The sequence below is a fragment of the Taudactylus pleione genome, unplaced genomic scaffold, assembly GCF_031769625.1.
Source record: "Taudactylus pleione unplaced genomic scaffold, aTauple2 ptg000066l, whole genome shotgun sequence".
Lineage (NCBI taxonomy): Eukaryota > Metazoa > Chordata > Amphibia > Anura > Myobatrachidae > Taudactylus > Taudactylus pleione.
In genome coordinates this window covers 34506744-34573909 of record NW_028284468.1, presented here as the reverse complement: position 1 = coordinate 34573909, position 67166 = coordinate 34506744, and the positions used below count along the sequence as shown (strand labels likewise).

At 45.8% G+C, this 67166-nt stretch overlaps 2 protein-coding genes and 2 pseudogenes across 2 annotated transcripts; all 4 read right to left on the bottom strand.

Moving 5' to 3' along the window:
• Positions 1-13578: 13578 nt before the first annotated feature.
• On the bottom strand, positions 13579-14775 carry LOC148534578 (uncharacterized). The gene has a single exon (XM_088466925.1). It carries the CDS (start codon positions 14758-14760, stop codon positions 13579-13581), a length of 1182 nt encoding a protein of 393 aa, XP_088323051.1. The 5' UTR covers positions 14761-14775.
• Positions 14776-16998: 2223 nt separating this feature from the next.
• LOC148534577 (uncharacterized) lies at positions 16999-18441 on the bottom strand. The gene has a single exon (XM_088466839.1). The coding sequence runs from the start codon at positions 18439-18441 to the stop codon at positions 16999-17001; it is 1443 nt and encodes a 480-aa protein (XP_088322965.1).
• A 481-nt stretch (positions 18442-18922) lies between these two features.
• On the bottom strand, positions 18923-19022 carry LOC148534576 (U2 spliceosomal RNA; annotated as a pseudogene).
• Positions 19023-38543: 19521 nt separating this feature from the next.
• LOC148534575 (5S ribosomal RNA) lies at positions 38544-38662 on the bottom strand (annotated as a pseudogene).
• Between the last annotated feature and the right edge of the window lie 28504 nt (positions 38663-67166).

The window sequence follows — 67166 nt, the reverse complement described above, 5'->3', positions numbered from 1 at the left end:
TTACTTTAAGCAGCTCATACTTTGCCGTTTCAATTTGCACACGCCTTTGAAAATGTAGAGTAAACAGTATTTGCCCTCTGGAACCCTCAGAGGACTGAGTTTAAAAAAAATACATATTAAATGACGCATATTAAAAAATGTAGTAGAAAAAATCAAACACAAACCACAGATTCCTTAGTCATAGTATATACAAAAGAACAATTACTGTACTTAACCACGCAAGAGCAAGTGACACATTCAAATTAGATTAATCAGCAAGATGCTTAAACACTGTCTCATAGATGAGTGGTGTTTGTGGTGCAATCCAAATACTAATTATTACAATCCATATCAGCCATTAAACAGCATAGGCAAATGCAGAGGAGGTTTCCAGTTGCCTTTTCACAGGCATGACCAGCGGCTCGAAGCGTGACTTCAATAGCAGATTTTACTATAGCTGCAACCATAACATCATTCCTCCCACCGTTCTGATATCAGTGAGAAAGTCCCACTTTTCAGGCATTGTCCTGCTGGAACACATACGATTTAATCCCGACAGCGGCATCCCGACACAGGAGGATATCCCAATCGTCCTTCAGGTAAGTAAAACTAATCTAATCCCCCCCCAAAACCCTAACTCTCTCCCCCAAGTGCCTAACCTTAAACTCCCTTCTAAGTGCCTCAACCTAACCCCCCCTACTCCGCCGCCTAAACCTAAGTCTCCTGGGGGGGTGCCTAATCCTAACCCCCCATTCCCGTAGCCTAACCCTAACCTCCCGGGGGGGTGCCTAACCCTAAATCCCCCCCTGGAGCCACTAATCTAACCCTCTTCCCCCCCGCGGCTGTCCGCGCCCAGCGCACCTTCGATCGGTAAGCCAGGTGTCAGGCTCCCGGCGTAGGTCTAATGATCGGCTTTGGGATTTCGACACCGGTCATTAGACACTTGAAGGGATGAAACAGTCGGGATGCTGACGGTCGGCATTTAGACCATCCGCATCCGACTGCATCCTGTCCTGCTGTCCCACCCACAGCCACAGTGTCCTGCGGACGGTCAGGAGGTTGGGGGACACTCTGGCACTGCTATTCTGCATAGCAGAGCAGCGGTGAATGTATTATGCGCTCAAGGACATGGCGTCCATTAAGTGCCAGAGACCTGGGCAAACCCCCAGTGTGATGTGAAATGGGGCATGACATGCGGTCATGCACCCAGATGTCATAATACAGGGTGTGTGGCTTAGCAGCCACAAGGCCATGCCCGCTTTCATGAAAGTGCCGCTTCGGAATATTCTAATGTTGGGTGGTATGCAACATACAGTATAACGGATGGAACGGAGCTGCACTTTGTATGAGGCAGACTATAGCTTGCTAAATGCTAAATATACTCTGGTCTTGGGCTGGTCAGACTTGACCTAAAATCAAGCATATAGAAATCCCCCATTTGAAAATCCTGCATTCCCCTGAACAGATAACATATAATAACATATAAATAATGCAATTCAAGTTCCATTGCACATATAATGTCTGCGGAACAGGAATCTAAAGTTTTTTAAACAAATTATTAATATTAATAATAATAATCTTTATTTTTATGGCTCCACAGGGTTCCGCAGTGCTTTACAAATGAGCAAAACAAGAAAACACAGACTTACAGTACAAAACAATGCAGGACAAGGACATAGTTTAGAAATATTGCTGCGTCCGCGATCATAACAGTCAAATAAGCAGCAGGGCGGCAGCAACCAAAGGTTAGGTGCTGTTGTAGGGAGTATAAGATGTAGTAAGGAACAGGAGAAGCACATGAGGGAAGTGGGCCCTGCTCGTGAGGGCTTTGTAAGTGGGTGTGAGAAGCTTGAATTGGGTTCTGAAGGGGAAGGGGAGCCGGGCAACATCACTGAGGACTGATTGAAGTGGAGAGCGGTGGGAGTGAGGGAGGCCAGATAGGAGAAGGTTACAGTATTCCAATCTTGAGATGACAAATGAATGGATGAGGGTCTTAATTGTCTCCAGGGTGAGAAAGGGTCGTATCATAAAAATATTTCTGAGATGGAAACGGCAGAAAAAAGAATGGTACTGAATGTGTGGTTTGAAGGACAGGGAGGAGTCCAGGATAACTCCAAGAAAGCGTACTTGGGGACTAGAGAAGATGGTTGTGCTATCAATAAATAATGAAGATAGTGGAAGGTGAGGTTATGCAGGAGGATGGGAAGATGATTAGCTCGGCCTTAGACGTGCTAAGTTTAAGAAAGCGCTTGGACGCGAAGAAATAGCAGAGAGACAGTTGGAGATATGAGTGAGGAGAGAGGGGGGGAGGTCAGAGGAGGAGAGGTATTGATGATATTGGAGGCCAAAAGATCTTATGAGTTCATCTAGAGAGGATGTATAGAGGGAGAATAGGAGGGGTCCCAGAACAGAGCCTTGGGGGACACCTACTGTTAGTGGATGGGAGGGGGTAAGTGGATCATTGCTTCCATAGTCCTAACACGTATAGTCCTAACATGTAGGATCCCCCATCAACGTAGGATTCCCAGTATGGCTTCAGGGTAACAAAGAACCATGTTGTGGTCCCTTACAACTAACACAATGACAACCTGACCACCATAACTCAAATTGTATAACAGTGTCTATCCGTAAATAGAACAGTTATGTTTTTCACAATAATTATAACATTCTCGTTGTCATTCTCATCAAATTATCAATGTTAAGGGCATAACTGTGATCAGACATAAATTCTCTTGCTAATAATTGTTGTTTTAAAACCCATGGTCCAAATTTTTTTGCACACTGTCCATGGGCCCCGTGAGAGAAGTCCTGTCCCCTCACTGCATAATACCACAATTTGCGGGTCTAGTATGAAGCGATTCTAAGAGGATTGTGTCATTTTGGCCCCACCCCTCCAAAAGACCCTTCTTTTGGATGTAATGATGCAAAGTGCCTGTCCCCATCAGCAATCTATCTTGCTATGCTGCAGCAAAAATAAGTGCAAGTGTGAGCATATGTGACCGGAGGCGCCACCTTTTCAGGTTGGGGGGGATAAACTATAATTTCATTTTGGCACACCTATAGATTATATATATATATCCGCAAGTGGTACAACTGAGACACTTATAATTCCCTGGTTTCTTCGTCAAAAAATGTTTAAACATAAGTGCCTCGGCTGTACCACTTGGGGTTCTTAGAGACAGGAGACAGCTTTCTCCATCCATACTCATCATACTCAGGACATAGATATAAGATCAAACACATCCTGACATGTACCAGCCAATATGTGGTATACTACATAAGGTGTCCTTGTGGACTCTTATATATAGGTAAGACCACAAGACAGTTTCATGAATGCACGGCACTTCATAGATCATCTATCCAACAAGCCCTGATGGGCAAGGAAAATGATCAACACGTAGCCCTTCATTTCAGGGATTGTAGGCATAATTTATCCCAGCTAAGATATAAGATGATTGATTTTGTCCCAGAGAATCTGTGAGGAAGAGATAGGACTAAATGGTTACTCCAGGCAGAGGCCCGCTGGATACATACCTTGAATTCAGTGCAGCCGCATGGTTCAAATCAGTCATTATCCTTGGCATGTTTTAATTAGCCTGTTCTCCATTATGTTATGTTTAACACCTTTAATGATTCATACTGCTTAGCTACTCTGACTGTTGTATATGATCATGCAATATTACATTCTCCCAGTTTATCATGTATATTATCTGTTGGTGTAGGGTATGCACTTAATTATGTTTACTGTGTTGCCATAGTGAGCAAGGAGTTGGACGTCGTGCCCACTGAGAGGTGTGTCGCAATGACGTCAGACCCAGTCTCAGATGGACGCCGGCAATAGCACTCGTGGTGATTTTCTCCTGTATATAGGTAAGTATATTTTGTGTGTACTGTTCTTCCTGACGAAAGTCTGTAGGGACTGAAACGTTGAAGCCAATAGAGGTCTTTGTAGCCTGATGTTGATGATTATTTATTTGGAGTGCCGCCTCTATCCATACTTTTTGTATTTATTTACTTATATATATGTGTCTTTGTGTGTCATATATAATGTCTGTGTGTGTGTATACACACACACACATTATATATATATATATATATATATATATATGCCCCCACAACAAATACTGTGTTTGCCACTCATCAAACAGTCTTGCCTTCAACTGCATCAGCCCCTATATCTTACCTCCCAATGTCCAGCATATCTTGCCCAGTACCGGAGCAGGGTGATTTTGTGCCCTGTGCAGGCCCCGCCTCTGGCTTGTAGATTCCACCCCTGGGGCCCTGTGCCCAGGGAAATAGCACCACTCGCACACCCCTTGTTATGGCCCTGATTTTGCCCAGTATTATAACTAACAATGAACAGCTCACATTAAACAGTGACATTCAGGATATTTTACATTAACATATTCAGCATATAATACCCAACAATATTCAACATATTTACCAACAATGACCATCAATTATACGACCTGTACTGTACTGTAGCTGTCAGGACCGCCTCCAGGAGGAGCCGTGCCCTGTGCAGGATGGGACTCGCCATGCGCTACTGTAAATGGGGGCATGGTCTAATTATCATAGACCACGCCCATAAATTACGTTATTTTGGGGCATGCCCGTATGGCACGCCTCCTGTTAACATCAGTCTGGGGGTAAGTCCAGCACTACGTCATTAGCTGGGCTGCCCCCAGCCCTCTTCCTGCACTGAATGGATGCCGCATGCATGCCATTCCACTTCTCTGGGGCCAGCACAGCCGCACAGTTGAGGCAGTGGAGGTGCCCAACTTCCCGACTGCGCATGGGATGCTTCATCCCGTGGGTGGAACAGCGGGGCAGTGCCCGAAAAATGGGACTCTCCCGCTGAAATAGGGAATAGCTGAGAGGGGTGCACCCTCTATGGGGTGGTGCCTCTGTTCGGCCGCACAAGTCAAACATGCCTCGAGCCGGCCCTGGTTACTGTCCTTTCCTGTGTCTTCTAACAACACCGACTGTGCTGTACATTGTGTGATCAGACCACAATACTGTCTATTTGCCTGTGTATGGACAGCTAAACCAATCAGTGCTGCTTGAAGCTATAAATAAATCATATAAGGGTCTATTTACTAAGCAGTGTTAGGAGACAGAGTGAAAAGTGATAAGAAAGTGATAAGGTGCCAGCCAATCAGCTCCCAACTGTCATTTTTCAAACACAGCCTGTGAGATGACAGTTGGGAGCTGATTGGCTGGCACCTTATCACTTTCTTATCACTTTTCACTCTGTCTCCTAACACTGCTTAGTAAATAGACCTCTTAGTTTTACATCCAACTTTCCTGTTGTCATTTCTTATGTGGTCCAGAGTGCAGGCACTTCTATAGAATTAGGGGGTGAAATATAAATGACAAATCACAATGTGAAATCAACACTTAAATTCAGCAAATCAGTTGACCTACCTGTAAAATAGAATACTAGGTAGTATACTGTATATGTTATTTTATTTGTTTTCCTGAGGCTATTATTATCTGTTGCTCTGAATCTTAAAATAGTGATAATGATTTATTTTCTTGCTAAAAGTGTTCTAATCTTCTTGGGAAACATTGTCTAGGCTTATATTATGCACAGATATGTAATGGTCCCTTCCTGTTATAGAAGCTGTGACTCTCCCTTGCCGTTAGCTGTGGCTGTCACATAATGAATCAGCACATTTCGGCTAAATTCTATGGAATTTGACTGCAGCAAAAATGTAGCACAATTTTTTTTTACTGTGCTGATTATCAGTCCCCTAACTGTACTGATTATCAGTCCCCTTACTGTGCTGATTATCAGTCCCCTTACTGTGCTGATTATCAAACCCCTTACTGTGCTGATCTTCAGACCCCTTACTGTGCTGATTATCAGTCCCCTTACTGTACTGATTATCAGTCCCCTTACTGTGCTGATTATCAAACCCCTTACTGTGCTGATCTTCAGACCCCTTACTGTGCTGATTATCAGTCCCCTTACTGTGCTGATTATCAGTCCCCTTACTGTGCTGATTATCAGTCCCCTTACTGTGCTGATTATCAAACCCCTTACTGTGCTGATCTTCAGACCCCTTACTGTGCTGATTATCAGTCCCCTTACTGTACTGATTATCAGTCCCCTTACTGTGCTGATTATCAAACCCCTTACTGTGCTGATCTTCAGACCCCTTACTGTGCTGATTATCAGTCCCCTTACTGTGCTGATTATCAGTCCCCTTACTGTGCTGATTATCAAACTCCTAACTGTGCTGAAACCCCTAACTGTGCTGATTATCAGTCCCCTTACTGTGCTGATTATCAAACTTCTAACTGTGCTGATTATCAAACCCCTAACTGTGCTCATTATCATATGAATTACATATGTTTATTACCTCCAAAACCTTTACCAACCTTGATAAGATTCTTAACTCAACTACAAATAAAGGCCCTGATTCAGAGCCGGACGCTCTGACCAGAGCGCTCGCTCTGAATCAGGGCCCACCTCCTTAAATATGGAGCGTCCTCCTGGACGCTCGTATAGCTGTGGGTCACCACCCACAGCCTATACAAGCGTGCAGGATGATGGTCGCGATGGTCTTGACCATCGCCAGTGCGAGCAGAAGCCTGCGGTTGAGTTTCTCAACCGCAAGGCCAGGAGTGATTTTGGCTCTATCAGAGCCAAAATCACTCCCACTGACATCACTAGCGATGTCAGTGGGGCCGGCTTCTGACGGTAGGCGTTCCCTTGGGAACGCCTCCGTCTGGCAGGCACGCCCCTGGCACGCCCACCAAAGGGGGCGTACTGTCAATCAACATCGACAGCACGCCCCCTTTGATCAGACACAACGAGCGAAGGAAAGTCCTTCGCTCGTCGCGTCTCGCGCATGCGCACCATCGACCCACTTGCGAGCGGACAGCCGCTCGCGAGTGGGTCTGAATCAGGCCCAAAGACACAGACACCATAGCTTGGCTAAAAAAGGTCACAGCTTTTATTTATAATTAACTCAATCAACCTAACCAGGGTGGCAAAGAGATGCTGCAGACTCAGTTCTAGCTTTTAACTTACTCCAAAACTGATGGGGACGACTAAGATGGTTCCCCTTCTAGACGCACTTAAACTGCAAGGGTCTCACTTCCCTCCTGGGCCAATCCGAGGCGTTTCGTGCAAAAACGCCCGGGTCCCCCCGTGCAGAGCAGGACAGATTTTCCAAATACATCGAGGGCAAGTGCCCCCACAATTATCTTGTGCCCCATAAAGCCACTGAGCTGCAGCGTACTCCCGCCAAAGCCAGGCCCTAAAGGAGACTGGCCCACCACCCAAAGAAAACTACCTAAGAAAAGAAAACAATTCCTTAACAAACAGACTCATACCCAGAGCATTCAAATGAACACCATCATGCCGGAAGAAACATACCAAATCACCCTCCAAAAAGCCGTGACTCACAACCAAACCCCCAAAAGACACAACATGCTTAGTCACCGCACCGTTCAATTTCCTTCGCGTTCTGTCCAGAGCACCAAACTTTCTCACTCCTCTCCACGTCAAACGGGGTGTAATCTCTGACCATACAATGTGAACGGACAGCCAACGCATGCGGATCGCATCCAAAATCTCACGCAGACTCACAGTTAAACCCACACCTGTAAGCTGACCAACATCATTACCACCAACATGCAGGACCAACCAGTCAGGTACCCCCCATTTTGTCACAGAGGAAACGATTAAAGCCCACACAGTGTCCACACGCAAACCTCTCACTCCAATCCAACACACCAAACGACCACCAAAAGGCAAACTACCACTTCGACCCGAAACATGCTTCTCTGCCCAAAAATATATGAATGGCCAACTAGCCACACCTGGCCGTCTTCCTTCGCCAACACTGTAAAAGAAGAAAACCCTGCCCATGAGAAACCACACCAAACCTGACTCAAATAACACAACTTAGTAACAAACACAGCAACTAAACTAACAGGGGTGCAGAAAAAGGGGGATAAACAGGAACCCGAGTGAAGGAGAAAAACTAAAAAACCTACCCGTGAACCAAATTGGGCCAGATCATGGCTAACGGGAGGAAAAACTAAAAAATTCCCTCACACCCCCAATTGTTGAACGGTAGCCGTTCAACGATTGGCAGATAAGCAACGCTTTCGGGTTATCGCAAGGTGCACGTCTACAACTTATCGCAACGCACATATTTCTTGTAACTCCCTGACTTCCAACGCCCCACTTTTTGGATATCCAAAGGAGGTGCCCCCGCAAGCACCGCGCAAGTGGCTGCCCCAATTCGGAACGAATGGGTGCCATAGTCCGAATGATTCAATCCCAACTCTGTTAAACCTCTCTTGAAAACTGCGGCAAACTGAAACTTTGTGAGAGGCTTGGTATCTAAGTGTACTAACCATTGAAACCCCCCTGCCGGGCGCACCAACATGTACTGGGATGCTAAATGAACTGGGCAAATAATACAATCCTGCTGTTGTGGAAGCGTTACCCATTTTCCCATGCTGGTTTGAACCGTTTTAGAGAAGCGAAGTTTGCAAAGTACCACTGCATCTCTAAACACAATGTCCTTGAACAGGAGCCCAGAGGACACAAACGCTTTATTAACGGCTACTAATTCGCTGACCCTGAACGCACCAAAAAATGCAGTAAGAAAAAGCCAAACGGAAAAGAGAAGCATCAAACACATCAGAAGCTACCTTCTCCATAATCCTAAACAATGCCGCCAAAAGTTGGGTGTCGAGTGGCTGACGGGAATCGGCACGAGCAGGAAACTCCCTAGTCCAACCCTTAAGGGCCTTAGTCAAAAGGAAAGACTTGGTTGGGTCGTGTAAACCTTTCAAATCGCAAAAGAAGGAGATTCCTGACAGAACCGACCCCACGTAGGCCCTGGACTTCCCTTGCTGGTATCTCTCCCAAACAAAGGAGGAAAGCAACTCCTTCGGGGACTTACCCTTTGAATCGGGGCACGCGCAGTAACCGCTCCATTCCCGCCATGCAGCCGAGTATTTGCGGAGAGTTGATGGAGCGAGCGATTGCATCGCCAAAACCTCTAAGCCGGCCTGATGATCTGCCACACAAACGAGGGGCACATCAAACCAACAGCAGAAGCAAACGGTGCTAGCTCCCGAAAGAACTCAAATTGAAAATGAGATAACGTGTCTGCAATCTCGTTAACGACCCCTGGCACGTGACTAGCTCAGAATCTAATATTGCCCTCTAAACAACGCAAAATTAAATGACGCAGCAGTCACAAAACTAACGGAGAGGATGATCGTTGGTTATTGATGGCGTGAACCACCCCAAGATTGTCGCACCAAAAAATTACCTGCCGGTTACTAAGTCGTGCTGACCATAGTTCGATGGCAACAACAATCGGAAAAAGTTTTAAGAGCAACATATTACTTGTCAAGCCTTCTTCGCGCCAAACTAAAGGTCAAGCAGCAGCGCACCATTCCCCAGTAAAAAAGGCACCAAAACCAGACGATCCAGCCGCATCAGTAAAAAGTTGCAACGATCCATTTGTCACCGGAGGAGCTGGCCAAATCCGTTCACCATTAAATTGAACCAGACACCTGGCCCACACATGAAGATCATCTTTAATCTCCGCCGATAAACGGATATGATGATGCGGCCGTCTCGATCCAGCCGTGGCCCTCTCCAATTTTCTACAAAAAACTCTGCCCATGGAAATTATACGACAAGCAAAATTAAAAGAACCCAACAGTGACTGAACTCCACGCAATCTAACCGTGTCTACTGCTAAGGAAGCCGCAATCTGTTCCAGCAATCTGTCCACCTTGTCTTTTGGCAACCTACAGCAACCCGCAACCGTGTCTATCTCAATTCCCAAATACGATAGACGGGAAACGGGACCTTCCATCTTGTCATGTGCAATGGGAACGCTTAAAACAAGAAAAAGAGCATGCGCAGAGAAGAGGAGTTCTGCACAGATGTCGCTCTATAAAGAGAAAGTCATCCAAATAGTGTGCAACGTCCGCCTGTCCAGTGCCGGCTTGAACACACCAATGGAGAAAAGAGCTGAATTTGTCAAAATAGGCACAGGAAACCGCACATTCCATGGACAAACATTTGTCAGCAAAGTAACCGGATTCTAACTTGAAACCCATAAATTGCATAGCACCTGGGTGTAACGGCAATAAAAGGAAAGCTGACTCGATATCTAATTTTGCAAGCAGAGCGCCACGCCCAAAACTTCGTACCAAAGTCAAGACTTCGCCAAAACCTTGATATTCTACCCTACAACAACTATCCGGAGCGTCATTAACCGAACCGCCGGCCGGGTATGACAAATGCTGAATCAATTGAAACTTGCCCGGAGCCTTCTTGGGCACCACGCCCACCGGAGATATACAAAGGTCCTGCAAAGGAAACGGACCCTCCATCCTCCCAAGCAGGACCTCCGCTCCCACCTTAACCTGTAAAACCTCTGGGTAATCTCTAGCCGAACGCAAGTTCCGAGTGGCTTGAACCCCTAAAGGACCCAGTATTGGCAGCGAAAAACCGGACGAAAAACCCTTTAACAAAAACACAGCGTTCTCCTTGTGAGGATATAACTCTAACTAGCGAGCCAGCACAACTAAATAAATAGGCAAATTTGCCTTAAGCAGCTCCCTTTGACCCCTCAATGCGATCATGTGTGGCACTAGCAAGCCCCCGACGGCAATCCTTGGCACGATGTTCTCCTCCACAGAGACGGCAGGAGTGTCGAAAACGACAAGACGACCCCTGTGTACACCGAGAGTCGTTAAAAGCTAAACATTTACCTCTCATCACAACAGTCACTCCCTGCTTACTGGGAGGATATCCCTTGCGAGGAGGCATCCTGTCCAAGGGGGGCCGACGCTGTTGCGAGACCTCCAACCACACCTCCACGTCCTTTGCTCCAAAAGGAATAATTTTGCTGCCGTCATGCTTCCGTCTAAATTGCACGTCATATTCCCACCATGCCAAGGCCCGCAAACGGACAAACATGTCAAGAACTAAAAAAATATACTTCACTATGTTAACATGTTCCTCCACCCGCGTCTCCAAATAGCACGCTGCGAATACGAGCATGCCCTTCAACCAAGTGGTGAAACTACAGAAAGCCTCCTCACCAATACCCCCCGTCTTTTTGGCTTTACTAAAAGCTTTTTTCATATCATCCGTGAGTGAAAAGATATCGACAAATTTGCCTTTGCGAATCCTCCCCCTCACACTTTTGCGCAAACCCTGCAGAACTGCTGTGTTTGCACAATGCACTGAATCTGCACTTGCCGCTACAGTAACTGGCTCAGCAATTGCACCTTGTAAAGCCGCACTACTAGACTTCTTGGCTAGACACTTTGCAACCATTCTAGCTATTTTGTGTGGGCGCGCCGGGGAACCAGAAGAATGAGAAGAAGAGGAAGAGTAAGAAGATGACAAACAAGACAAATCATGCTCACCATCACCAGAAGGCTCCGGAACTGCTTCCTCGACTTGTCCCCTTGGAGCGGCTGGAGTTTCACTTGTCGGTGTCGACTCCACTCGCGCAGGATCAGCAGATGCATCAAGTAACGGATCATCTGAAGAAGCATCTTCTGCCATCCCTCTACCTGTAACTGGAGTGAACTGATGAGAAACAGAGACGGCGGGCACCACCACCGTAGTGGGGGGGTTGGCAATGTTCGGAGTAGGAGGAAGGTGTGAAGGTGCAGTTAATAAATGAGCCGACGGAACCAGGCCAAGGTCGGATGACGCGGGCAAACTGCCGGGGGCTTGACTAAAATTGACAGGAAGTGTGGTAGGGGGCAGGGGCATTGAGGCTAGAGAAGTATTCTGCTGAGAGGTTGACACATACGGATAATAAAATTGTGGATGATACCCTGGGTAAGGGTAGGATCCAAAAGCAGATGCAGCATAAGTAGGGTAAAAAGGGGGATTCGAGACCACTGAAGTGGAGGGGTAAACAGGGAGAGCTACGCCCGAGCTCCAGGAAGCTTGACCCCAGGAAGGGCCGGCCATTGACACAGGTTGACCGTTGTAAAAATCAGGAGGGGCACTTGAAGGATGGAACCAAGGAGGCTGATAAGGGTTAGGGTGTAGTGCACCCATGGCTCCTGAAGCAGTTGGCCCTGTCATCCAAGGGGTGGGGGAATGGTGTGATATCAGTGGGCTGTGAGACTGAATGCTAACTATAGGGGACAGGCTACCTAAAATGGCCGCCGAGTTAAGATGGCCACTGGGCCCGCCGTGCTGACCAGGCTGGCGGCGCCACCCGCCCCCCAGGGACCAAAACCTGAATGCCCCACGTGACCAACGGCGCTAACCGCCGGCAGGTTCAAAGCAGAGTGCACAGCGGGAGCCGTGAGCACTCACGCCCCCGCTGTGGCAGCGGAAGGATCCACCACCTGTGGCTGATCCGCCGGCAAGGGGCGTCCACCGGACGCTCCCGCCGGTGGGTTCCACGTGGCGCGCACAGCAGGAGCCGCGAGCACTCGCGGCCCCGCTGTGGCAGCGGAGGGGTCAACCACATGTGTCTGAACCGTCGGCAAGGAGCGTCCGCCCGACGCTCCCGCTGGCGGGTTCCATGCAGGGCACACAGCGGAAGCCGCGAGCACTCGCGCCCCCGCTGTGGACGCGGAAGGGTTAACCTCCGCGTGTGTGTCCACTGTCGGCAAGGGGCATCCACCGGATGTTCCCGCCGGCGGGTTCCTTGCAGAGTACACAGGGGGAGCCGCAAGCTCTCGCGCCCCCGCTGTGTAAGCGGCAGGATTAATTGGCACGGGAGTCCACGGCGCCGACAATGAGCGTCTGTCGGATGCTCCTGCCGGAGCCACGTGACTAAGGCTCGGGGGAGGGAGAAGGGCAGCCACCAAGTGAGGCCGCCAAAGGAGCAACCCCCGGAGGAACTGCGGGACCCGCTGGAGGGGACGTGGAGGGTAAGGTGGTGGGAACAGAGAGCGGCACGGCCGCTGAGGCCGGCAACTCGCTGGGAGGTGAGCCAGGGGGGGAAGGGGGACGTGGGAAAAGGACGGGGGGGGAAGGGGGGTGCCCGGACGCGCTGGTGTTGAACTGAGGGGCCTGGCATAATCAGCCAGCAGATGGGGGGGGGTGCAGAGCGCTTGGGACGAGGCATGATGAAACAAAATCTGCTAATGCACTCGGATTGGCACAAAGAAAACAGGGAGTGATTTTTTTTTTTTTGAAAACATTCTTTATTAACATAAAGATGGCAAAAAACATACATAAATCACACATACAAGTGTACTGTGTCGCAGCACAGCCTAAACCCAATACACTATCAAGCATAATCAAACATACAATATAATGTATTGCAAAACATATAGCACAAGGCATCCTATACTATACATAATACTTTGCATTATTCATTCACTACTTAAACAAAAACAACAATCAACAAGGTCTATGGGTGTGGAGGGTAGAGGGGAAGGGAGGGGGGAATCACAGAACTGAAGTTTTTATTGAAAGACAGACACATATATGGGAAGGGTGAATAAATAGAAAGACATATCAACAAAACATCAGTCTCTGTGAAAAATGGGGGAAGGGGCCACTGTCCCAGTCCTTGTTGGACAATCAAGCATGGGGGGAGGGGGCAGAAGAAGGGGGGTTTAGTCCTCTTCTTCCTCAGGGCTGTCCATGATGGAATAGTCTCTTAGCAGGCTGTGAATCAGCCTGCGACAGTCCTGGATAGACATCCTCTCCCTCCGCAGAATGAGGCGATTCCTGGCAAGCCACAAAGCGTCCTTAACACAGTTCATAAGGCGCCAGGCCTCCTGGATTGCCCCATAGGTGTGGGTGCCAGGAAACAGTCCATAAAGTACCGAGTGGTACGAAAGGTTGCTCCTTGGCACACAGTCTTTGAGTTCATTTTCCAGGGCATCTAACAACAACTGTGCATAAGAACAGTCCCAAAACAGGTGCATCGATGTTTCCTCGTGAGAGATACACCAGGGGCAATGTCTGTACCTGCTCAGGTTACGGGAGTGCATGAATGTCCTTAGGGGCAGACCCCCTTGGATTGCCATCCATGACATGTCCTTGTGTCTATTTGTGAGCCTTTTGGAGGCCACATTTTCCCATGCATGCTTGGCAGTTGCTGAAGGGAGCCCTGGAATAGGCTCCATAATGTCTTTGGCTCTGATGAGCTTGTGGATAGTCTTAGGTTTCCACAAGTCAGGTTTAACTCCCTCCAGTTGGTGCTCCCTCACAAACTTGGACACATCCAGGTAGAACCAGGGAGTGTTCCAGTTGTAAGGGATGGAGCTGTCCCACTTTGCCCAGCCTAGGGCCCTCCAAAGGGGTAGGAGGAAAAAGCGAGACATGGAGTTTCCTGCAGAGTCATTATCAGTCTCACACAAAGTCCTGCGGATACAGTTGCAAACAAAGAAGGCTCGCAGCATGGTGGGGATATCTGGTATTCCCTTTCCACCTTTGAGGGGCTCCTTGTACATAACCGTCCGCTTTACTCTGTCCATCTTGGAGCCCCAGATGAAGTGAAACACTGCCCTTGTGATGGCCCTGCAGACCGTGACCAGAGGTGGCCAGGCCTGCGCTGTGTACTGCAGAACGGGAAGGATCTCATTGCGCAGTACAAGTGCTTTTCCTTCGATGGTAAGGTCTCTGAGGCTCCACAGTCCAATTTTTTGCCTTACAGTGGCAAGTCTTTCGTCCCAGCACTTCAGGGCCGCACCTTCACCACCAAGCCAGACTCCCAGAATTTTGATGAAGTCCGGCTTGACAGCAAAGGGGAATGGAGCGGAGGATGACAGGTGCCACTGCCCGAACAGCATAGCCTCTGACTTCCCGCAGTTGACTTTTGACCCCTGAAGCTCGGCCGAAGCTCTCGCAGGTCTGGACGAGTGCTGTCACTGAACTCTGGTCAGCGCAGAAGACAGTGACGTCGTCCATGTACAGCGAACACTTGGCCTCTCTACGGTCTGGACCCGGTGCGATGACCCCTCTGATCTCTGGTTTCCATCTGATGCATACAGCCAGGAGCTCTATAACACAAACAAAAAGAAGAGGTGAAAGAGGGCAGCCTTGTCTGACCCCAGATAGAATAGGAAAGGGGTCAGTCTTCCAGCCATTCACCAACACTGAGCTGTGAATATCAAGGTACATCAGGTTAACATATGTGCAAAACATTTCACCAAGCCCAAACCTCTGCAGGACCCTACCCATCAACTCATGTGAGACACGGTCAAAGGCCTTCTCCTGGTCAAGGCTGACCAGAGCCGCATGCACGTTCCGGTCCTTGATGTAATGGACCGTGTCTCTGAGGAGGGCAAGGCTATCTGCAATCCTGCGGCCAGGAATGCCGCAGGTCTGGTCCGGGTGAATGATCTGTCCGATGACAGCCTTCAGCCTGTTGGCAAGTACCTTGGCCAGGATCTTGTAGTCCACGTTCAGGAGAGAGATGGGCCTCCAATTTTTCAGCTCACATCTCTCCCCCTTACGCTTATACAAGATCGTGATCAGTCCCTCCCTCAGTGAAGGGGGCATTTTGCCCTCCACCACCATCTCCTTGTACAGCTCGAGCAGGCCCGGGCCAATGAGGTCCTACAGCGCTACATAGAGCTCTGCTGGGAGACCATCACTGCCCGGGGTCCTGCCCTGCCTAAAGGATTTAGCGGCAGAGTGCAACTCCTCCAACACCAAGGGAGCATCCATGGCTGCTTTACCTGCAGGATCAATAGTGTTAGTGATACCTGACAGGAACTCATCAGCCACAGCACTGTCCGTCGTCTTTGGGGAGTAGAGGTCGCCATAGTAGTCCGTGATGACCTTCATGACGCCCTCCTTCCCCTGCCTGGGAATACCGGTCTCATCTCGCAGCTCAGTCAGGGGCGTGTGGCCAGAGTGGAGTTTCCTGAAAAAGAAAGAGTTACATTTCTCACCCTTCTCCAGGTTCTCCACCTTGGAACGGAAGACGATGCGTCTGGATTCCTCCTCGAAGTGCCCTTTCAGGCTCTTTTTGGTCTCCTCCAGATCATCTCTCACGTCCCAACCGCACCGTTGGAGGTCCTGCAGGGACTGCAGTTGCCTCTGCAGTCCCCTGAAGTTCCTCTTTCGGTCGCACGCCTGTTGTCTTCCTTTGACCTGAAAGAAACTGCGAATGTTAGCCTTAACATATTCCCACCAATCACTCATGCATTCAAAATAACATTTATCATTCTTCCATGTGATGTAGGCATCCTTCAGCTCGGCCAGCACCTCCTCCCTTTCCAGCAGAGCACAGTTCAACTTCCAGGAGCCTGGGCCAGGAGGAAAACCATTGCCCAGGTCTCCTTGGAAGAGAATGGCTCTGTGGTCAGAGAAGAAGCAGGGAACCATAGCATGCCTATTCTGCTTCACTGCTCTAGAGGTAAACACAAAGTCAATGCGGGAATGCACCGAGCCATCGGGGCGGCTCCACGTGCAATTCACGGAGCCAGCCCCCATGGAGCCCACAGCATCCCGCAGAGAAGCTTCGGTTACCATTTCTATGAGCAGTTTAGATGTCAAATCAAGCTTAGCAGTGTTGCAGGTGCTGCGTCCATCCTCCTCCATGGGGCAGTTGAAATCTCCGGCCATCACTACTGCCCTAGTGGTTGCGAGCTGCAGCCGCAGGGTCTGGAAAAGCTCCAAACGCTCATTCTTACCAGGGGGTGCATACACACAGATTAGCCTAATAGGCTCACCTGCCCAGGAGCCGTCTACGATAAGCAATCTGCCGCAGACGAGCTCCTGAACAGAATCTAGTGTGAAGAGGCTCCCCCTAATAAGAATGGCGACCCCTGCAGACTTACACTCACCCCCACCAGACCAATAGGACGGACCGTGAGACCACTGCCGGCCCAGATGTCTATAAGACCTGGAAAAAGGAATAGAGCATTCCTGCAACATGTAAACATCACATTTCTGAGTATCTAAAAATGCAAACACAGACTGTCTTCTAAACTTATCCTTAATACTCCTCACATTAATGGTAAAAAGGGAAAAAGACACCATTAGTTGGGAGAAAAAAGGTTAGAACACGGAAAATACATTTAGCTACCACTCTTGTCGGGCGGTGCTTCCTCTTGAACGGTTGCTGGGTCGCCCTGTTGGGGCGGCTGCATACAGCTCTGGATCAGCTGTTCGATTAAGTTGTCAGCATTCAGGTCAGGTACTACCTCCTCCACGAAGCTTTCCACCATCGCCTCCATCTCGTCCTCTAGTGGACGAGGGTTCTCGACCTGTTCTACCGCCAACTTCTTGGAAGGGTCAGGGTCAGCAGCTGGGCTGTCAAACTCCTTTCGCTTCCTGCTCGACTGTTGAGTGCCTGCAGAGGATACAAGAGGGGGAAACTCTTCCTCGGAGAGGAGAGAGACAGGGGGGGTGGAAGAGACAGTGGGATGGAGAAGGGAGCGGGAGGGAGAGGGGGGAGGGGTTGTGCCAGCAGTGGGGGTGGGAGTTGCTGTCACAGTGGGAGGAGGGCGTGGGGTAGGATGGGTGGGAAGGGGTGGGGTAGGATGGGTGCGAGGGAGTGGGGTGGAAGGTTTCTTACCCTCCTGGCGCCTCTGCTGGCCTTGTCCAGTCACTGCTGCCACGTAGGATTTTGCCCTATTGGGGCAGTCTCTGTAGACATGGTTCACCTCCCCACAGAGGTTGCATGTCTTCTGGGTGGGGCAATCCTTGGTGTCGTGTCCCGCCACCTTGCACATCTTGCAGGCTGCCACCTTGCAGTCTCTCCCAATGTGATCCTTCCCACCGCAGGTCTTGCAGATCCGCGGCTGGTCCGGATAAGTGAGAAATCCAGCAGATGCGCCCAGGGAGAAGAACTGTGGCAGGTGCACAACTCCATCGGGGCTCCAGTTGTCTTTTAGAAGCTTGACGATGACAGCCCACTTGCCTGTCCAGAAGCAATTCCTGTCCAGGATCTTGGAGGGCTCCTTGATCACCGTGCAGAAACGGCCCAGGAAGGTGGCGATGTCCTTGCCAGGCGTGTGTGGGTTCCGCATTGAAACCGTCACCCTCCTCTCCTCTCTTTGAATAGGGCAATTGCCCACAAAGCGAGAGAAAGGGGATTCAGGCCTCGCCGCTTTCACTGCTTCCCAATACCTCTTGCAAATGGCAATGGAGGCAAAGGTCACGTAAAAGATGCCCTTGATGTAATTCTGTATGCTGAGGGTTTCAGCAGTCGAGAACCCCTGTTCAAGGATCATCTTCTTGCCGAAGGTCTCCGTTGTCATATCCGGCATCTTTCCCTCCACTTCCTTCAGTTTCATGACCACGGTCTGCCTCATCCAGGGCTCCAAGGCTGGGGTACCCTTGGGCTGGGTCTGGCTGGGCTTCTCGGGGGCTGTTGCTGGAGGGGCGGTGGAGGTGGATGGGACCTGGTCGGGCAGAGCTTCGGCTGGCTTCGGTCCCTTCTTTCCCGTCTTCTTCCTGGCGGAGGTGGCTGGAGCGGAGGCTGGGGCTGGCACCGGGGTTGGAGCAGCTGAGGCCATCTCTCCTGCTTCTTGCCCGGGGTCTAAGTTGGGCTGGAGAAGGGTCTGCGGCGGTCGGAGGTCGGAAGTCGCTTTCACAGAGGGCAGAGCAAACAAGTCTAACCCAATGCCAGTCGAAGTCCTTCCTCGTCGCGGTCGCAGGGTCTGGTCGCCGCTGGTCGGAGGTCGGGAGATGGCTTCGCAGAGGGCAGAGCAAACAAGTCTAGCCCAATGCTGGTCGAAGTTCTTCCTCGTCGCAGGGTCTGGTCGTCGCTGGTCGGAGACCGGCTTCACAGAGGGCAGAGCAAACAAGTCTGACCCTCTGCTACTTGTAGTCCTTCCTCGTCGCAGTCGGCAGTCTGGGGGACGCTGGTCGGAGCTTGGCAGTCGCTTCTTCAGAGGGCAGAGCAGCAAGTCTAACCCTCGGCAAGTCGAATCCTTCTTCCTCTCAGCAGTCCTCTTTCAGCTTCCTCGGCCGGTGCAGGTCCAGAAAAAAAGCAGCAGCAGGTCCTCTGGAGCCCGAGTGTAGCCAAAGTCCAGTCAGTCGAAACTGATAAGAACAGATACTACACTTGATCTTAGCCAAAAGGCCGAGAAGCAGGGAGTGATACTCAGCCTGATCCTACGAGAATCCTGCAAAAGAGGCTGAACCACCTGACTACATTCCCCTATATAGTTTGTTCTAACCCCTCCCCCAAACAATATGACTGGCCCCTGGCGGCAGCTGAACACACCCACACTGAAAGACATTTACCCAGCAACAAGGCTGTCATTCAAACCCATCCATCAGTAAAAAACTAGTAATCTTAATTCTCCTCAATCTTATTTATATTTCGTCGGCCAGTCCCCTTACTGTGCTGATCATCAGTCCCCTTACTGTGCTGATTATCAGTCCCCTAACTGTGCTCATTATCAGTCCCCTTACTGTGCTGATTATCAGTCCCCTTACTGTGCTGATTATCAAACTCCTAACTGTGCTGATTATCAGTCCCCTTACTGTGCTGATTACCAGTCCCCTTACTGTGCTGATTATCAGTCCCCTTACTGTGCTGATTACCAGTCCCCTTACTGTGCTGATTATCAGTCCCCTTACAGTGCTGATTATCAGTCCCCTTACTGTGCTGATTATCAGTGCCCCGTTACTGTGCTGATTATCAGTCCCCTTACTGTGCTGATTATCAGTCCCCTTACTGTGCTGATTATCAGTCCCCTTACTGTGCTGATTATCAGTCCCCTTATAGTGCTGATTATCAGTCCCCTTACTGTGCTGATTTTCAGACCCCTTACTGTGCTGATTATCAGTCCCCTTACTGTGCTGATTATCAGTCCCCTTACTGTGCTGATTATCAGTCCCCTTACTGTGCTGATTATCAGTCCCCCGTTACTGTGCTGATTATCAGTCCCCGTACTGTGCTGATTATCAGTCCCCCGTTACTGTGCTGATTATCAGTCCCCTTACTGTGCTGATTATCAGTCCCCTTATTGTGCTGATTATCAGTCCCCTTACTGTGCTGATTTTCAGTCCCCTTACTGTGCTGATTATCAGTCCCCTTACTGTGCTGATTATCAGTCCCCTTACTGTGCTGATTATCAGACCCCTTACTGTGCTGATTTTCAGACCCCTTACTGTGCTGATTATCAGTCCCCTTACTGTGCTGATTATCAGTCCCCTTACTGTGCTGATTTTCAGACCCCTTACTGTGCTGATTATCAGTCCCCTTACTGTGCTGATTATCAGTCCTCTTACACATGTGATTGCGATGCAAAAATAACCTTCATTTGTAATTTGAGCCTGATTCAGAGCTGTACGCTAATGTTGCCGCTCTTGCAAATGTGTACGTAGATGTTACGCAAAAATATGCAATTGTCGCAGTCGCTGGGAGATGTATTGAGCTGCCCACCGGTGGCTTTGATAAGCCAAGCATCTGTGTAAAAATGTGCAGCATCTACGTACAAAGACGCAGCATGGGTCACATATAATTCGACTGTGGCAGTCTTGAATGAGTCTAGGGTCCCACAGAATGTCCAGAGCGTAGAGTGAGACGCCCCCAAAATGGTCACTACACTTCTGCGTTCTTTGCCGCCACTCCCGGTTACCTCCCCCAAATGCTCCCTGACAGTCAATCACACTGCGAGTAAAAAGTTGCTGCATGTGACTAAGGTAATGTAACTTGACGCAGGCGCAGTGCAGCTTAGACGCATGCACAGACTGCCGATTATCACTCAACTGGCAAAACATGGGCACACCGTACAAATCTGAATCAGGCCCCATATACTTTGGGTGTTATAGTCCTGGTTGCGATAAACACATAAATACATTAGATTACACATTGAAAGTATCTTAAGATGCAAGCACTGAATATACAGACGTGTGCTAACTCTAAATTAGCCTAACTAGCTCTTCGGTAAAACAATGGTCAGCTGCTGGGGGGAAGTGATACCAATATGTGCAGTGCTGAAGACAGATATAGAGTTGGGAGGGGAGCGCAGTCTAGTTCAACTCTAAAACTGTAAAATGATTTGTCCAAATACAATTTTGCACCATTTAGCTGGAGTTTTTCTAACGCTAAATGAGGCCAGGAGATTCTCCATGAAATGCTGCGGTGCTGTATGCTTACTGAAACCATTACTTGTCAGTAAGGCAGCAAAACACATAAATCCTTCCAAGTTCAATCTTACATAAACCCCAGTGTTACAATGACCAATTTAACGCAATAGGAAAAATATACTTCACAATTCCAGAAATGGCAATCAATAAATTCCCTTTCCATATGATCCTTAGGGGCTTACATATAAATGTACTACTTGCGAATGATTATTAAGCACAGTGGCTACTGTATATAACATAAGGATATATCTACGGTGTTCCCACTCTTTGCATTTGCATAAGCAGTCCTCATATTTCTATGTCGACTGAATAATTACCTATTTACCAGTCTACTAAAAGTAGTTTTTCAGAGCTGGCCTGGTAGCGATGCCATCCATAGATGGCATTAGCCAGTGTAGCCTATAGGCTACATTTCTGCAACCTTTTCCAAACGGAGCAATCTATACATCCTTCCCCGGCAGCCATAAGCAACAAATCTGTTAATTTTCTCCATAATTCAATGTTGAGTGACAGCACGCCCCCCTTTGGCGGGCGGGCCAGGGGGGTGGCTGCCCAAACGGAGGCATTCCCATGTGAACGCCTACCGTTTGGGGCCGGCCCCACTGACATCACAAGTGATGTCAGTGGAGAGATTCCGGCTCTGTTAGAGCCGAAATCTCTCTGGGGCTTGCGGCAACGAGACCCTACCACAAGGGTTTCGGCGCAAGCCCGATGGTTGTGATGGTCTTGAACATGGTGACCATCTACCTGGCCGCTCGCTATAGCTGTGGGTGGTCACCCACAGCTACGCGAGCGCCAGGAGGCATTCTAAAGAAAAAAAAAGCCCGGTCCTGATTCAGAGCGAGCGTCTGAATCAGGGCCACTGTCCTTCCCTCCAAATACCACTCTCAATTTATATATATATATATATATATATATAGTGTTCACTCTAGCTCCGGCGGCAGGCAGGGTGCCGGAGCTATAGAGGGCAACCTTATGCGCGCGCCTGAAAAGGGGGCATGGTCATGAAAAGGGGGCGTGTCTATAAGACGCGTCCCCTTTTCGTCATACTTGGGGACGTGCCCGGCGCTTACGGACATGCCGGGCAGCCCCCAAGCGCTGCAGAAAGGGAGAATAGATGCCGGGCGCATGCGCCCGGCATCTATTCTCCGGCGGTGACCGGGACACCGCATGTTTCTCCACCCATGGTACACTGCGTCCCGCAGGTGAGAACGGCACCCGCAGGCTGTGAGGGCAGGGCGCTTTTTGCCCTCCTCCTGGAGGGCAGGGTGCTTTTTGCCCTCCAGAAGGAGGGCAGGGCGCCGCACCCCGCTAAAACAGCCTAGCGGGAAGGCTATATATATATATATATATATATATATATATATACACATTTATATATACACATTGGGCACAATTCTACTAAATGCGAAGTAAATAGCGCAGGGAATCAGCTCCTGGAGCTATTCAATTCATCGCGTTGCTAAGCACGACTAAGGATCTCTTCTCGCATCCCTCCTGGGATGCAAGAAGAAAACCGACAAAAGTCCAGACGCGATGCTGTTTTCTGCCCTTAGCACCGGGAAAACAGCATCGCGCCGGGAAGTTTAGTTGGAGAATGCCTGTTCTCGCACCTAAACCCCCTGTTTAAGGTGCGAGAATGGCCATTCCTCGACCTAACAGCGCGCTACATTGAATAGCGTCGGGAACTCATTCCCGATGCTATTCACTTCGCATGTAATTGAATCGAGTCCATTGAGTGCAGTGCCGCACTGATAAGACTTTGGGCACTAGAGTGTGTCCAGAGTCTATAGTGCATGCACAGGTCACCAAGAAAATGGCCGTGGTGGCCATTTCCCCTGTACTGAGTATGCGCAAAACAATGGGAAAATGGCCACGGCTGCATTTTTCCAGTCATTTTTTACAGTGCTGACGTGGGACTCCTGAGTGGTAAGTATAATATGGGTACAGGGTATGCAGTGCGGGCCCCTTCTTGACCCAGGGGCCTGTGTGCACCGCACACCTTGTACCCATTATAAATATGCCCCAGTATATATATATATATATACACACACATATATATATATACACATTAGAGGTGAGCGGGTTCGGATTTCTGAAATCCGAACCCCCCCGAGGCCCCCCGATCCGAGTCAGATCCGAGTCAGGCTCGACTTTTCCCGCCTGACTCGGATCTGAAATCGAGGCAAAACGTCATCATCCCGCCTTCCGGGTCTCGCGGGTTTTGGATCCTATATAAGGTACCCGCATCGGCGCCATTTTCTCACTCGGCTGTGGACAGTGAAGAGGGAGGGTGGGAGTTAGGGCTGGCTGGGCTGTGTAGTGTAGTGTAGTGCAGAGTAGTGTTGTGCTGTGCTGTGCTACGCTGTGCTGCTGTTGTCCACTACTTCAAAGTCCATAGGGGCTGGCTGGACTGTGTTGTGCAGTCAGTTCTCCATAGGGGCTGTGTCCACTCCAAAGTCCTGTGCAGTGTCCCAGTCCTAAAGGGGTGCTGTAGTGTTGTCCAGGGGGTGCTCTGTCCATCAGGGGTGCTCCCCCCAAGTGCTAAAAAAATAATATTTTTTCTGTGTTTGTGAATTGTGTGCGCAGTAGCCGCACGTGCATCAACAAAGTAGTGCCAAGCGTGCGCCTGTGTCATAAGTAAAGGGCCGGCTGGCTTGACCGTTAAAGGGTGCTGTAACCCCCAAAGTACACTCCAGTCCAAACCAAAAAAAAATATATTTTCTGTGTTTGGGAATTGTGTGCGCTGTAGCCGCACGTGCATCAACAAAGTAGTGCCAAGCGTGCGCCTGTGTCATGAGCAAAGGGCCGGCTGGCTTGACCGTTAAAGGGTGCTGTAACCCCCAAAGTACACTCCAAACCAAATAAAAAAATATTTTCTGTGTTTGTGAATTGTGTGCGCAGTAGCCGCACGTGCATCAACAAAGTAGTGCCAAGCGTGCGCCTGTGTCATAAGTAAAGGGCCGGCTGGCTTGACCGTTAAAGGGTGCTGTAACCCCCAAAGTACACTCTAAACCAAAAAATGAAAATTTTTCTGAGTTTGTGAATTGTGTGCGCAGTAGCCGCACGTGCATCAACAAAGTAGTGCCAAGCGTGCGCCTGTGTCATAAGTAACGGGCCGGCTGGCTTGACCGTTAAAGGGTGCTGTAACCCCCAAAGTATACTCCAGTCCAAACCCAAAAAAAAAATATTTTCTGTGTTTGTGAATTGTGTGTGCAGTAGCCGCACGTGCATCAACAAAGTAGTGCCAAGCGTGCGCCTGTGTCATAAGTAAAGGGCCGGCTGGCTTGACCGTTAAAGGGTGCTGTAACCCCCAAAGTACACTCCAGTCCAAACTAAAAAAAAAATATTTTCTGTGTTTGTGAATTGTGTGCGCAATAGCCGCACGTGTATCAGCAAAGTAGTGCCAAGCGTGCGCCTGTGTCATAAGTAAAGGGCCGGCTGGCTTGACCGTTAAAGGGTGCTCTAACCCCCAAAGTACACTCCAAACCAAATAACAAAATATTTTCTGTGTTTGTGAATTGTGTGCGCAGTAGCCGCACGTGCATCAACAAAGTAGTGCCAAGAGTGCGCCTGTGTCATAAGTAAAGGGCCGGCTGGCTTGACCATTAAAGGGTGCTGTAACCCCCAAAGTACACTCCAGTCCAAACCAAAAAAAAAATTATTTTCTGTGTTTGTGAATTGTGTGCGCAGTAGCCGCACGTGCATCAACAAAGTAGTGCCAAGCGTGCGCCTGTGTCATAAGTAAAGGGCCGGCTGGCTTGACCGTTAAAGGGTGCTGTAACCCCCAAAGTACACTCCAAACCAAATAAAAAAATATTTTCTGTGTTTGGAAATTGTGTGCGCAGTAGCCGCACGTGCATCAACAAAGTAGTGCCAAGCGTGCGCCTGTGTCATAAGTAAAGGGCCAGCTGGCTTGACCGTTAAAGGGTGCTGTAACCCCCAAAGTACACTCTAAACCAAAAAAAAAAATATTTTCTGTGTTTGTGAATTGTGTGCGCAGTAGCCGCATGTGCATCAACAAAGTAGTGCCAAGCGTGCGCCTGTGTCATAAGTAAAGGGCTTGCTGGCTTGACCATTAAAGGGTGCTGTAACCCCCAAAGTACACTCCAGTCCAAACTAAAAAATAAAATATTTTCTGTGTTTGTGAATTGTGTGCGCAGTAGCCGCACGTGCATCAACAAAGTAGTGCCAAGCGTGTGCCTGTGTCATAAGTAAAGGGCCGGCTGGCTTGACCGTTAAAGGGTGCTGTAACCCCCAAAGTACACTCCAGTCCAAACCAAAAAAAAAAATATTTTCTGTGTTTGTGAATTGTGTGCGCAATAGCCGCACATGCATCAACAAAGTAGTGCCAAGCGTGCGCCTGTGTCATAAGTAAAGGGCCGGCTGGCTTGACCATTAAAGGGTGCTGTAACCCCCAAAGTACACTCCAAACCAAATAACAAAATATTTTCTGTGTTTGTGAATTGTGTGCACAGTAGCCGCACGTGCATCAACAATGTAGTGCCAAGCGTGCGCCTGTGTCATAAGTAAAGGGCCGGCTGGCTTGACCGTTAAAGGGTGCTGTAACCCCCAAAGTACACTACAAACCAAATAAAAAAATATTTTCTGTGTTTGTGAATTGTGTGCACTGTGGCTGCACGTGCATCAACAAAGGAGCAGCGCCAAGCGTGTGCCTGTGTCCCATAAGTAAAGAGCCGGCTGGCTCATTTCTTAAAGGGTGGTATAACCCACAAAGTGCACTACTCTCCAGCAAAAATAAAAAAATATTTTCTGTGTTTGTGTGCGCTTTAGCGGCACGTATATATCAATATAACATAAATGGAGGACCAAACTTTCTCTGATGAAAATAAAATAGGGAAAGATCAAGAACCACTTCCTCCTAGTGCTGTTGCTGCTGCTGGAAGTTGTTCAGAGTAAGTAGGAACACCACCACTTTTACTAAACAATTGACCCTCCAACAGTCCCTAGCGATGAGGATGAAGTATGACAGCAGTCATCCTGAAGCAAAACATATAACTGAGGCCTTGACTGCTATGTTGGTGTTAGACGTGGGTCCGGTATCCGCCATTAGTGCAGTGGGATTTAGACAATTGATGGAGGTAGCGTGTCCCCGGTTCCAAATCCCGTCTAGATTCCACCTGCATCCTCAAAACAGCAGCGACAAGCGTGCGTCTGTCTGTTAAAGGGTGGTGTAACCCTTAAAGTGCGCTCCACAAACAATAAAAAATTCTTTTTTCTGTCTTTGTGAATTGTGTGGGCTGTAGCCGCACTTGCATCCTCAAAGCAGCAGCGACAAGCGTGCGTCTGTCTGTTAAAGGGTGGTGTAACCCTCAAAGTGCTCCAAAAAATTAAAAATATTTTTTTTATGTGTTTGTGACTTGTGTGCGATGTAGCCGCACGTGCAGCAACACAGTAGCAGCGCCAAGCGTGCGCCTGTGTCATAAGTCAAGGGCCGGTTTGGACATCTGGTCCGGACTGAAGGACGTGCCAACAATTTCTGACAAGTCTACTGTCACTGCATATGATACTGTCCTCAAAGCAGCAGCGACAAGCGTGCGTCTGTCTGTTAAAGGGTGGTGTAACCCTCAAAGTGCGCTCCACAAACAATTAAAAAATTCTTATTTTTTTTTCTGTCTTTGTGAAATGTGTGGGCTGTAGCCGCACCTGCATCCTTAAAGCAGCAGCGACAAGCGTGCGTCTGTCTGTTAAAGGGTGGTGTAACCCTCAAAGTGCGCTCCACAAACTATAAAAAAATTCTTCTTTTTTTTTCTCTTTGTGAAATGTGTGCGCTGTAGCCGCACCTGCATCCTTAAAGCAGCAGCGACAAGCGTGCGTCTGTCTGTTAAAGGGTGGTGTAACCCTCAAAGTGCGCTCCACAAACAATAAAAAAAGTCTTTTTTTTTTCTGTCTATGTGAAATGTGTGGGCTGTAGCCGCACCTGCATCCTCAAAGCAGCAGCGACAAGCGTGTGTCTGTCTGTTAAAGGGTGGTGTAACCCCCAAAGTGCGCTCCAACCAAAATAAAATAATCTTTTTTTCTGTCTTTGTGAAATGTGTGGGCTGTAGCCGCACCTGCATCCTTAAAGCAGCAGCGACAAGCGTGTGTCTGTCTGTTAAAGGATTACATCGGTGACAGCATCCAAGTAGGCATGTCAGACAGTCCGTACCTGTACTGGCAGGAAAAAGAAGCAATTTGGAGGTCCCTGTACAAACTGGCTCTATTTTACCTGAGTTGCCCCCCTCCAGTGTGTACTCCGAAAGAGTGTTTAGTGCAGCCGGGAACCTTGTCAGCAAAAGGCGTAGGAGGTTGCTTCCACAAAATGTGGAGAAGATGATGTTCATAAAATGAATTATCAACTCTTCCAGGGAGACCAGCCTCCAGAACGTACAGAGGGACCTGTGGTTGTGGATTCCAGCGGGGACTAATTAATACTCTGTGAGGATGAGGATGTACACAACACTGAAGAGGGTGAGGAATCGGAGGATGAGGACGACATCTTTCCTCCGTAGAGCCAGTTTGTGCAGGGACAGATTAATTGCCAGCTTGTTTTGTGGGGGCCCAAACGAACCAATCATTTCAGCCACAGTGGTGTGGCAGACCCTGGCGCTGAAATGTTTGGTTTGTTAAAGTGTGCATGTCCTGTTTATACAACATAAGGGTGGGTGGGAGGACAATTCCATCTTGCACCTTTTTTTTTTCTTTGAATTATGTACTGTTTGGGACCTAGTTTTTCAAACTGCCATCCTGTCTGCCACTGCAGTGTCACTCCTAGATGGACCACGTGTGTTGCCGCCCACTCGTATCTCTTAGCATAGTCATCCAGCTACCTCGGTGCAACCTTTTGGATATAAAAACACTATTGTGAGGTGTTCAGAATAGACTGGAAATGAGTGGAAATTAAGGTTATTGAGGTTAATAATAGCATAGGAGCAGAAAAACACACACATTCTGTGATTTTAGCTGTTTTTATGCTTTTTTAAAAAAAAATACAGATCCAAAACACAAAACCCAGAACCCAAAACACGGAAGGGTGGTTTTGGCAAAACCAATCCAGATCCAAAACACGAAGAAAGATCCAGATCCAAAACCAAAACACAAAACACGAAAAGTGGCCGGTGCACACCCCTAATACACATATATATATACACTTTTTTATATATACACTTATATATATATATATATATACACACACACACTATATATATATATATATATATATATAAATACTCTTCGCCTGAGAGTAGGGGGTTCTTCTGAAAACACCTTTAGGATCTGCTCACTTTAATAAGTAGACCCCTACGGATCTTCTTTTTTGGACTGGTAACAGCAGTTCAGCTACAGTTGTTGACCATTCTCTGGATTGGAGGCCAAGCAAACCCCAAGTTACAGCTCCTAATCACTCCGGAAAGTCACCATCACCTCAACAAAGCTTATGCTTCACTTCTAGCAGCTCTAGCATCTGCTTTGGTTCCTAATCTACTCTATAAATAGGAGTCTTGGGTGTTGTTTTTGTATATGTGTAATACAAGATAATATTTTGTTAATATAGAAAATAAATTCACTGAAAAACGACATAGAGAAATAATAGTAACAGTCTTTATTAAGTTCCCACCGCTTCATTTTTAAAACAGGTTAAGATATTTTTTCCAGTTTGTAGAACTGTAATTTTCTGTTATCAGTGCTAAACTCTTTGTGTTAGAGTGGAGGCTTACCACAATCCATACCCCGCTGCATATCAAATATTATTTACATGATATTTCAGCATTTAGAAGCAGTGATGAAATGCGGTAATTAGCCCCAGTATATTAGCTCAGGAACAACCTTGACTTCAGCAATTAAAAAGTTTCGGAATGTGAAATGTCATTCACATCTACGCTTACAGGATTATGGGATCAAAAATAACTTTTTAAGTACATATATTCTTGCTGTACCTGTAGATGGTTCTAAAGGGCCCATTTATCATTAACTATTTGCGGCATATTGCAAAGAAAACACCTGTTTTCGGGGGATAACCACAAATAATTAGTATCCCCCAGATGTGTTATGGAAAGACTGCAGCAGATATCTCCGATAGCAGCCACAGGGCAATAACTAGGGGTGTGCCAGTGGGGTGGCCGCACAGAGCGCAGAGCTCTGTGGGCTGCACCGCCGCTCACCCACGGCCCCTGCATCTGGCTAGCAGGGTGTCTTTCCAGGCACCCTGCAGCAGCAGCCAGAATCTCTGTAGCAGTGGTGCCTGGACTCCCTGGAGCCTCCGTAGGATACTTCAGTCTTGCAAACCACTACCCCAATAGCCCCCGGAGCATTCTGAGGTTTCTCCGGGCATTGCTGTAATTCCCGGCGTTCGTGGCCCCACTGCCTCCAGATGACATCATGCGGAGGAAGCGTGGCCTGCATTGGGCGCCACGACCACTGGTTACGACTCTGAGCAGCCACAACCCTCGTAGGTTTCTATGGGGTATATGATGCTTTTGGATTTACCAAGCTCTAGAATATGAAGCATTCCGGAGCTTGGCCCCTGCAGCTCACGCCATCTAAAGATGGCGTTGTGCTGCTGTAGCCTATGGGCTACATATCGCAAAAATGACTGGTAGAGGGTTTCGGAGGAACTCCCGGCAATGGCAGCGGTGCATACGTGGTCTGTAGACCTCACATGCGCTGGAGTCTTGGCACAGGAGTGAAGAGACTGATGCGGTCACTCAAGCACATGCAGGGACGGTACAACCAGCAACTATCTTATGATATGTGGCTACAATAGCATGTGTCATTGGCTGACCCCAGGCACATGTCACATACACTTATGTCTCACTTGAGCCCATGTTTCAGCCATTTTTTATTTGCAACAAATATGTTCTATAGTAGGTATCAATAGAATTTCAAAAACGTATTTACAGGCATTTTATTTTGGATTTGTGTTCCAGCCTGGCTGCTATTTGTTTGTATACATACTTACCCTCATCTAACATGGCCAACATAGGTAATTAAAGATGTTAAAGTGACCACATGACTACCAAGCAGCCTCAGGAAAGATGATATAAAGGGAAATGACAGAGAAGGAGAAGTCTTTCTACTAGTTAGATGGGGAAGAGTGGAAACATCTTGCCATCACAATCACAGAACCTGCACGGTGAGCTCACAAATAAGAACTATATAAAAACATTAGCAATTTGCATTGATATATTTACTTTCTCTTTGTTGTCAGTCGCTGGGAACTGCTGCTGGGGTCACCACTGACAGACAATGGGCATTCACTAATATAAATGTTTATTAAGTTTGTGTAATGGATCCAAGGAATAATATTGTATTACCTGCCTCAGGCGTGGGTGACACACCCCTGGCTGGGGACAGAGGGCCTGATTCAGAGTCGGACGCTCTGACCAGAGCGCTCGCTCTGAATCAGGGTCCTCCTACATGAAAATGGAGCGGCCTCTTGGACGCTCGCATAGCTGTGGGTGACCACCCACAGCTATAGCGAGCGTCCATGATGATAGTCGCGATGGTCAAGACCATCGCGACCATCGGGCTTGCGACGGAGACCCTGCGGTAGGGTCTCGCTACCGCAAGCCCTGGAGTGATTTTAGCTCTATCAGAGCCAAAATCACTCCCACTGACATCACTACTGATGTCAGTGGGGCCGGCTTCAGACGGTAGGCGTTCCCATGGGAACGCCTTCGTCTGGCAGCCACGCCCCCGGCACGCCCACCAAAGGGGGCGTGCTGTCAATCAACATCGGCAGCACGCCCCCTTTGGTGCGAGACCCGGAGCGATGGCTATCCCATCGCTAGCCGGGTCTCGCGCATGCGCACAACGGAGCTCCCTCCGTCGTGCGCATGCGCAGTAGCGCACCATCGACCCGCTTGCGAGCGTCCTGCGCTCGCGAGCGGGTCTGAATGACCCCCAGAGTCCTAGCCTCTCACTACAAATATTAGTAAGGAAAAGTTTTTGCATCAGATAATGGTACATAAATTACATAGAAAAAATGCATTATATAAATATTAGAAACTTTCCTATTTATAGTACAAAGACCACAATTGTGTAATACACCACGACAGAAAATATGTGTCAGAGAGGTAATAGCAATAAAAACTGAATTTTCTCTTTTCACCATAATGGGCAGAGTTACGGGCTGCAATCAGAGCTCTACAGGCCAGTGGTCTTGAATGGGGGCATCAGTCGATTGGAGGGTGTGAAGGGGCACTGCCAGGAGACTGCTCTGCTGGCTATTTCACTAAGTAGTTTCTTAGCTGCCATTAGCAACTATCGATGGATGTTGGTGCTCATATTTGTTAAGAGTGTCAGGAATATGTACAGTGGATTCCAGAAGCCAAGCTGTCCATTGTGTATAATTAACTACCTGCCTGGCACGATTAACCAGTCACAGCTCATTGTTAATTAAATCTTCCATTAACATACCTCTCAACATTTACAAATGACAAAAAAGGACAAAATAGGCCCACCCCAAACTGCATCCCCGATCCACCCAAACTCTGCCCCAATTTTACCAAAACCTTTCCCAAACCACCCAAATACACCATCTTTTTGCCTAAACTTTGCCCATTTCACAGCCTGCAAATTAGGACTGTCCTGGAATATCAGAACCATTGGGAGGTATGTATTTCCTATAACACATGGGATATGTACAGATCACTTGCAACCAGATTGGTTGTATATATTGTAGCCTCCAGATTTGATACTTACTTTGTACATTAAACATCATACCGTAGGACTGCTTCATATACTAGCCATAGGTGAAACTGGGGGGTGGTCTGGGGGTGCACAGGACCACCCATTAGCCTAGTCTGCTTAAAAAAAAAAGGCCACTGGGGGAGCTGCTGCACATGCCCAGCAGCAGCTCTTCCCACAAGCAGCACAACAACAAAGCAGCAGGTAACTTTGCACAGTGCTAAGGGGAGGGGGGATTGGAGTTGTACACAATGCTAAGGAGGGATGGGGGAGGGGGGATTGTAGCTGTGCACAGTGCTGAGGGGAGAGCGGGGATTGGAGCTGTGCACAGTGCTGAGGGGAGAGCGGGGATTAGAGCTGTGCACAGTGCTGAGGGGGGTGGTGGGATTGGAGCTGAGCACAGTGCTGAGGGGGGCATTGGAGCTGACTGCACAGGTGGCTGGGGAGGAAGCGTGGAGCTAACTGTGCAGGTCTGGGGGGGATTGGAGCTGACTGCACAGGGGGCTGGGGGGGAAGGTTGGAGCTGACTGCAAAGGGCTGGGGGGTTGGAGTTAACACGGGGCTGGGGTGACATGGGTTGGGGAATGACACTGACGCACACTGTGGCTGGGGGAATGGGGCAGAGAGACACACTGGGGCCAGGGGAATGGGGCTGAGAGATGCACTGGGGCTGAGAGACACACACTGGGTCAGAGAGATGCACACTGGGGTCTGGAAAATGGGGCTTAGAGACACACTGGTGCAGAGAGACGTACACTGGGGTCAGGGAAATGGGGCTTAGAGACACACTGGGGCAGAGAGACACACACTGGGATTGGGGCAGTGGGGCAGAGAGACGCAAACTGGGGTTAGGGGAATGGGGCTGAGAGACACACCGGGTCAGAGAGACACACACTAGGGCTGAGAGATGCACACTGGGGCAGGAGGAATAGGGTTTAGATACACACTGGGATGTACACTGGGGCAGAGTGATGCACACTGGGGTTGGAAGAATGGGGCAGAGAGATGCACACTGGGACAAGGGAAATGGGGCTAAGAGTACACTGGGGCTGGGGAAATGGGGCTGAGAGATGCACACTGGGGCTGGGGGAATGGAGCTGAGAGGTGCACACTGGGGCAGAGGAATGCACACTGGGGCTGAGAGGTGCACACTGGGGTCGGGGATTGGGGTAGAGAGATGCACACTGGGGAGGAGGAATGGGGCTTAGATACACACTGGGGCTGGTGGAATAAGGGTGAGAGCCACAGGGTGTCCTGGGGATGGAGAGGCCCAGGGTGTGCTGAGGATGGAGAGAGACAAGGAGGCCTGGAAATAGAGAGACATGGAGGCCTGGAGATAAAGAGACACAGAGAGCCTGGAGAACCACAGAGGGACCTGAGGATGGATTGCTGATAGAGTTTGCTAAGACCCGGTCGCATAGCTTCAAGGTAGGCAGCGCTTTAGGCGTCAAAGCTCTTCTGGCCTGGCTGTCCCTGTATAAGTAAGAAAATACTTTCAAACTGACTGGGTTGGTAAAAAAACCCACCTAGGGGTGACACCAAGATGACAGGTGCCGGATTCTGCACTGTAGCATCAAATGCAGCACTCGGCTCCTGATAGTGTGAGGGAGCCGGCACTGCACAGTGCTCACCCGTACTTCTTCCACACACCAGACCACTGGGGTTCGGGCTGCGAGGCCATTCCCCCTTCTCAAGTAACCACGCCCTCTGTTCAAGAGGCCACGCCCCCTTTTTTGCCAGCACGGGTAACTCCATGGGGATGGACGCCACTGGTGTTTTTTTTCCAATATCTAACATGGTGCTAAAACTGGGACCACCCATTACCAGATCTCTAGTTTCGCCTATGATACTAGCCACTTGGAAGTCTACTTCTTTATACTATAATGGGGGTCATTACCCAGTAGATTGTAAGATTCCTTTGCCACTTAGCCACCAATTTGGTTTTCTGCTTTGCACTCTAGATTTGAGGGAGGAGTCTGCATTTTTATACTAGCCACCAGATTGAGGGAATGCTGTACACACAAACAGCCAGAGAAGGGTCCTCTTAGGTTTGCGGCCATTTTCCCTCAATAATTGTTCATAGATTAATTGGTTGACGCTTTTGAGCATCAGAGAAATAACAAGTGAAGTGCATGAGCTCCCCTCCATGCTCCAATCCTGTAATTCTATTCTATCCACTTCTATGAAAAAAGCCTCGTTGGAATATTCCTTTCACATATCAACAAGGAAAGAAATAGAACTTTCTATATGAAAAGCTTATAAATAAAATTAGGTTTATTTAGTTAGATTAGATTAGTACATGAAAATATTTAAAAATAAAGTAATAATGTAAAATAACATTTTGCTCCGAATTAAGCTCATGAGTAAATTCTCTAACATCTATTACACCAATTCTGTATGATTCTCCATATTTGCCCATGATTGTGAAGACAACTATTAGGGATACAAAGTTATCAATGACCACTAAATATACAGTACAGTAAAGTTGTAGATCTGATTGACAAAGGACCTTATATTTATTACTTCTGTACTTTCTGTACATAACAAAGTGTTGTTTTTTGCAGTGGTCCTGTGCCCAATCAGAATGGACACAATAAAATGTTTTATCTATCTTTTAGTTCTTTGTTTTTGTAAATGTAAGACTATCTGTACAGTATGTGCTATATGGAGTAATGTTAGCTGGTCTCAAAACTAGTCGGATCAGGTACTAGACAGACAGTATATTTCTCTAGTTCATTCATTTAAATTGACTCTAAAACCTGCACACTAAACTGTTCTCTTACCTGCTGTCTGTACTTTTTTTTACAGTAGCTCTTACATGTAACATATGCATGCTTTGTGTATTTACAAGCATGTCAATTAACAATTGATATACAACTGGTGACCCTTACCAATAGTAGCCTATCCATTGCCTTGTAACCTATCCCCAATCCCTACTTGCACCACATTCATATCTTATACTCTCCCTGCAAGCTAACCATCAGGGCCATACTGAGGGCGATCCAGTGCCCGGCTTCTGGGATGACTGGACATCCCCCAACTGAATGCCTAGAAAGCACAGTTTCCTGCTCTAGTCCTCCCATTTATTGTTATTATCATTTATTTATATGATGCTACAAGGGGTCCGCAATGCTTTACAAAGGATATATACAGTAACAGGATGAACAAAACAAGAAAAAGTGACAACAGTACAGAACATTAAAGGACATGATATAAACATTGCTGTATCCGCGGTTATAATAATCGAGTAGGCAACAGGGCGGTAGCACCCAAGGGTTATGTGACGTTGTAGTAAGTAGGTGATGGTATAAGTAAGGGAAGGAAAAGAATAGGAGGGAAGAGGGTCCTGCTTGTGAGAGCTTACATTCTAAAGGGAGTGGCAGTCAGACATGGGTGACAGAGACAAACACAGGATTCGTAGGGGTTTATATTATAGTATATATATAGATGAATATAAATATGTATATAAATATATATATATATATATATAATATACACATAGATTCTCATAAAATCGCATCATATTGGCCCCGCCTCTCCCCTACAGACCAGCAAATCACTACATACCGCTGCCAGGGGACAGGGCTCTTATCGCGGGCCGCTGGGCGTGGCTCAACTCAAAAAACATTTGGTCCATCAAAGGGGGTTTATGGGTACTCAGAAACCCCTTGGCGTGCACCACTGGGTGACACCGAGGGGGAGGGACAGTGAGCAAGAAGCATGGAGCAGTGGGTTAGTGTGAGAGCTGGAGGGCTTTGATATAGAAATGGGTCTTGACAGCCTGTTTGAAGTTTTGTAGAGTGGTGAAAAGTCTGACAGGGAGAGTGAGAAAGATCGCAAAACGCGTTAGGGACTGGCTGCTCTACCCTCCACTGTACAATATTCAGCAGGATCATATCCTACTTTGCCATTGGTGCCACAGACAGCTGTCTATTTACTAGCGGACCGGACCTGTGCCATAGGGGCCGATTTCTACTGCAAAAGCTTTGCCGGTGTTGCTAAAGGACCCCACAATATTGTATGGACAATGGAACCGGTAAATACGTATTACTTCCTGCTGGACATTTCTCAAACTAAGCACCATTTACTTCTTTGCAACAAAGAATTTTATTTGGATATATGCTCCCTGAACAAGTGCTACTTTCTGGACATTAATTCTGTCCCTGTGGATTGGTCACATTTTTATTATTATTCTCATACCCTGATTTTGTCTGTTACTGCATTGATACAGCTCATTTATACATTTTTATGTATTTGTATTTGTGCACATGACTATTATTGTTATTAAATTGTGATATGTTTAGATAAACTGTATGTATATGTTTGATTTTTGAGCGCTGTGTTTTTTTCTATTATAAATGTTCCTGTTTGAGAGTATTGACCATCCTCCACTTTATACAGCAGCTAATTTACTAGGCAGCGCCTCATCGGTAACCACTAGGTGCTGATATTTCTGTATAAGAAACTATGGGGGCTGCTTTTGCTAATAAAATCAGGGGATCTCAGCAGATATCTCCTGCAGACCCACATACGTACACTCAGGGGATACTTCATATTTGAGGATATCCTGCAAATATACTTTGATAATTAGGCCTATTTTCTTCTACAGTGGTAAATGTAGGAAGGAGAAGGTAATTGTATTCACACAAAACAGCTCATGATAAAACTGCCTATACAGTACATATTGTACCTCCCAATATAGCACCAGCCTAAATTGGGGTGGAGAGCATGACTGCGTCATGCTTGGGGCATAGCCACATCATAGTGGGTGTGGTAATAGCTCCAGCAGGCACCTACCTAATGCAGTTTTTTAGTGCAATTGAATAAATTGTGGAATTAGAAAAAAATATTAAGGAATAATGAAAAAGTAAGCTTATCTGTACATATTGTACACAAAGGTTGAAATGTGAGCGACAAAAGTGCTTAGTACACTCTATTAACTATTTAAATAATTCAGTAAATCTGTGAAAAACGCTTAGTAATTCATATGTAGTGTTTTAAAACAAAGTGCAGAAATAAACACATAAAGTGCCAAGTGAATAATTTAACCTCAATAAATAATATATGCAAGTGAATAAATATGTGTTTAAAATAATAGGAATATATCTAAATATTAAAAAAATTATTTAATTCATAAATATGACACCTACAATCATGAAAAGTACATAAAAACATAGCAATAAATGATATACATAGGATAAAAAGGAGGAATAAACTGAAAAAAGCTTATCTTTTAGATAAAACAGAAATTGAAGAGTTCATGGATGTATGATCAGCCCTCCCAACGCGTTTTGTCAATCTATGACTTCATCAAGGGGATACCTAGCTGTTAATGCCCTCCGGCTTATAAACCCCACTAATAGGGACAATTGACACTCACTATGACATCACTTCCTGTCAGTAATTTTTTTTTTTTTTTTTTATATCTTCCTTATTACTGATATATTACAGTGAATCTATATATTCTGTAGTCACGTTATGTCCATCAGTCCTAAAAGCATGTAATTTAGTAGTTTTATAAAATATAAATTGAATAACAAACTGCAGGCTGTCATCACTTCCGCCCAAAAGTCAGGCCAGTTTTGTCTTGGAAGTCCGGCCACTTCCACCCTGATGCTCAGTCTTGTGATCCCGTCATCACCAAACACGCGACTCATTGCGTCGTGCTTACAGTGCTGTATAGGTACGCACTTCCACCCTGGGTTTCGATCTGGTAGCCGCGTCATTAAAGTGCGACTCGTCCAGTCGCGCTAATAGTGCTTGTCGAGGTGCATGCTTCCGCTCCCAGGATACGGTACTTCCGCTTATCCTTTTGCTCCTGCGCATGCGTAGTGCCTCCTGGCGGCGGCCATCTTTATGGATCCTATTCACCTCAGGATATCTTGTAACCACGGCCATCTTTCTGGATACTTCTTAACCAGCCGCCATATTTAAAACTCCGGCACTCCTATATTAACCTGTGCAACTCTGGGCAAAACCTTAGGGAATGAATATTCAATTAATTCCAGCTATAAAAAGAAGAAGAAGGGGGAAGGATTAGAATATTTATTAAATAATCATCCTAATAAGGGAAAGACCTATATTGTCTTTCACCTATATAAACCCATAGAAACATAGATTTACATAGCTGATCAAAAACTTTATATAACTAGTCACAACTACTCAGAAAAGCATGTATGTATGCCTATATATAAACATATATCAGGACAATCCACAATTATATAGCTAATTGTTCCAAAAGATTATTTTCAACATATTATACTAAAGGAAAAGGAAAAAGAAAAAAGACAAAAGAAGAAAAAAAAAAAAAAAAAAGGGGGGGGGGGATGTTCTTAAAAAACCACATGGTTTCAGAGAAGGGGATAGCAAATAAAGTAAATATCCTAAATCCACAAAACCTAATAGTGTATTTTATAATAAATACATATGTATAAAAATATCTATTAAAAAAAAATAATTTTTTTTTTTTATAAAAAATTCTTTTAGAAAATTTTTTGGCACATATATGTATATAAATTTCTTGAGAACTGTATTAAAAGAATCAGGAAAAGCTTTAAAAAATCAATAAAATATTGATAAAATATTAATTTCTTCACTCAAAAATTTATAATCCAGGCTTTAAAGTAGAATGGCTGTTCTTATTGAAAAGTCTCGATTCCAACATTATTTGCTTTGATCTTAGGAGATGCTTATTATTGAGAAGTCTCTGTTCCAACATAATTTGCCTTGATCTTGGGAAATGCTTCTTATTTCATATCTTTCTTCCGATTTTTTACTCCGATTTTACCATGGTATTCCAGGGATTATGCTTAACTGTGCACTTTGCTTACAACTACAGTACCCGGTATTCCCTGGAGGTCCCCCATCCAAGTACTGACCGGGCCCATTTCAACTTAATTACCAAGAGCAGACGAGATTGGGTGTTTGAAAAATGGTTTGACTGTAGGAAATAGCTTCTACAGTAGCATATCCCATATCATATGGACATTAAGTCGGAGTCATCAATCTTCTTATATAAAAGGTGCGATTTCATAATTATCATTGAATCCGAGTGGTGCCAGTGTTCTTAACTCAAAAATCCAATACATCTCCCTTTTAGATAACTTTTTTGCTAGATCTCCTCTCTCTCCCAAGAGCACCTGTTCAATGGGTTTAAAAGTAAGGTCCTCTGGATTAGAGTTGTGATGAAGAAGAAAATGTTTCGACACAGCATGACCCTCCAGTTTATTCCGGATATTCCTTATATGTTCTTGAATGCGTAGTTTAAGGGTTCTTTTCGTCTTCGTCTTATCTGTACATATTTTTCATTTGGATAACAGTATGTTTATGTATGTAGGGCAGCACATACGGTGTAAAGGTAGCATTACTGCCTCACAGCACTGAGGTCATGGGTTCAATTCCCACCACGGCCCTAACTGTGTGGAGTTTGTATATTCTCCCTGTGCTTGCGTGGGTTTCCTCCGGGTACACCGGTTTCCTCCCACACTCCAAAAAATATACTCGTAGGTTAATTGGCTCCCATCAAAAATTAACCCTAGAGTGTATATGTGTGTGCATGTGATAGGGATAATAGATTGTAAGCTCCACTGGGGCAGGGACTGATGTGAATGGCCAACTGTAAAGCGCTGCAGGATATGTGTGCGCTATATAAATAACTGGTAATAAATAATGTTTATGGACCTTCAAAGGGTTCTTCATCCAGGTGGATGGATATGAAATGAAAGAATTTAGCAAATAGTGTAATATGCAAACATAATTTTTGTTTTATATTTGGTATAAAAGTCAACTTATCTAGCGTAAGACCCAATTGAAAAATCACAATTGGAATCGCAGTGTATAAGGGGCCCTCTGCTAGCTCCAGCACATTTTACCCTTAAGCAGACTTTATCAGGGGAGTGCATACAGTAAGTCAAGTCGCTTTTTGTCCAAAAACATTCTTATTCAGAAGTTGCAGCACCAAACCACTTTTGACCTGATTTAAAAGCTTAGTTATTTAGCATATGCAGAGCATAAAAAAATAGTGATTTGCAATCCTGTGCATCAGCAGATTATGGAAAAAAAAAATTGTCGTTAAATCAGATGTATGGATGAGCCAGATGTAATTATTAACATCTGCTTATCATAACAAAGGTTGTGCTAAGGGCTCAAGCAAAAAAGAAACTCAGGTCTCTTGATCTGCAGACAATGCAAACAGAAACTGAAAGCTACAGTACAGTAGCTGCCTTCATTTACAGGAAAGCAAAACTTATAAGACTCATGGTTTCTTTCTTTTTGTTTTCTTTAGATGAGATAGATAGAAACTCTCTGGCAAAAGATGCCATTTGTTAGTTAGTTCATTTGCATAATTGAAGCTGTAACCTATACAGAATTAGTTGAGCCAAAATATAAACCTGTTACAGAGTAAGGGCCGGATTCAATTAGGTACGATAATATCGCCGGCGTTATCGGACGATTATCGCATTCACGCTCCTGTTTTCGGCAAAAAACAGGCAAAAACGGGTAGGTGCAATAAAAAAACAGGTGAAAATAGGGGAAAAAATCAGGACATGCAGGAAATTGCGTCTGTATCCCAAAAAATGGCTGACGAACATCGGAAATTAATTTAGAAGTGTATTATTGACCGTAATTAAAGTACTTAGGGTACTTAAGTTTCATCGGTTGGCTGTAATTTGCATATTTGAAAAATGTTTATAAAAAATTCTAGAAAGCATTTTTTTCGAGGTAATTACTGTTCCACGTAAATTGGGGGTATGTTAAAATGGTTGCAAGTATATTTTCATGTCATAAAAGCGCACTTTTAAAAAACCATAAAAAAATGCCCGCTGCAACCATGTGCAATGTTCGAAAAACTTGATGCATCCATATAGCCCCCCAAAATACCTGACCCAATACGTTAAACCCATTTTCATTGGGTTTTTGTTTCACCCAAAATTTGACCAGACATTTTTTGACAAATTACGCGAATTACGTAAAACTATTGGGGTAATTTATCATTAGGGGGGGTATTCAAAGGGTTCTGAAAGAAATCCCTATATTTTTAGGCAAAATATTTTTTTTGCATTTTTTTTCACCTGGTCTAAGATGGTGGAAACTATTTGCCTGTTTCTCACTATTCGATTATCGCGGGTGCGATAATTTACCGAAAAAAACAGAACTTACCGCACCTAATTGAATCCAGCCTTTAGTTTGTAATGCAAAAACTATTATTTGTTTATAAAATTAATGTTTTTTTGCCATAGAGCTTGTGCTACCACATTTTGTGTGCCGCAAAATATGTTTTGTGCCACAAATTAATTTAATGTGCTATAAATTATAAACCAGTTTTGTGCATTAGAACATTATTTGTGTGACATAATCCATTGTTACAAAATAGTTTTTGTACTGGAAAGTACTATTTGTGTGTTGCAAGACAGATCTTGCTGTCATGTTACAACATAATGTCGTTATACAGCAATACAGACTCTGCATCCAAAAATACAAATCTGAAACTCAAATGGAGCTTGTATGGAGAAATAAACTAGATTGGTAATTCTGCACTGTCTACTGCTGTATATTTTTATCAGTGTGCTGGAAATAACCCATAGAATATAATATTAACGTTGATTGATCTAAACCAGTGGTTCTCAAACTCAGTCCTCAGGACCCCACACAGGTAACATTTTGCAGGTCACCCAGCAGGTGCACAGGTGCATTCATTACTCACAGATAAATTTTAAAAGATCCACGGGTGGAGCTAATTATTTCACTTGCGATGCTGTGAGGAGACCTGGAAAACATGCACTGTTTGGTGTCCTGAGGACCGAGTTTGAGAAACTGTGATTTAAACAATTCTGTCATACCCCTTTTCCACATAAATTCCGGGTCTGACCCAGAGTTGGAACAAAGGGCCTGATTCAGAGCCGGACGCTATTTGCGCTCGCTCGTTCAGAAAAAGGGGCCTGCTATTTAAATTGAGCTCTCGCTCTTTGCGGTCTGTTGACGCCTCTATGTCTGAGCAAGCGATCGAAACATGCGCTCGCTATTTTGTAAAGACGCCCCCTGGCCACTCGCATCATACGTCATCTCCGCTATTTATTAGATTAATCGAGTACATCGAAAGGCGTCTGAACTGCTTGCAGTGCTTGTGGTTGGATTTTCCTACCGCAATCATGCGAACAGTTCAGGCTAAGAGACAACCAAGTGACGTGGCCGATGATGCTGCTTTGTTAATTATGCACACCCTTAAAACGCCCGTTTTGACCGTTTGGCACGCCTGCGTTCGGATCTCCACTCCCCGTTTTCAAGCACCTTCCCCTGTTACCACCCACAAACGCCTCATCCTGTCACTCAAATTAGCAGGCACTATTTCCGACCGCACTGCAATTTTTCCGATACGCATGCGCAGATGTGCGAACATCGCTCGGAGCAAACGAGCGGCTACTTACGAGCGGCTCTGAATCAGGCCCAAAGTTCCTATGCGGATCAGACCCTGCATTGAATGACATATCGTTCAGTGTAGGCACTACAGGGGATGAGAAAAGACTGTACGATTACAGTGTTGTAATCGTACTGTTGTTCCACTAGCTAGTGGTGACATGGGTTGAAAATCAGAATGTCTCTTTGAAGCTAAGTGACATCCTTAACGAAACCAGGTCTGCGTTTAGTTAGCAAATCGAGCAAAATAGACTGAAAAGAAATAGCAAATGTTACCCTTGGTGCAAATCACCAAATAATATAAAACAAATTAAAAATATATAGCAGCAGCTTTCTGCTCAGCCGAGCCTCCGATACGAATCCGTGACATCTGATCTCTAAAGCCTTGGTAAATATAAATAGTTCCTGCTCCTGCTTACCCACTGGGAATTATAAAGCATCACTCCAAGTAGAAAAGTACACCCATATAACTCCTCAATATCTAACAGCCATACACGTTTCTGTGAATCAGACATTTTTCTCAAAGGCTGTGGAATTTACCCCTTTTTCACACAGGCATTTTTTTCTTAATTTTAATATGTGTGTATTGATTTGTAATTAATTTTAAATTGTTTGTCATTGTGGATTGAAGCCTTGAGGCCATGATTTTAACTACAGTATGAGTTTAAAATTAGTATTAAGCAAGGTTATTGGCCTGTATTAATAGTTGTGGCCCACAACATATAACTTGTGGGTCTGCATTAGTCTTGGGGAACAAATGGTATGGACCTCATTAAAGGTAGGAAAATGAGGTATATGTCTATGTAGGCATTGACATAATTCAGCCAGGGCAAGAGCAATATAACGATGTAAAAGCTTGTTGTAGTCGCCTGATAACCTGTCAGATCCTGGTGATTTATGAAGATGTAAACCCGCACAGCAGCACTGTTCTCCGCCAAAGAGATATCTTGTAAGAGCCTCTCTCTGACATGAGGTCAGTTTAGGAAGACTGATTGATGCACCCTAGTTTTTCCTAATAAGTTTAAAAGAGGGAGAGAATCTCCTTGTAGTCAGTGTGTAGGGTACTAGAAAAAGGGTCTGTAACAGCCACTATACAGTATTATTCCTCTTCCTCCCTGTTTTAGACATGGATGCCAATAGTTTACCTGTTTATTTCCCTTGTTCATAATAATTTATTTTTTGCAAAACTCAAGGTATGTCTATTTTACTTGAGATAAAACAAATTGTCCAAAAGTTACCTTTCTTGTCTATATGTCTGAAGGGAAGCGTCATTCGGCTGGGAAGCTTACGCAACAAAGTCTCTGCAATAGACTTTTGAATTGCTGCCCATTCCTTTTTATCTTGGCAGCATGATCAATTATATGTCTCCTCATAGATAACTCCCAAAAAGTTGGGGTTTATCCCAATGATCAGTATTGTCGTTGATTAAGTCAGCCCTACAATAATGCAAAAATGGTTTCAAGTCCACTGATTTGGATAAATAATGCAAAAATCAGCAAAGGCGTAAGCAGATCTAAGTTGTGGGGGTGTCAATAACAATTATATAATTAAAGTATAATTTGTATGACAGATTTCCACAATAACAATTACATAACGTAGCTGCCCTCTGGGTCAATAACTTGTGCAAGGATTTTATGAGGCTAACATTTACGAAAAGTATGGCAGCCATCCTAAATTTATTATAATACACTGAGAGACACATGATCCAAGCCAAGAGGCTGGCAGCGTAGTACCAGAACCCTAAGCCCAACCTGTTTCCTGAAAGAAAATATTGTCTGAACACAATTGTTTGAGTTGAGTAATGGCACACTTTCATCTAATAGTGGAGTTCAATGCACCCCGTGTTCCAGGAGACTATTTACATTGTAATGAGTGTGGGAAATGATGGTGGAGTGGAAATGTTTGGCAGCTTGGCTCAATGACACCCAGTGCTAGATACATAACGCATTCAATAATATATGAAGGTATTTGTGCAAAAGAATAAGAAATGTTCAGTAAAGAAACTTTCCTCAGGCACTGGGGAATAAAGAAGGGGTATGATTTATACCGCGTACAAACTGTAAATAGAATATATGCAAATATTACACAGAAATAAAAAAATAACAAACGTGTCTTCAGGAGGATCAAAATACCATGAAAAAAACCCAATATCAGAATGCAATACTTTACACAGCCACACAGCTTTTTGTACATTTTCTTCAATGCTAAAGAACTTGGAGCGGGCACCATTTTGAAGAAATGCTACGTGTTAGTCAAACAGAAGGCAAATATGGCAGGTTTCACATGTGGATACTTAAGAAACAATAATTAAACACACCTCAGTAAAAATCATACCTACACAGAAAAGCAATATGTGGCAAATGAAACCATTTAGATATGAACCTAATCAGCGATTTGGAGATCTATGAAGTGATCTTTTCTACAAAACAATGGATCTTGGCCTCTACCTGATCCTTGTAAAAAGAGACAAAACCGTTCTCTATGACTCTTAAGTTTGTGGGATTTATTTGTCAATGTAGCAATTTCTACCATATAATAAACAATTTATGATGCACAATCAGAAAATGTACAAAATACTGTGGTCTACAGTAAACTTTTAAAAATAGCTATTTATACTTTTGGAGACAACTAACTGCTACCTAAAAGATTGCTGTAGATTCACCCACACTCACCCACAGGCCATATCATTCGCATGACAAACTGCTGTCTGGAACTGACTGGAAAAACATTCAGTAAAGGTCATTTAGGAAAATGCTAAATCGTGGGGCTTTAAAGCAAATGCATCAGCTGTTTTTGCTCTGTTGCACCAAATTGTACAGGAGAAGCGAATGGCTTAGATGTCATGTTGATGGTAATTACGCGGAGGAGCTGGCCACATAAGGACATTCTGTGCTGAATCACGTTTTGCCGTAATAATGTCTCTTATCTCGCCAAAGTGATTAAATAAGATATCAGGGTGCTGGGCAAGATTTTAATGAATTAAGTTTTTAATGAGTTGAATTAGAATGGCCACAGAGCCTTTGTTCACCCATCAAGAAATGTGATGACCTCAGTGGTGTCAGCTAACTGATTTCTGCCTATAATTTCAGTAAGAAACCTTTTGTACAATCAAGTAAAATTTTATCTCCACTTAGACTTATAAATAGAAGCATAATAGCACTAAGGATTCTATGCTCTTTCCTAAAAGCAAGAATTGTATCCTGAACCTATATATATAATTACACCCCTCATACCATAACAAATATCTGTATGAGTAGTGTGAGGACTACTGTACAAATGTCCTGTGTCACATTCTGATACATATGTCAATTTAATTGTGTATAATGCTGGGTACACCCTGGGCGATATAGCGGCTGATATATTGCAAGCGCGTCAGCGGGTATGTACCCCCAACATATCTGTAGCTTTACTGGTACATTATAGCCAAATATTGCACGACTAAACTCATCTTTTATATGACCAGTTCAATGTAAACCCATAGGAACTGGTCCTGCTGCAACACATATACCAGCTGAAGTTAAAAATACTTAAGCTAAGTAACTAATATAAGATGAATTTTCTGCAAACATTTAAATGTGTTTCACTTTTAAATTTGTGTTTCATATTTAAATGTAATATATAGTATTAAGCTGATGCCTGCCTTATCAGGTAGTAGACACTGATAGCCTAGGGTATTTTATATTTTCCCAATTACATTTTATAGTTGCATATTTTAAGTTTTCCTGAACTTTGCATATTACAAAAAAGCCACATAAGACCTTTATACTTCTTAATTATTACCCAGGCACAAGGTAATTGTATTTTACCACTGGCTATACAGTAAGAGTAGAGTAATTTGCACCATTGCCTCCATTATGTCTGATGCACCGTAGACCATCAACAAAATAACTTAATGAAGAAGACAACACGATTGCAAATGCACATTCTAATTTATTTATAATATAAACAAAATCCTCCTCTCATTCTAAGAATAGTGGTATACTGTATAGCCAGGACCTCTGCAGATCACATTTTCCATAGTTAGACTCACTCCATAGCAAAACATATCCAGCAGGGGATCTAATGAAACTATTGTGACCATGTTTCCAGTTATATACAGATGTGTCCTGTTACATCTTTGCTGCGTACTCAGCAAATCGTGCCATGCATGGCGTGAGGTGTGTGCCCGTGAGCAGATACATGCACTGCATTCGCACCTGCGTCGCCATGGGAATACATAGTGCGATCACAGAGCGCGCCATAGCGTAGGCTGCTGCGGGTAATCGCATGGCACTATGCGTGCGCACATTTGTAGCGCGATCGGCAAAGACGTAGCAGGACACATTTGTATGTGTATTGGGACCCTGCTAAATATAACTATAGGTGAGGGTCCCTCACCAAATTACTATTACTAGGAAGAGGGTCAGTAGAGCTTTAGTTAAGTTCTTAAACTTGTACCTAAGCCTTCTTTATTTAAAAGAAAAATGATTGCAACACACAACATCAGTGCTGCGTTGATAATTACAGTCAGGTGCATAAATATTGGGACATTGACAGAATTTTCATATTTTGGCCTCTATTCACCACCACACTGACTTTGAAATGAAACAAACAAGATGTGCTTTAACTGCAGACTTTCAGATTTAATTTGAGGGTAATTACATCCAAATCAGGTGAACGGTGTAGGAATTTAAAACGGTTTCTATATGTGCCTCCCACTCTTTAAGGGGCCAAAAGTAATGGGACAAACTAAACAATCCTAAATCTAACTTTCACTTTTTAATACTTTGTTGCAAATCCTTTGCAGGCAATTACAGCCTGAAGTCTGGAACGCATAGACATCACCAGACGCCTTCACTCTATCTTCCCTAATACTTCTAACCTTTGCTGGAGGTCGTGCAGGCTCCCTGGTACCCTGCTGCAATTGTGGTGGCTTTGCCCAGTTATCAGTTCTTACTGGTCTAAGGTACATACCCTTATTAACTCCATTACGAATGTTTCATTGCCAAGCTCCCTTCTCTTCTCTCTCCTTCCTATGCCTCTTTCAAATGTTCCTAGACATAACCAAAAACTCATTCATCTCATTCTTAACACTGCAAAATGTCAAATCACCCTAGCTTGGAAAAGTGCAGACCCTCCTCATTTTCTTCTCTTATCGTGTATTTTTTAAAAGGCTGTGATTTCTTTATTTAAAAAATGGCAATAAAATTAAATTTAAAAGAAAAAATGGAAACCAAGGACAATCTATGTGCTGGTTGCGATATTTATAAAGTATTCCCGTCCTTAAAACCATCCTGTTGGCGTTTTTAAGCCACGTGTTGTAAAACAATAAATATTACATTGGTTTTCAACAGAAATCATTCAATAAAATAGATTTTATTCATCAAGGCAACAAAGCTGGAGAGTTATGGTTTTGACCAGTCATGTTAAGATCTTATAGTATATTAGCCGAAGTATCTGGCATTGCCTGGGTTTATATCTTCAAGTTATTAAGTTTTATTATGTGATGTTGTCCAAATCCATCCAGTGGAAGGACCAGAACAGGCTCCATGGGTGAAAGTTCTGCCTGACACACTCCTCCATGAGGTCCAACCGGGGCCCCAACCACTCCATTAGGCATCCCAGACCAATTGCCACCCCTCTGTGAAGTTTTCATCCAAATTCATACAGTGGAAGGCCCAGAACAGGCTCCCCGGGACAAAGTTCTGCCCAGAGTACACCAACAGGAGGTCCAACCTAGTATGTCTTTTGGGATCCAATGTTACTACTCTGTGAAGTTTTCATCCAAATCCATCCAGTGGAAGGCTCAGAACTGGCTCTTCAGGTAAAAGTTCTGCCCAGTGTACATCAATGGAAGGTCCGACAGGGACCCTAACCCCCCTAAAACCTGGCCAGGATCCAACTGGACCATCTCATGTTTGTTTCATCCCAATTGGCGCAGGGGTGTCCGAAAGCATAATCTGACAGACAAATAAAATCAGACCAATTAATTTTATATATAAGATTAATAAACATGTGGGCCATATTTTGGCCCAAATGGTGCTAGCTAAAAATAGAATCCTGATCTTCCGTACTTATGTGGTATAAACCTAGTATGATATGAGATCTTCTCTGTGTATATGCTTTAAGGAAAAATAGCATTTATGGACTTCTTCACCAACAATTGAAAATGGCTTTTCTCACATGCACATGTTTGTGTAGCTGAAACAACATAATTGCCTGATGCCTATCCATCCACACACTAAATATGTGACATGTCCTAGGTAGAGTAGAAATTGTTTGCAAAGCAACCATAAAATTAATGACTGTATTTATTTTTTCAAAGGTGTGACAGGACTCATATTTTTGTATTTATTTGTGAGGCTCAGTCTTGCTTACAATGGATATAGATGGATATTGTACTCCCATTGCCTGGATATACACAACAAAGCACCTACAGTATATGTAGACATTGAAAATAAGATGTATCATGTCTTGGGAGGCATATTTATCACAACCCGCAGTTTCAATTTGGATGTGATAAATATTATTTGCGTAAATTAGCAAAGTGAAAATACATTTTTTTCACACAAATGAATAATCTTTTGCGAGGAGCCCTTCCTGGCGAAGAGCTGGAAGCAGTGTGATAGTGTAACGCTATCACACTGCTTCCTGCTTCAGGTCCCTGGCACACAATGCGTATGTGCAGCCATAGGCCGGCACATGCATCACTGGGGCCGATGGAGAGGGAGTCAGAGGCTTTAGATACTGTGGGGTCTATTTACTAAGCTGTGTTAGGAGATAAAGTGAGCGGTGATAAGGTACCAGCCAATCAGCTCCTAACTTCCATGTCACAGGTTATGTTTGAAAAATGGCGGTTATGAGCTGATTGGCTGGTACCTTATCACCGTTCACTTTATCTCCTAACACAGCTTAGTAAATAGACCCTTGTGACCACCCTCCCTGTTCCCCCTGTAATCTTTCTCCTGAACAACTGAGCTTCACAACAACCCATCACTTTGACCCTCTTATTTCTTCGTTGCATAGCAACCACCAAGAGGCAACAGTGTAAGATTGTCCATCGGTCAACCTTGTCATAACGAGGCTGAGCGCAACTTTTACACACTCAGATCCACTGTTTACCTGCACAAAGTTGTTTTTGTTGTTGTTTTTTATCCCAAATAGAACAAAAGGGTGAATTTTCTTGATACATCCTCATTCAAGAGCCTTTGTGCCCTGCTCACCCTTCACCCATTACAGATATGCCACTGCACCCCCTGTCTAGCTGTTATAGTTTGCTACTATATAGTAGTGATAGGCAACATGAGGGCCTTTGGGGGCCGCATTGGGTGGCCCTCTAGTCTTCAAAGAGGCCACACATTGCTCTTATTTTCAGTAGTGAGTTCAATTACTTATTTTGATCAATTAAAGAAAATAACATTCTTTTTCATTATTAATTGTTACTCCCGATATGGATATTTTGTGTTGATAGAAAAAATACATATTGTACTCATGCATAAAAGTTGATATTCAACTAAGTTTATTTTAGACAATGTAAATCATGCTTAAAATAGGATAATATTTTCCTTTTACATGAAAGTAGGTCATGTTCTGCTGTGAACAGTACCAAAAATAGTGTTTATTTAAAGTCTATTTGTGTAACTGTAATAACAGTAAAACACACTGTATGAGCAATCTATCCGCTAAAAAAGAAGATATTTATGATAGACGTGTTTTCTGAGGAATACAGAAACATGCACAAATAATTCTGTAAGGACACCAGAAACAAGTTGTAGTCATTTTCTGGAGAGTCAGACAAAAAAATAAACAAAAGCTAAGCATCTTTAATTCATATATCATGTCATGCAATTTTGCAGCGCACTTGTGCAGCACAGTATGCCATGCTGCGGGAGCATTCGCACCATGCGATCCTATGCAGCGTGTGTGCGAATGCAGTGCACGTGCCTGCTACATGCACACTTGTGTAACGAACACAGCATATACTAAGTCATCTCAGTCTCCACCCCCCCTGCTTGGCTCCACCCCCCTCTGGAACCACCACCCCCTTACAAATCTTGCATTTGCCCCTGTGTTGTCTGTAACTTAACAGTGTAATAACTGCTTGTGTGGGGTAAACTGCCCAGCAGCAGTTTAATCTTTTCCTACTTTACTTCCTGTGGGTTAAATTAGCAAATGTGTGTCTACTGTACATGCAGAAAGTAAAGAAGTGTATAGTTGCTAGTGATTAAATAAATTAGGGATTAGCGGTTCGGATTCTGTGGAATCCGAACCGCTTCGAAAATCCCACTGCAAGGCCGAAGGTCAGCCTCCTGACGTCGGAACCTCGTGAGAGGATCCGACGTCAGGGCCCCACATGTGTGAGAGCAGTCTGCCCTCCACAGTAACAAACTCACAGCCGCCAGCTCCCATCCATCACCCATCAATCACGCACTGCGGGAGCCGGAAGATGGAGCTCATGAGTGAGCTCCAGCCCAGCTCTGGCAGTGGGCGCAGCAGTCAATGAGAGTCTGTCTTACGCTCATTGCCTGCTATTTAAAACAAACACACAGCCGCCGCCGGCTGTGTGTTTGTTACTGTGTAGTGCTGACCGAACTACTTCCAGTCAGATCTACACTCACACAGTGTCCTGGACCACGGAAGATGGCGCCCAGGGCACAAGCCCTGCTCGACCCCCCCAGTTACGCCACTGGCGATATCACTAGCAATTTTGTGCCTATCGTGCAGTGTGTATGGAACACCTGACGACAAACGATATGTAATACCGATTTGACGTAATTCTCATTTTATGCCCTGCTCCTCCCTCTTCCCTCCGCCATTTGTATGTCGGACCCCGTGCAGAGCGTTTTTCAGTGTCAGCAGGAGCAGCAACAACAACACAACATTTTCAAGTATACTCTACTACATTGGTATGTGTAATGTGGGGGCTGGCTTTAGCAGTTTTTGGGGGGACTTTGCCAGGGTGACATAAACCTTGCTGTGTTTATTATTATATGGGGGCTGGCTTTTGCAGTCTTTGAGGGGGGCTGTTGCCAGGGTGACATAAACCTTGCTGTGTTTACTATTATATGAGGAGTGGCTTCTGCAGTCTTTGGGGGGCTGTTGCCAGGGTGACATAAACCTTGCTGTGTTTATTATTATATGGGGGCTGGCTTCTGCAGTCTTTGGGGGGCTGTTGCCAGGGTGACGTAAACCTTGCTGTGTGGGGGCTGGCTTTTGCAGTCTTTGGGGGGCTGTTGCCAGGGTGATGTAAATCTTGCTGACTTTATTGCTAAAGTATATTATTAAAACCAAATAAAATTCTATAACATTTATTTAAAATTTGGCATAAATTTAAAAACAACAATTTAACATTAAAAACTAAACATATCAACAATGAAAACATTAATTAAGAACTTACTGGGAGGTATTTGTTAGCCCCATAAGGTTACACTATTAGATTAACAGAATATTGATGAATATGATGTAAATTATTGTTGAGGTGGGATGGATCGCCTAAGCTAGATCTTTTTGTGTATAGGAATAGGTGGGAAGGGAAAGCTCCTTTAGACCTGCTTACTCTTATCATATATTGAAGAATGTATTCTATAGAGAGCAGTGTATTTCCCCTGGAAATATAGTTATGGAAATGATATTGGTCTGGATGATGGGGAAAAGATGAAAAATGTATGTATTTAAATTATGTTTACAACCATAAATGCTCCTGACCAAACTGATTGGAGTCACTGCAATTATATAAACTATGTGATCCAGGCGGATAAGGCGGACCAGCGCAACAATTCCTATATAAGGTGATTTACCTGGGTAATAATCCGGAATCTGAAGCATAAGACTTAACTTATATTATTCATAGGAAACGGCACCTAATAAGATACTATTTCACCTATATGAATAAATTTTCATTTAATTTTAAGTATAGGTGGTGAACAAGCTTTAGCAATTTGTCTGGGGATTCGAATGGTGAATCATTGAATAATAATTATTATACTTCAGATGAATTGTAGTTATTAAATTGTATTGTTTTTATATATGTATTTTTTAGAGTTGTTTCTTTGAACTATTAAATGTAAATTTTTTTAGTACTGTAAGTTATGCATTTGTGTTGAATTTATATTATATAACGCGCACCCTTTTGGAGGAGTAGGACTCTACCTTGTCTTTAGGTTGGTATATTTGAGTAAATTCAGAGTTACGCATTGGGGATCTGCGTATATTACATAATTGTAAAAGAAGGCTTGATTTGAGATGTTTAAGATTTAATATAGAAGCACCTGGCAAGAGTTACTTTATTAACTCCTTACATTCTATTACTTATAATTAGGGGTGTGCACCGGCCACTTTTCGTGTTTTGTGTTTTGGTTTTGGATCTGGATCTTTCTTCGTGTTTTGGATCTGGATTGGTTTTGCCAAAACCACCCTTCCGTGTTTTGGGTTCTGGGTTTTGTGTTTTGGATCTGTATTTTTTTGAAAAAAAGCATAAAAACAGCTAAAATCACAGAATTTGTAGGTTTTTCTGCTCCTATGCTATTATTAACCTCAATAACCTTAATTTCCACTCATTTCCAGTCTATTCTGAACACCTCACACCTCACAATAGTGTTTTTATGTCCAAAAGGTTGCACAGAGGTAGCTGGATGACTATGCTAAGCGACACGAGTGGGCGGCACAAACACGTGACCCATCTAGGCGTGATACTGCAGTGGCAGACAGGATGGCAGTTTGAAAAACTAGGCCCCAAACTGTACATAATGCAAAGAAAAAAAAGAGGTGCAAGATGGAATTGTCCTTGGGCCCTCCCACCCACCCTTATGTTGTATAAACAGAACATGCACACTTTAACAAACCAATAATTTCAGCGCCAGGGTCTGCCACACAACTGTGGCTGAAATGATTGGTTCGTTTGGGCCCCCACAAAACAAGCTGGCAATTCATCTGTCCCTGCACAAACTGGCTCTACGGAGGCAAGATGTCATCCTCATCCTCCTCATCCACCGATTCCTCACCCTCTTCAGTGTGTACATCCTCATCCTCACAAAGTATTAACTCGTCCCCACTTGAATCCACCACCACAGGTCCCTCTGTACGTTCTGGAGGCTGGTCTCCCTGGAAGAGTTGATAATTCATTTTGATGAACATCATCTTCTCCACATTCTGTGGAAGCAACCTCCTACGCCTTTCGCTGACAAGGTTCCCGGCTGCACTAAACACTCTTTCGGAGTACACACTGGAGGGGGGGCAACTCAGGTAAAATAGAGCCAGTTTGTACAGGGGCCTCCAAATTGCCTCTTTTTCCTGCCAGTACAGGCATGGACTGTCTGACATGCCTACTTGGATGCTGTCACCGATGTAATCCTCCACCATTCTGTCAATGGTGACAGTATCATATGCAGTGACAGTAGACATGTCAGAAATTGTTGCCAGGTCCTTCAGTCCGGACCAGATGTCCAAACTTGGTCCTGCCTGCCCTGCATCACCGCCAGCGGGTTGCTTAGGATACCTAAGTTTTTTCCTTGCAGCCCCAGTTGCGGGAGAAAATGAAGAAGGAGCTGTTGATGTGTCACGTTCCGCTTCAGCTGACAGTGTGTTCACCAGCAGGTCTTTGCACCTCTGCAGGTTTGTGTCGGCTGGAAAGAGAGACACCACATAGGCTTTAAACCTAGGATCGAGCACGGTGGCCAAAATGTAGTGGTCTGATTTCAACAGATTGACCACCCTGGAATCCTGGCAAAGCGAATGAAGGGCTTCATCCACAAGTCCCACATGCCGAGCGGAATCGCTCTGTCTTAGCTCCTCCTTCACTTTCTCCAGCTGCTTCTGCAAAAGCCTGATGAGGGGAATGACCTGACTCAAGCTGGCAGTGTCTGAACTGACTTCACGTGTGGCAAGTTCGAAGGGCTGGAGAACCTTGCACAACACGGAAATCATTCTCCACTGCGCTTGAGTCAGGTGCATACCCCCTCCTTTGCCTATGTCATTGGTGGATGTATAGGCTTGAATGGCCTTTTGCTGCTCCTCCATCCTCTGAAGCATATAGAGGGTTGAGTTCCACCGCGTCACAACCTCTTGCTTCAGGTGATGGTGGGGCAGGTTCAAGAGTGTTTGCTGGCGCTCCAGTCTTCAGCACGCAGTCGCTGAATGGCATAAGTGGCCAGAAATTTTTTGGGCCACCCAAAGCGTCTCCTGCACGCCCCTGTCGCTTTTCAGAAAATTCTGCACCACCAAGTTTATTGTATGAGCAAAACATGGAACGTGCTGGAATTTGCCCAGATGTAATGCCCGCACAATATTGGTGGCGTTGTCAGATATCACAAATCCCCAGGAGAGTCTAAGTGGGGTAAGCCACTGGGCGATGATTTCCCTCAGTTTCTCTAAGAGGTTGTCGGCGGTGTGCCTCTTACTGAAACCGGTGATACACAGCGTAGCCTGCCTTGGAACGAGCTGGCGTTTCTGAGATGCTGCGACTGGTGACGCTGCTGCTGTTGCTGCGTAAGGTGATACATCTACCCAGTGGGCTGTCACAGTCATATAGTCCTTAGTCTGCCCTGTTCCACTTGTCCACATGTCCATGGTTAAGTGGACATTGGGTACAACGGCATTTTTCAGGACACTGAGGACACTTTTTCTGACGTTTCTGTACAGTCTCGGTATCGCCTGCCTAGTGAAGTGGAATCTAGACGGGATTTGGAACCGGGGACACACTACCTCCATCAATTGTCTAAATCCCACTGCACTAATGGCGGATACCGGACGCACGTCTAACACCAACATAGCAGTCAAGGCCTCAGTTATACGTTTTGCTTCAGGATGACTGCTGTCGTACTTCATCCTCCTCGCTAAGGACTGTTGGAGGGTCAATTGTTTAGTAAAAGTAGTGGTGTTCCTACTTCCTCTCTGGGATGATGAACGACTCCCAGCAGCAGCAACAGCAGCAGCGGCAGCAGGAGGCGTAGCAATGCAGGATCCTCTGGAGGAATCCGGATAGGAGAGTCAGTCATGCCAGTGACATGGCCTGCAGGACTACTTCCGATCCTGACTAAGGAGGAAATTGACGAGGAGGGAGTTGACGGTGTGGTTTGCAGGCGCTTGGATACAACAGGACAACGGGATTTAGGTGTCCCTGGACTGCTTACGGTCTTAGCCAAAGTTTCTGAACTTGACAGTAACTTATTATGAACGCGCTGCAGGTGCCGTATAAGGGAGGATGTTCCTAGGTGGTTAACGTCCCTACCCCTACTTATTCCACCTTTACATAAGGTACATATGGCAAGACAGTTGTTGTACGGATTTGGATAGAAATATTGCCAGACCAAAGAGGTGGAATGTTTGGTCTTCTGCCCAGGCATGACCGTGATGGGCTTTTTCATCCCACGGACAACAACTGTCTCCCCCGGAGCCTGATTTAAACAAACCACATCACCATCAGAATCCTCCTCGCCAACTTCCTCCTCAGCGCCAGCTACACCAGTATCCTCATCCTGTTGTACTTCAACAGTGAAATCTTCAATTTGCATATCAGCAAGTGGACTGTGGGTGCTCCTTTCAGCACTTGCAGGGGGCGTGCAAATGGTGGAAAGAGCCACCTCTTCCCGTCCAGTTCTTCGCTGTGCTTTTGCCAGCTTAACTCGTTTGATTTTATTAGTGGGAGGAGGGCTTCCATCGTCATGTGAAGCTGAACCACTAGTCATGAACATAGGGAAAGACCTTAGCCGTTCCTTGCCACTCCGTGTCATAAATGGCATATTGGCAAGTTTACGTTTCTCTTCAGATGATTTAAATGTTTTTTTTAAGGTCATTTTCCTGAACTTTGTCATTTGGGATTGTATGTGGCTTCTACTATGACATTGGGCATTGGCCTTGGCAGACGACGTTGATGGCATGTTATCGTCTATGTCATGACTAGTGGCAGCAGCTTCAGCACTAAGAGGAAGTGGTTCTTGATCTTTCTCTATTTTATTTTTATCGGAGAAAGTTTGGTCCTCCATTTATGTTATATCGATTTGATATATACGTGCGGCTAAGGCGCACACAAACACAGAAAATATTTTTTTATTTTTGCTGGAGAGTAGTGCACTTTGTGGGTTACACCACCCATTAAGAAATGAGCCAGCCAGCTCTTTACTTATGGGACACAGGCACACGCTTGGCGCTGCTCCTTTGTTGATGCACGTGCGGCTACTGCGCACACAATTCACAAACACAGAAAAAATATTTTTTTATTTGGTTTGGAATGTACTTTGGGGGTTACAGCACCCTTTAACGGTCAAGCCAGCCGGCCCTTTACTTATGACACAGGCGCACGCTTGGCACTACTTTGTTGATGCACGTGCGGCTACGGCGCACACAATTCACAAACACAGAAAAAATATTTTGTTATTTGGTTTGGAGTGTACTTTGGGGGTTACAGCACCCTTTAACGATCAAGCCAGCCGGCCCTTTACATATGACACAGGCGCACGCTTGGCACTACTTTATTGATGCACGTGCGGCTACTGTGCACACAATTCACAAACACAGAAAATATTTTTTTTTGGTTTGGACTGGAGTGTACTTTGGGGGTTACAGCACCCTTTAACGGTCAAGCCAGCTGGCCCTTTACTTATGACACAGGCACACGCTTGGCACTACTTTGTTGATGCACGTGCGGCTACTGCGCACACAATTCACAAACACAGAAAAAATATTTTGTTATTTGGTTTGGAGTGTACTTTGGGAGTTACAGCACCCTTTAACGGTCAAGCCAGCCGGCCCTTTACTTATGACACAGGCGCACGCTTGGCACTACTTTGTTGATGCACGTGCGGCTACTGCGCACACAATTCACAAACACAGAAAATATTTTTTTTTTTGGTTTGGACTGGAGTGTACTTTGGGGGTTACAGCACCCTTTAATGGTCAAGCCAGCCGGCCCTTTACTTATGACACAGGCGCACGCTTGGCACTACTTTGTTGATGCACGTGCGGCTACTGCGCACACAATTCACAAACACAGAAAATATTTTTTTTTTTGGTTTGGAGTGGAGTGTACTTTGGGGGTTACAGCACCCTTTAATGGTCAAGCCAGCCGGCCCTTTACTTATGACACAGGCGCACGCTTGGCACTACTTTGTTGATGCACGTGCGGCTACTGCGCACACAATTCACAAACACAGAAAAAATATTTTGTTATTTGGTTTGGAGTGTACTTTGGGGGTTACAGCACCCTTTAACGGTCAAGCCAGCCGGCCCTTTACTTATGACACAGGCGCACGCTTGGCACTACTTTGTTGATGCACGTGTGGCTACTGCGCACACAATTCACAAACACAGAAAATAATTTTTTTGGGGGTTTGGAGTGGAGTGTACTTTGGGGGTTACAGCACCCTTTAACGGTCAAGCCAGCCGGCCCTTTACTTATGACACAGGCGCACGCTTGGCACTATTTTGTTGATGCACGTGCGGCTACTGCGCACACAATTCACAAACACACAAAAAATATTATTTTTTTAGCACTTGGGGGGAGCACCCCTGATGGACAGAGCACCCCCTGGACAACACTACAGCACCCCTTTAGGACTGGGACACTGCACAGGACTTTGGAGTGGACACAGCCCCTATGGAGAACTGACTGCACAACACAGTCCAGCCAGCCCCTATGGACTTTGAAGTAGTGGACACAGCCCCTATTAACAACAGCAGCACAGCACAACACAGCCAGCCCCTATGGACTTTGAAGTAGTGGACAACAGCAGCACAGCGCAGCACAGCACAGCACAACACTACTCTGCACTACACTACACTACACTACACAGCCCAGCCAGCCCTAATGGTGCGTACACACTGGGCGATTAAAGTGGACGACTGAACGATAACGATATCGTTATCGTTCAGTCGTCCACTTTATCGTCCATGTTTAACACAAAAAAGATGAACGATGACGACGACGCGCGTTCCCGCGGGTCGTTCGTCATCCTCGTTCATCGGGCTGACATGCAGGCCAACCTGACGACCTCGTCAGGTTGCTGCATGTCAGGGAATGGGTGAGAGAGCCCGGCGCTGAACGATATCGCTAATGATATCGTTCAGCGGCTGTGCTCAATGTCATGAACGACATTGAGCACAGCCTGCCGGGGACACACTAGACGATATCGCTCAGGGAGCATATCGTCTAGTGTGTATGCACCTTAACTCCCACCCTCCCTCTTCACTGTCCACAGCCGAGTGAGAAAATGGCGCCGACGCGGGTACCTTATATAGGTTCCAAAACCCGCGAGACCCGGAAGGCGGGATGATGACGTTTTGCCTCGATTTCAGATCCGAGTCAGGCGGGAAAAGTCGAGCCTGACTCGGATCTGCCTCGGATCGGGGGGGCTCGGGGGGGTTCGGATTTCAGAAATCCGAACCCGCTCACCCCTACTTATAATACATTTTAAACATTATATAGACAAAAATTAACTCAGGGCCTGATTCAGCAAGAAACGCAAAAGAGAGAACACATGCACTCGACCGATGGTTTTGCACTGCGCTTGCATATGGATCACAATGCACGTGCGCAAACTAGCCAGTTCGATCGGGTTATGGTATGCAGACCACACACAGTGTGTTTGCAGACCCTTCCGATATTGACTGACAGGAAGTGCCGTTTGTGGGTGGTGACGGGGGGTGGTCAGACGAACGCAGGCGTTATAACACCGTTTTAGGGGCGTGCATAATTAAGGCAGTGCGGCGGCATATGCAGCCATACCGTAAACTGTACACCAGAAGCGTCCAAAATCCTGCAGCAGGTCAGGTCAACCAATATTGTGCATACGGGTCCAATGGTTCTCGATGTTACCGATGTTTATGCTGTCTTGCATACTGATCAGGCTGTGAGTAAAGGGAAATGGGCGGCTTAATATGAGGGGGCAGGGCATCTGCATCTTGTGCTGTGGTCTCCGTGCGTATGCACTGATTAGCATATTCTTGCAACGGACGGGTGCGTGCATCTGCTAGCGTGCGTTCCTTGCTGAATCAGGCCCTCATTCGGATATTGTGCAGTATGCCACCATTTGTATTACAATTTTATTTCCTTTTTTTTTTTTTACAAAATGCCCATGGAAAAGAGAAATTCATTTATCAGAGTTCATTGAAGTCTGTAGACAACATGAATGTCTTTGGAAGGTCCGAAGCAAAGAGTACTCAAACAAGCAGAAACGTGCTGCAGCAATCCAGGCTATCTGCATAAGCAAGCCGTACCACAGTGATGCAGATGCGGATTGGGGGCCTGATTCAGATTGCAGCTGTTAATACGCACTCAATTGGCCTATTGTTTCGCACTGCGCAAAGCAGTCATTGTGATCGGGACTGCGACTATGCAGACCCACTACAGAGTGATTGACAGGAAGTGCTGTTTGTGGGTGGTGACGAGGGGGTGGTCAGCCGAACGCAGGTGTGCCGGTGCGTTTCAATGGCATTGCAGGGGTGTGCATAAATTATCCACTGCGATACCATACGCAGCCTGAGGCCTCATAGCATAGCGTGCGCTGAAGTTAGCAGTTCCTGAGTGAGGTCTGACCCTGCCTTAACTGTGCGTACGGGTCCGATGTTACTCGATGTTACCGATTGTTTTGCTATCTTACCAAAGTATACGGATGTGAGTAAGGGGAAAAGGGCGTCCTTATGTTAGGCTGCGATCGCAAAGCGAATGCAATCATTTGCATATCACCGCTAAAATTAGCAACTGCATTGTGTGCGTATTTGCAGAATAGCGATCCTTGCTGAATCGGGCACTGGGTCGACACAAAAATCCAAAGTTATAGAAAGATGTTCCTCAAGGAAAACAAGAAAATGCAGGCCTCAAAGTGATCCGGGGTGGGAGCAGATGAGGTGTACCTCACTAAATTGTGGTTTTATGACTAGCTGAAGTGTAACCTCGACCAAAGCGAGCAGAGAACTTCCATGAATGCGGAATACCTGCCAGATGGGGAGGAAGATGAGGACCTCGAATGTAGAGGCATTGAGATGGTAAGTGCGTATTGTAATCATCTAACCAATTCATTTTTCCATGGCATGCACCCACACCATTAAAATATGCCATGTAGTCCTCACGGGTCTGCCTGGCATGTTAACTCAGTGATTGATTTCCAGTTGCAGCAAGTGGTGTCCATCTATCTTCCTCCTCTGCAAGCTCCACTTGATCTGGCAAAACAGTGGAAGTGGGCCTTTGATGTTGGCTTTTGCGATTTATGAAATTGTGCAATACACAGCACGCCATTACCACCCAGTCAATTTTGTCCACACGCAGATTGATGGCTGTGTGAAAAATGCTAAATCTATAACTTAGCATTCCAAATGCATTTTCAACATTTTGCCTAGCCCTTGAAAGTCTATAATTAAAAATCTGCCTCTTTTTGGTCAATGGGGCAGATGTATTATAGCGGCACAGATCGTGCCACTATAACGCCTTCTGCTTCGCCTCTTTACCAAGGCTAAGCAGGAAGCACTGAAAAAAGGCGAATGCTCCCGTTTGTGGATCGCAAACCCACTCCTTCTTTCCAGACATTGGGGCTTTTGTGCGCATGCGTGACCTGTAGGTCACACATGCACACTACCGTTACTGCTTTGAAAGGAGCAGTGAGAAGATTCACTGCTCCAAAAGGAGCAGTGAAGCCGCTCTTGGGACAGCTGATTTTTGCATTACCTGTCACCATTATTATTCTTACGAATCTCCATGAGCAAGGGCATGTGAGACGTGGGGGTAAATTTACTAAAGTGAGAGTTTTTAGAAGTGAAGATGTTGTACATAGCAACCAAATTCCACATTACATTTAAAAATGACCTTCTAGAAGATAATAGCTAGAATCTGATTGGTTGCCTTTAGTAAATCCCCCCCCTGGAGTCTCTCTGCAGCAGCCACTCCTTTGTCCAGCAGGCCCCTTCGACCTGGCCCAGCGACAGGGGAGACTACAGGTACACCCATACTGGGCCCCAAGGTCCAGAGGAGCCCCGATGTCCAGACAGGCACAAAGTGGACCGCAGATAGCTTCAGCCAACATGCTGCCTAGCTTCATTGTAGTCTGGGCCGGGCAGTGCTGGACATGTCCCTCAGCAACATGGTGGCGTGATGTCATAGGTCATGCCACCGCACATCGTCCCCACCTGTCAGGCAAAAAGCGGTGGAGAGGGGAAGGAGGCAGGGGTTTAGGCCTGAAGAAAGTGAAGGAGGTTGGGGGCTGAAGAAGGTAAAAGGGGCTGAGGGCTGGAGAAGGTGATGGGAGTCATGGGACTAAGGGCTGGAGAAGGTGATAGGAGTGATGGAACTAAGGGCTAGGGAAGGTGAAGAGTGTTGGGGGCTAAGGAAGGTGATGAGGCTGAGGAAGATGATGGTGGTCTGATGAAGGTGCTGAGGTCTGACGATGGCGATAAGGGTCAGGGGCAGAGGAAGGATATGAGTAGCTTTAGGGCTGAGAATGGTGATGAGAGGCTGAATTTGAGGAAGGTGATGAGGGGCTGAGGACTGAGAATGGCTGGCTGCAGACACCATCCCTCCCTCCCCTGAGGCATCCACAGCACTGTCATGAAGAAGGCCATGGAAGAGACTGCAGACAAGAACTACAGCCTGCATCATCAGCGACAGTGTGGTAAGATGTAGTGTATTTTTACTTTATTTGAAGGCTTGCATATCTTTCAGTTAACATTATCATGTTTCACATATCACACATGCAGGGGAGGTATGTACGGGATCAGGGGTGGTGGTGAGAAGATGGGGCCCCCAAAGACATCAGTGTACTGGCCCCCGAGATTTCTGTTGCCGGCACTGCCATCGACTCTCCTCCTTTTGCAAGCCTTCTGGGTATCAGGGAGTGATGCCAATATGACAGCATAGGAAGCCACAGCTTGAAAGCGCATCCATATGAGCATCCATAACTACCAAAGCAAGGTATGACTGTAAAGCAAAACAAAGCAGAGCAGTAAACTATGTTCAGCAAGATAACCTAGTCTCAGCAAACACTGCACAGAAAATGGCGTTTTCCTTATTTTCCTTTTTACAGCACATCCCACTGTATACTGTATATCCCAAAATTTCCAAGGGATCTTAACAACAGTTGTTCTAGTGTGTATAGTAGTAATGAAATAACACTAGCGACCAAACAATTAGAGATGTGCGCAGACTAGGGGTGAGCGGGTTCGATTTCTGAAATCCGAACCCCCCTGAGCCCCCCCGATCCGAGGCCGATCCGAGTCAGGCTCGACTTTTCCCGCTTGACTCGGATCTGAAATTGAGGCAAAACGTGCAGTGTAGTGTTGTGCTGTGCTGCTGTTGTCCATAGGGGCTGTGTCCACTGCTCCAAAGTCCATTGGGGCTGGCTGTGTTGTGCTGTGCTGCTGTTGTCCATAGGGGCTGTGTCCACTCCTCCAAAGTCCATAGGGGCTGGCTGGACTGTGTTGTGCAGTCAGTTGTCCATAGGGGCTGTGTCCACTCCAAAGTCCTGTGCAGTGTCCCAGTCCTAAAGGGGTGCTGTAGTGTTGTCCAAGGGGTGCTCTGTCCATCAGGGGTGCTCCCCCCAAGTGCAAAAAAAATAAATATTTTTGTGAAGGCTTCTGTATACCTTGCACCTTTTAATGCTAGTCACATTAAGAGGTGTGAAGTTTCATAGGTAAATACTAGGGGTGAGCGGGTGCGGATTTCTGAAATCCGAACCCCCCCGAGCCACCCCAATCCGAGGCCGATCCGAGTCAGGCTCGACATTTCCCGCCTGACTCGGATCTGAAATCGAGGCAAAACATCGTCATCCCGCCTTCCGGGTCTCGCGGGTTTTGGATTCTATATAAGGTACCCGCATCGGCGCCATTTTCTCACTCAGCTGTGGACAGTGAAGAGGGAGGGTGGGAGTTAGGGCTGGCTGGGCTGTGTAGTGTAGTGTTGTGCTGTGCTGCGCTGTGCTGCTGTTGTCCATAGGGGCTGTGTCCACTCCTCCAAAGTCCATAGGGGCTGGCTGTGTTGTGCTGTGCTGCTGTTGTCCATAGGGGCTGTGTCCACTCCTCCAAAGTCCATAGGGGCTGGCTGTGTTGTGCTGTGCTGCTGTTGTCCATAGGGGCTGTGTCCACTCCTCCAAAGTCCATTGGGGCTGGCTGTGTTGTGCTGTGCTGCTGTTGTCCATAGGGGCTGTGTCCACTCCTCCAAAGTCCATAGGGGCTGGCTGGACTGTGTTGTGCAGTCAGTTGTCCATAGGGGCTGTGTCCACTCCAAAGTCCTGTGCAGTGTCCCAGTCCTAAAGGGGTGCTGTAGTGTTGTCCAAGGGGTGCTCTGTCCATCAGGGGTGCTCCCCCCAAGTGCAAAAAAAATAAATATTTTTTCTGTGTTTGTGAATTGCGTGCGCAGTAGCCGCACGTGCATCAACAAGGTAGCGCCAAGCGTGCGCCTGTGTCATAAGTAAAAGGCCGGCTGGCTTGTCCTTTAAAAGGTGCTGTAACCCCCAAAGTGCACTCCGAACAAAATAAAAAAATATTTTCTGTATTTGTGAATTGTGTGCACTGTGGCCGCACGGTTATCAACAAAGTAGCGCCAAGCGTGCGCCTGTGTCATAAGTAAAGGGCCAGCTGGCTTGTCTGTTAAAGGGTGGTGTAACCCCCAAAGTGCATTCCAAACAAAATAAAAAATTATTTTTTGTGTTTGTGAATTGTGTGCGCAGTAGCCGCACGTGCATCAACAAAGTAGCGCCAACCGTGCGCCTGTGTCATAAGTAAAGGGCTGGCTGGCTCGTCTGTTAAAGGGTGGTGTAACCCCCAAAGTGCACTCCAAACAAAATAAAAAATTATTTTCTGTGTTTGTGAATTGTGTGCACTGTGGCTGCACGTGCATCAACAAAGGAGCAGCGCCAAGCGTGCGCCTGTGTTCCATAAGTAAAGGGCCAGCTGGCTTGTCCGTTAAAGGGTGCTGTAACCCCCAAAGTGCACTCCAAAAAAAAAAAAAAATGTTTTCTGTCTTTGTGAAATGTGTGGGCTGTAGCCGCACCTGCATCCTCAAAGCAGAAGCGACAAGCGTGCGCCTGTCTGTTAAAGGGTGGTGTAACCCTCAAAGTGTGCTCCACAAAAAATAAAAAATTCTCCTTTTTTTTCTGTCTTTGTGAATTGTGTGGGCTGTAGCCGCACTTGCATCCTCAAAGCAGCAGCGACAAGCGTGCGTCTGTCTGTTAAAGGGTGGTGTAACCCTCAAAGTGCGCGACCACAAATAATAAAATATTCTTTTTTTTTACTGTCTTTGTGAATTGTGTGGGCTGTTGCCGCACCTGCATCTTCAAAGCAGCAGCGACAAGCATGCGTCTGTCTGTTAAAGGGTGGTGTAACCCTCAAAGTGCGCTCCACAAAAAATAAAAAATTCTTTTTTTTTTCTGTCTTTGTGAATTGTGTGGCCTGTAGCCGCACCTGCATCCTCAAAGCAGCAGCGACAAGCGTGCATCTATCTGTTAAAGGGTGGTGTAACCCCCAAAGTGCGCTCCAACCAAAATAAAATAATCTTTTTTTCTGTGTTTGTGTGTGAAATGTATGTGCAGTAGCCGCACCTGCATCCTCAAAGCAGCAGCGACAAGCGTGCGTCTGTCTGTTAAAGAGTGGTGTAACCCTCAAAGTGCGCTCCACAAAAAATAAAAAATTCTTTTTTTTTTCTGTGTTTGTGAATTGTGTGGCCTGTAGCCGCACCTGCATCCTCAAAGCAGCAGCGACAAGCATGCGTCTGTTTGTTAAAGGGTGGCGTAACCCTCAAAGTGCGCTCCACAAAAAATAAAAAATTCTCCTTTTTTTTCTGTCTTTGTGAATTGTGTGGGCTGTAGCCGCACTTGCATCCTCAAAGCAGCAGCGACAAGCATGCGTCTGTCTGTTAAAGGGTGGTGTAACCCTCAAAGTGCGCGACCACAAATAATAAAATATTCTTTTTTTTTACTGTCTTTGTGAATTGTGTGGGCTGTTGCCGCACCTGCATCTTCAAAGCAGCAGCGACAAGCATGCGTCTGTCTGTTAAAGGGTGGTGTAACCCTCAAAGTGCGCTCCACAAAAAATAAAAAATTCTTTTTTTTTTCTGTCTTTGTGAATTGTGTGGCCTGTAGCCGCACCTGCATCCTCAAAGCAGCAGCGACAAGCGTGCATCTATCTGTTAAAGGGTGGTGTAACCCCCAAAGTGCGCTCCAACCAAAATAAAATAATCTTTTTTTCTGTGTTTGTGTGTGAAATGTATGCGCAAGTAGCCGCACCTGCATCCTCAAAGCAGCAGCGACAAGCATGTGTCTGTCTGTTAAAGGGTGGTGTAACCCTCAAAGTGCGCTCCACAAAAAATAAAAAATTCTTTTTTTTCTGTCTTTGTGAATTGTGTGCGCTGTAGCCGCACCTGCATCCTCAAAGCAGCAGCGACAAGCATGCGTCTGTTTGTTAAAGGGTGGCGTAACCCTCAAAGTGCGCTCCACAAAAAATAAAAAATTCTTTTTTTTCTGTCTTTGTGAATTGTGTGGGCTGTAGCCGCACCTGCATCCTCAAAGCAGCAGCGACAAATGTGCGTCTGTCTGTTAAAGGGTGGTGTAACCCTCAAAGTGCGCTCCAACCAAAATAAAATAATCTTTTTTTCTGTGTTTGTGTGTGAAATGTATGCGCAGTAGCCGCACCTGCATCCTCAAAGCTGCAGGATTACATCGGTGACAGCATCCAAGTAGGCATGTCAGACAATCCGTACCTGTACTGGCAGGAAAAAGAGGCAATTTGGAGGCCCCTGTACAAACTGGCTCTATTTTACCTGAGTTGCCCCCCCTCCAGTGTGTACTCCGAAAGAGTGTTTAGTGCAGCCGGGAACCTTGTCAGCGAAAGGTGTAAGAGGTTGCTTCCACAAAATGTGGAGAAGATGATGTTCATAAAAATGAATTATCAACTCTTCCAGGGAGACCAGCCTCCAGAACGTACAGAGGGACCTGTGGTGGTGGATTCCAGTGGGGACGAATTAATACTCTGTGAGGATGAGGATGTACACAACACTGAAGAGGGTGAGGAATCGGTGGATGAGGAGGATGAGGACGACATCTTGCCTCCGTAGAGCCAGTTTGTGCAGGGACAGATTAATTGCCAGCTTGTTTTGTGGGGACCCAAACGAACCAAACATTTCAGCCACAGTCATGTGGCAGACCCTGGCGCTGAAATGATTGGTTTGTTAAAGTGTGCATGTCATGTTTATACAACATAAGGGTGGGTGGGAGGGCCCAAGGACAATTCCATCTTGCACCTCTTTTTTTTCTTTGAATTATGTACTGTTTGGGGCCTAGTTTTTCAAATTGCCATCCTGTCTGCCACTGCAGTGTCACTCCTAGATGGGCCACGTGTTTGTGCCACCCACTCGTGTCGCTTAGCATAGTCATCCAGCTACCTCGGTGCAACCTTTTGGACATAAAAACACTATTGTGAGGTGTGAGGTGTTCAGAATAGTCTGGAAATGAGTGGAAATTAAGGTTATTGAGGTTAATAATAGCATAGGAGCAGAAAAACCCACAAATTCTGTGATTTTAGCTGTTTTTATGCTTTTTTAAAAAAAAATACAGATCCAAAACACAAAACCCAGAACCCAAAACACAGAAGGGTGGTTTTGGCAAAACCAATCCAGATCCAAAACACGAAGAAAGATCCAGATCCAAAACCAAAACACAAAACACGAAAAGTGGCCAGTGCACACCCCTAGTGCAGACCCCCATGTTTTGTATCTCCTCGTGTTTTGGATCCTTTTTGCCAAAACCGCCCCTTGCGTGTTTTGTTTTTGGATCTGTATTTTTTTTTAAAAATCATAAAAACAGCTAAAATCACATAATTTTGGCCTGTTTTTGTTCCTACAGTATTATTAACCTAAAAAAACATTTATTTCCAGTCAATTTTGACCACTTCACAGCTCACAGTATAGATTTTTTTCATATAGTTTAAGGCCAAATGGTTGCATCCAGCTAGCTGGCTGACTAAGCTAAGTGTCAGCAGTGGGCTGAACTAACATGTGGCAGTTCAGCTTCGAACATGGCACAGAGTGGCATTGCAGTGGTTGACAGGATGGCAGTTTAATAAACTATATGACCCCTAGTAATTTTAAAAA

Coding starts and splice junctions, on each gene's coding strand:
- LOC148534578 (XM_088466925.1), bottom strand. CDS start 14,760: ATGCTGTTCGGGCAGTGGCACCTGTCATCCTCCGCTCCATTCCCCTTT.
- LOC148534577 (XM_088466839.1), bottom strand. CDS start 18,441: ATGGCCTCAGCTGCTCCAACCCCGGTGCCAGCCCCAGCCTCCGCTCCA.